Genomic DNA, 72,089 nt, shown 5'->3' with positions numbered 1-72,089 from the left:
AAGAGGTATTCTACAGTTCAGAGTTGTTTGGTAATCCTTTTCCTAGATTATCCCTCTTTTGTTTTGTTATGTTACTTTGATTAAAATAAAATTAATTGACTATGGATAACATCCTCCATGCTCACTCCTTAGTTGATCTTAGGTTGAAACATATGGCAACAAATCTGGAGTCCACCGATCAAGGAATTCCTTTGGATGGGAATCCTAGTCCTTTTCCTCCTTTCGAAAATATTAGTGCTCCTTATATGGCTACATTATCCCTACCAGGATTTACCATTGGCTTAGCAATATTGTTGTTTTCAACCTCCTTGGTTCAAAATATTGTGATTTCTCCGCAATCGAGTACACCTCCAACTGGACAAAGTCAACCTCTAGTTGATCCTAAATTTGACCCTTTGCCTTCTTCCTCGGTTTTTTCTTCCTCCACTTATTCCTCTTTGCCTGGTGAAATTATTAGTACTAGTAACCATGTGGCTAAGAAGAAGAAGAAAGGGAAGAAGAAGAAGAAGAAGCCAATTCAGTAGGGAGGCAACCAAGCAACCATTTCTTTGAATGCAACATAAGATGAGAAACCGTACTTTAAGCCTCACAAAGTTCAATATCCATGCAAACTTTGTACGAGAGACCATCTTCTTCGAAATTGTCCTGATATTCCTCAGATCTTAGAATAATGGTCTTCTAGTTCACATCATCCTGTGTCGTCAACTTCTAGAGATCATGTTGGTGACACACCATCAACTAGTGGTAGTAAAGTTCATGGAAAGAAGGGTAGAGTTAAGTTTCCCTGTAGGTTATGTGAAGGGAATCACCCCATTAACCTTTGTCCCTATCTGGATGAAGCCAAAAAAGTGTTGGATAACCGTTCTGCTTCTTCGTAGTGACTTCCATCTGGTTACAGGAAACTCTCCCTAAATCCTTCACTAGTTGATGAATTGACTGACCAAAATCAGCTGTCGGTCAAACCCACTCTCTCTGAAAGTGAATCCTATGAGTCTATCCTCGACCCAAATCAATAGGTTGAGGTAAAAGTTGACCCAAATTCACCTTCAGTTAATCATATCTTTCCCAAAGAGAGTTAATGTGATACCACTCATGTTCTTTTCGTTTCTTCAGATTCAAATGAGCTTGGGGGAAATCCTCCCGTTCCATCAAGACATGAGGAAAATCCTCCCGCTCTCGTAACTCGACGGGTTAATTCTCTTGTCCTTATGGTACCCACTCCAAGTAGTCTAGTAACTGCCTTCGATTGGAAGTGACTTGCAGGATTTCGTCTTCCTTCTTATGTGCCTTTCTAGATCATAGTACAGGTTTGTAATATGATTGTATCTGGCACTATTATAGATGAAGTTTCATCTGTGAGTATCTTTTCCTCGAATGCTTGGAAAGCACTCGATTCGCCGCCACTTGCGCTTGTTACCCAGAATCTATTGGCTTTTAACAGAGGAACCAATCAACCATTAGGGATCCTCCCTCAGTTACCTATTACTTTGGGAGGAAAATTGTTTTATCTGAATGTGATGGTAGTCCTAGGCCCTTTAGATTACAATTTACGTCTTTGGAACAACTATGTTTATGGCATGGGAGCTATTGTTTCAACACTCTTTCAAGTGATTTTTTTCCCGCATGAAGGTAGAATTGTCACTGTTGACCAGCTTTCATTTCCTGGTCCAAATATGGCTTCCAGTCAACCATCTTCCGTAAATGGTCATTTTGTACCAATGGTATCGTCCCCACCACGGGTTAATTATGTGGCAACCCGTTCCATGCCTACATCAACTGGTGATCAATTCAGTGATGTTGTACATTATGTACTGGGGGCATTAGAACCAGATCTCTCCAATGGATTCCTTGCTATGGATCCCTTCCATAGCATTGTTCTCCCATCTGATGAGAACCTCTTAGAAGTCATGACCTCTTATGACTTGTGATCGAGGAATATGAGGATCATTTTTTTACTGTGTCAACCTCATTAAAAAATGAAACAACTCCCATGAGGATAGTTCCTTGTCTTGTTTCAACCTCATTAAAAAATGCAACATCTCCCATGAGGATAGTTCCTTGTCTTGTGTCAACCTCGTTAAAAAATGAAACAAGGAATATGAGGATAGTTCTTGGTCTTGTGTTAACCTCATTAAAAAATGAAACAAAGAGTATGATCATAGTTTCTTGTCTTATGTCAAGCTCGTAAAAAAATGAAACAAGGAATCTAAGCAGAGTTCCTTGTCTTGTGTCAAGCTCGTTAAAAAATAAAACAAGGAATCTGAGCAAAGTTCTTTGTCTTGTGTCAATCACACTAAAAAATGAAATAACATCCCTTGGAGCAAAGTTCCAAGTCGATTCTTTGATTAGATCTCGTAAAATCCCAATCGAGTCTTTCAAGTCTTTCACGAGTAGTCTACTTAGGTGAATGTAATGAAGCTTGGGGGCATGCACCTAGCAGTAAAGTTAAGTTTCCTTGTAGGTGATGTGAAGAGAATCACCCCATTCACCTTTGTCCCTATCTGGATGAAGCCAAATAGGTGTTGGATAACCATCCTGCTTCACCGCAGCGACTTCCATTTGGTTACAGGAGACTCTCCCTTTCATCATGCTAGGGGCATGTAAACAAATATTAAGCATAGTTTTTTTGTTTCAAGCTTATGTAAATAGGAAACTGAATCCAAGCATACTTCCCTATGGTTCATGCTTGTGTAAAACTGAACCCATTTCCATTTTTAACCCTCATGATTTCCATTCTATCAGCCTTTTTCATTAGACGAGCCTTGGTTGTTTTCATCCCATCACCACCATCCCTTTGGCCAATCATATGCTTTCACTTGGTTGTTTTACGCTTTTTGAGGAACATTTTCAATGAGTGGTCTTATTAGCCAGACTCTTCACATAAATCAACATGTTTTTAGAAGTTCCAACATCACCGGAACCAGTTGCTATCCTAGACACCACTCGTTCCTCAAAGCAGAGTCCTCTTTAAGCTCTTTTAGACTCTCGAAATATGAAAACATTTTCGAGCGCTTGTCCTTTTCAGCTCGTTAACGGATTGGAAATGACATCTACTCAGTATAAGTTTAACCCTTTTTCATGCTGAGATAGATGACTTACGAAAAAGGAATACGTTGATCGAACATGGTCAATAGGTTCTTTGTCGTATTGTTTTACACTTTTTCGGACTTGAGAGACAAATCTACGAAAAAGAACTTGTGGAATTTTCTTTTTGTCCCTTTTCAAACTCTCTAAACATGAAAAGGACGGATTTATCTTTGTTGTTAAACTTGTTAAACCATCAAATAGCAACAAACTTGTCCATCTAGACAAGACTGAGTTTCACCTTCGCTAGACTCGTTAAAACATCACATAGAGATGGATTCACCCAAAGGGTGGAATTAGATAACAAGCATATGTTATCCTCCTCAATCTTGATAAAAAATAAAGAGGTACTAGTCAGTGTTGACTGGGGAAAATGGGAAAAAGGGGAAAACCACTTTATGATAGCAGGTCGCTCTTGAACATGACACTTTCAATCCATCACTGTGACTATTTGGGTTGGTTTATCAACTTGATGGTTATCATACCTTTGGTCTATCATACCATCCATCACTTTGTTTTGGGTCAATGCTAACAATTCATTTCAGTGTTTCTGACATGTTCAAGAGAAGTCATCCAGTCAAAATTCATCCTTTGCAATACCATAAACCTTCATTTTCATGACCTCCATTCCTGAACCTTGTGTCGTCAATCAAATTTTGTCTCCAAAATCATTACACTCGTTTCATGTCGTGGGATACATCAAGGTCCTCCTGTGATGAGTCACTTCTTGTCAACATCAGCACATTATCCAAGAAGTTGGCTTAGAAACACCCTTCCAGTACCTTGAGGCTTGCATACATCAATGGAAAGTTTCTCACTTCCGGCGATAGGTTTACATCAATGACCTTCAAATTAAAGACTTTGTATAGTGTTTGACATCAAATCATCCATTCACACCATGCAGAATTTACTACAGTACCTTGAGGATCATTATCATTATCGGTGATTTCTCTCGCATCTGTTAACATCTTACAACATTGGCTGGTAACCAGATGGTGTCTTCCCATGTTCAACTTCAGATCGCATATTCACATGCTTAGACTCGTACTTGAGAGAATGATTGAACGAGATAGAAGACCCCAGATCTTGTTTCATCCATCTGGGTTGCAATTTCAAGAGTACTAAATCATATGTACAATGGCTTTACATTGATGGTCATTTCGATCATGGGTCTATATCTGTAGACGATTGTCTATGTACATGTAATGAAAGTTTATAAGCTAAGCATGGGTATGCCTTCCCTCAGCAATTCATGTAAAAATCAAAATATCATGATATATGTATTGTAATTGATGCAGGTCACCTTCCACTTTAAAACCTCCTCATCACATCGTAAAGCATTGCATTCAACATTGGCATTTTTCAGACTTCATGCTTTAGGGGGCAGTTGTTACAAATCCATTTGGGCACATCACTTCCATCATCCAGATCAGTGTTTTAGGGCTCATCAAACCCTAATTTCATTTTCTACATGCCCTAAAAAAGTCTCCCTTTTGAATGCCTCCTTCCCAGACAGTTTCATGACATGAAGACATCCTAAAATGACCTCTAGAGGGACCAGCACAGGTAGGCCCATGTAAGGGTATGCTGTGGAGCATTTAAGTCCATGCCAGGGTGCTCTGCAAAGCACTTAGGCTTCTTTTCACCTGTGTTGGGTGATTTTAAGTGAAATTCACATAGGGTTTGGGGAATATTCTTATATTTTGGAGTCATCTAGAAGGTTCCCTCACTTATCAACTCCTATGAGCTTGAAAATGGATGAGGAATGAGTTAAGTTGCATCCTATCCTCTCATCCCTTCCTCCATGGAACTAATTCCAAGTATGGAAGGCAATTCAATACCAACATTTATGACAAAACCTCCTTCATCTCCCTATAAATTGACCACTCATCTAAGTGATCAGGGGCTGGAATATGTTGAATTGTAAGGAGATAATGTTGCTATGAGAATTGGCTTTGAAGCAAGTCTACAAGTTTGTCATGCTTTTGATGTGATGTGGATGGGATCCAAGCTGGAGGAATGGCTTTGAATCATAAACAATGGTTGTAATTCCTTCTTCTATTCAATAAAGTATTTGAACCTTTCTCCCATATGTTTGTATTGTCTTATGATGCTTATATGTGTGAAATGTATCTGATTCCATTCACTTGTATTCAATAGATATTTTTCTTTGATTGGTTCTTTGTCTTTTGTTTGTGTTTACAGGTACTTCTCAAGCATGTTAAGTATGGGAAGGAGTGACAGGATCGATACAAAGGAGACAAGAGGAAAGCGGAACTACAAGTAGGTCTTCTCATCTTCTTTGTCTTATCTATTTCTTATAGGAAAAGGCTAAAATGCTTTAAATTGTCATTCTAGATATGGCTACTTATCTAGGGAATTAGTATTTATCTGTAGATACCAGATTCTCCAAAACACTCCTGCAATTTTGCAAGGCACTGCATTGGTGCGATTAAGCATGTCGTTGCCCTAACTTCGTCATAATTCCGTTGCAGCTCCCTGATCTCTGTATTCAGTGTCTGCAGGTTTGAATCTTCCTCCAGGTTGGTGACCAACTCCATGGCTACTACTGTTGTGCAGTCTGCAATTGTGGCATCCAAGGTAGCTAGTCCTTGCTTGATCACGGCTCCACGTTATTCTCGGACCTCTAGTGGAGTCGTGGGCTGCATCTTCAATTGTAGCTCCGTGATCTTCATGTTGAGTTCAAATTGAACTCGATTAACCTCAGCTTTTTCCTCACGCACACCAGCATCTAATTTTCTAATCTTCACTTCCGGTTGTGCGTCCTCAGGAATATGAATCTCAGCCACTGTTCTACGTGCCTCTACGAATACTAACTCTATTCATGAACTGTGTGCCTGGATCACCTCCTATTCCTACAAAACCTACATCTTCTCGGCAAATAGCTATTGATTATTAGCCTTGATTTTGCTAACATCACTAAGTGCTCGTTGTTCCTGGATGAAAAGTTCTTCCACAACTCCTTGTAATAATGCATGCAATGAATCTAGTTGCATCACAGCAAGGTTCAGGACCATCTTCGGGACTCTGTCAAGGAGGGCGCATTATTCCTCGGTGTCGGCATAGACTGAACCTACAGGCAAGGGGAAGACTTGCACATCCTGTGATAGCCATGGAATTATCTTTGCGCTTGTACTTTGACCTCGCGCCAAACTGCCTGTCGTGCCACTCACTTTCCTGAGATCTGCTTGGATCTTGGTTGCTTGGAGCTACAACTCTCGAAGATCCTTATGGACTCCTCCCAATTTTTGTATGTATTGTTGTTCCAACTTCTGTATTGCTTCGGTTGCAGCATCCCTAACTTTATCACCAATTTCATCCAGATCGCTCTTTGTGAGACCATGGGATCAACCTATGTTTTTTGAGCCTTTTTCTTCTTCCTTAATCCAGCTCGTTGTTCCAATTCTCACCTTTTCAAAATGAAGGGGGTGTGTTTCCCTTCCTCACCTCCAACACCTTGCCCTATAAGCTCTTGAGTTTCAATTTCTAGCGAAGGTGACTTGTCAACTTTTTGGGTCTCGCGTTGCTCTTGCTTTGCCTTTTCCTTGGGAGCGCGTTCCTTCTCAACCTAAGCCTTCTCTGTAGCATCCTTCATTTTCTGCGTAGCTAGGTTCTGCCCAGCTTGCTTAGCTGCCTCCTTCCTCTTCTTTGCAATAGCACTCTCCACACCCACGCTTGGCCTAGCAACTAGATCTGAAGGAGCGCGCCACTCTATTGTCCATCGCGCTACTACCTCCTGCACATTAATCTCTGTTACTAAATATGGAAAGTCATGCCACTTTTGTGCTCGATTCTTTCACGCTTGGATGTATACTCGGTGGAAGTCAACCTTGAATGTTGCGTAGGCTGAGAGCTGCATGTACAAGGTTTGAGACAAACTTGGGCGTTGGTTAACTGCCATGCGGAGACTTGCTTCCATCAGGAACCAAAAAATATTTGTTTATGTGATTCACGTGAGGTCCTTTGTATCACATAGCGATGCAAATTGTGCTTCTTCTAGTAATCCTTCTTCTAGCAGAGGAAACTGGCTATCCTCCGGTAGTTCCTGCACAACCAATACAATGGATAGCAACAACCAAGTGTAATTAAATTTCTTGGTTTCATCGTGGGTCTTGTGGAAATTCACGACGAATTCTTGGCATAGGTACTTGGACCAATTGAACAATACGCCTTTCGCGCACTGAGCTTCTAGTGACACTACAGGCACCAAAACTTCATCTATGTGGCATTTCCTCATCACCTTGCGGCCAATATCTGCACGGCCAATTGAACTTCAAGGTTTGAGATGGACAAAATGGAATATTCACATGACTTTTTCACAAGTTCAAACTCTTTCTTCATTGTCTCTGCATGGTCCTTTTCCCCCGTTTTTCTCGCCAAACTCCTTGGCCAGGTTTAGAACTTCATGAGGTAGGTGCATAATCCTATGAATCAGTATGTCAGTGATGGGGATAGGCCCTCCAAGCCATAAACACCCATCATGCACCAAAGTGAGTAGTTGGCATATGAAAATTGTGTTAATGGGGGTGCAGTGGTAATGTGGCACCATATAGCAAGTTGATCAATCCTGATTACTCAACACCACAGACCCATTCCTCTACTTCCAGCATGGTAACACTTGATTCTTCATAGTACACTCTCTTCATGTATTTGTCTGTCACTAACTGATAGAATTCAGCGTGATCGGCGAGGTCCCAATCCTCCATCTTCAATAGCGGGACTCACTTGAGCCGTGTATCTTCAAAGGGTACCTACCCAGGTGGTAGGGGTGTGGAGATGGTGAATTTGTCCGAGTCTGGGTCATTAGTGATCTTTTCCTTCCCCTTTTTATTATGGATATACTTAGGCATCTTTGTTATAGGTTCCACTCCTTCAGAATCAACATCTTTTGTTCCCTGGCCTTCTTCCACCTCCAAGTCTACAACCTTCTGGTTTCCTTTTGCTAGTTTCTTGACCTTCTTCTGTGTTGGTGGTGCGGTATGCTTCCTTGGGGAAGTGCAGACCTATACTAGCTTTTCCTATGTTGGAGGTTTCTTTTCTTTCGCCATGGACTTTTTAGGCCTGCGTGACCTCGGTGCCATGGGCACCGCAGGCGTAGCTTTAACACCAGAGATTTCTGATCCTGGAGCGTCGAATACAAGGGCTTCCAAAATCACGGCTTTGGCAAGGTTGGTGGCAGTCATCCTCTCCATAAACAACTCACAGGATTCTAGAGAAATGTCTATTTGGGCAAAGAATTCCTCCCAAAATTCTCGGCTCATCGACAGACAACAAATTTCAATAACAACTCTAAGGGTGCAAAGTTTTCTCTAACGGGCCGACATGTTGAATTTATAGGGGTTTTGAATTCAAATATGACTGTTCCCCCCAAATTTCAACAATTAATGTTTCTTTGGTGGTAGATATTCAAATATTTTCGCCTTAAATGCCACCAGCCCACTCTTCTTAACCATCTTCTGGTTGTCGAGTCATGAATAGTGACTCCAACGATCACTTTTTTGTTGCGCTGCACGGCACCTCCCTCCATGGCACAACTCCATGCGTGTAGCTCCATATGTTGCAGCTTCACCATTTTCCACGCAGCCAGCCTGCTGCATAGTCCTCCAAACCTGGCAATGTAGTTTATAGTCCTGTGCCCCCTTGCCACTTCCTGGAGCACTAAGATTGTCCTGCCACCATGTAGTCATTGTGCAGGATCCCCTGTATATAGCTTCAATCAGATTCCATTCACTCTTCCTAGAAAAGGTTCCCCATTCAGCTTCACAAGCTAAACTGTGCCTCCGTCTATAATTTATTTGATAATATATGGCCCTAGCCAATGCATTTGAAATTTCCCTGGAAACTTAGTGAATTTACTATCATATAACAAAACCAGATCATTTACCTTGAAGATGTGAAGCTTGATGTGTCAATGTTGCCATGCTTCTTCATGTTCCTTCTGTACTTGTTGATGAAATCCAGCCAAAAATTTATCCTCTTTGAGCTCCATCAACTGCACGAGTCATTTCTCCAAGGCCTCGCGATTAGCCATATTTGTCAGTGTTGCTATGCATAGACAAGGCACAGTATATTACATCGGCATTACAGCTTCTACACCCTATCATCTTTTTACAAGTAGTCCTATAAGCCCATAGCACCATAGGTATGTGCACATCCCTGTCATTTCGCTACGCATTGCAAATTGTCATTCTTCTAATGGTAGACTTGGAATTCTTCCATTAACGCGCTGATCATCTCATTTAGGAAGTGTGTTCCTTGATCACTCATCAACACCTTCGGGTAGCCAAATCTAGTTAAGACATACTCAAACAAAAACTTTGTTGTTGTAGCCCCTGTACAATCCTTAACCGGCCGTGCCTCTACCCATTTGGTTAGATATCCCGTCACAGTGATGATATAGCATGCACTAGTTTTCTTCCCTAGGGGCTAAATTGGCCCAACGAAATCAATCACCCATTTTTCAAATGGTTGCAAGGATACTTTGGGATTTAGTGGCAACTCATCCTTCCGCAATGGTCTACCGGTTGTTTGACATGCATTGCATGCCCTACAATATTCTTTGGAATCTGTGTGCAACGTAGGCCACCATAAACCTGCATGCAAAATCTTCTACGCAATCGCCTTTCCTACATAATTTCCTCTCACAGTCCCTCCATGAGCTTCAGCGAGAATTCTATCCCTCTCAAAATCTGGCACATATCTTCACAATATCTCGTCTGCACCCATCCTATACAGATGTCCCACAATCACTAAAAATTATGTCCCATGCACTAATAATTCCTTCTTTTGCTGACTCGTATACCCTTCTAGAGCCGTCCCTGTAGTCAAAAAGTGGATGATATCAGAAAATGATTGTCTTCTACATGTACCACGAAGATCTATCCATCTGGAAACCCTTCCTCCAAATTAGTAGGCGCCTCTCCAGTTTCGATTCGCGACAGATGATCTCGTCCTGCATTTAACCTCCCTGGCTTCACAATTACCTCAACTTCATAATCCTGGAATAGTAGCAGCCATCTACAGAGCTTCCCCCCCAACATAGGCTTATTGACCAGGTATTTCACGATAGGATGATTTGTGTACATTTTGAAATGTCCACCCAACAAATAGTTCCTGAAATTTTGAACCGCGTACACCATATCCAACCCTTCACACTCCATCGTTGAGTAATTATTCTCGGCCTTCGACAATTTCCTACTCGCGAAGGCTATAGGATGGTCCATTTCTCCCTCATTTACATGTGTTAGCACTACACCCAACACAATGCAAGAGGAACTGACATTTACATGTAATTCCTTCTTCTAATCAGGGAAGACCAAGATCAGCACAGTGACCATCTTCTTTTTCAATACATCCAAACTACTCTGACATTCTTCATCCCAATAGAATGTGGCTTCCTCCTTCAGTAGTTTCTCCATGGGCATGGTAATCTAAGCATAAGGCTTGATGAATTTCCTGTAATATCATGTATGTCCCAGCGTTGCGCGCAGCTTCTTAACACTCCTCCGGGCCTCCAAATTTACTATCATCGCAATATTTGTAGGATCGACCATCAATCCGTGCTTGCATACCATGTGACCTAGCAAGATCCCAAATGGAACACGGAATAAGAATTTCTTCAAATTCAGTGCGATCTAGTATCTACAATACGTATCCATCATCAGGCGTAGACTTGCTACATGGCGCTTCACTAATCTGAACACCATCCAATCATCAAATTATACTTCCAAGAACTTATGAATGAATTCCTTAAACGCTGCTATAACTATGCAAGAGAATATCGTAGGTGCATTCTTGAGTCCAAACTACATCACAGTATACTGGAAACAACCCCATTCCATCGCAAAGGTTGTTTTGTTCCTGTCCTCTGGCGCGACCTTGATCTAATGGTACCCAAAAAATCCATCTGTGAACGAGTAGGCCTCCTGCCTTCCAACGTTATCTAATACTTCATCTGTAAATGGCATTGAGAATGGTTCATGGACACGAGCATCATTAAGCTTCCTCAGATCTACGTAAATCCTTATGTCACCCTTTTGTTTCTTCTCCTGAACCACCATCGAGCTTACCCAATCAGATTCCTCCATAGGTTCTATGATGCCCACCTCCAACATTTTATCCAACTCCTGACAAACTTTTTCCTTGTATTTTGGATTAAGATGATATGGCCTCTACTTAATAGGCTTCACATCTAACTTCAGAGTATTATTCATAGTGTCCAAGTCACCTATTATGCCCTTTAGGTTAGAAAACTTGGTAGGAAAAAGATCTTGGTATTTGCAGAGTAACTCAGTGAATTTATCCACAGTGGAAGCATCCCAATAATATCCAATCTTTGTAAAATTTGGTTTTGCTTCAGTACCAATATTGACTTGCTTTGTCTTCAATAGAGCAGTGATGTTCGTATTCTCTATTTGTGGACCTTCAACTTCGCGATTCCCCTCTACCTCTAGAATATTAATATTTCTTGGGTCATCCTCCTCCTCTTAAGCGGTCACATTATAACATTCCAGTGCATGCCGCAACTGGGTGCTCCAATCTAGTTGGACCCATTCCAGAGGTTCTTACAGTGTTCTGAAGATAACCGCCTTGATTTCTTGCAGTGCTTCATCAATGCTTGCAAAGTCATCCTCAAAGATGAAGGTCAACAAGAATCCTTCTCTCAATATATCCCACTCTGCGGTGCCATGGCGAAGCTCTGTTTCCAAATACCAGTTCATAGGGATTGTGTCCAAAGTATGGAAGAATAAGAGTAACCACTCCGGCTACGACTCCATTCCATAAGCTTTAGTCCATTTCACTAGGTAATCATGTGGATCATCCCTCCCATCGTATTTCTCAGTCATTCTAGTATTAGGAAACCCAAACTGTAACCTCATCATTCTTCTGTAATCCCACCATCCATCAAAGCTATCCTTGTGCGTACCCCACCATCGTGCGGGTGTAGCGCGCAGTGCCAAATCTAACGCTTGGAAGTGGTGATGCTTAGGGAATTCATGCTCAAATGCATCCAAAAACTTATCCACGTTAGTTAAAACATCATAATAAGGTAAGTTCCTTACCTCCGATGAAACGCAATGCAACGATTTAGTCATCATGTTACAACGCAGTGTAGATACTTCATGCAGCCGATTCTGCCAATGCTCCAACTCTTCATATGAATCAGAGGTACAGCAACTCTCCCGGTCCCATGCAATCCATCCATCTATCGTCGGATTGATCCACTCCTGGTCTCGCATTGGTATTTTGTAGATCTAATCCAAATCATCTTCACTTTATTCAGGGTCGCGGACTGGTTCAGTGTAGTGTGACCCTTCTGCAGGGTCCAACAGCACTACAACTCGAAGTGATTTTCTCTCAAACGACATTATCCTCTTCTTAAAATTGATGACCCCATTCATGTCGATGGTCTAGTCAATTCCTAGGAGCGCAAGGTATGGATTACTGTCATCAACGATTTCTATCACCTAAAAATCAGTCATCGTGCTCACACCTTCGATATCAACAGTTACTCCATATAATCATCCCATAGGGATGATCTTTTGCTGGTTCACCATTCTGAGCTGAATCAGAGACCACTGCATCACAGGTCTCCCCATTCTTTCCCATGTCTATTTAGGAAAAACGTTCGCGTCAGATCCCAGATCCAAAATGACCCAGTCCATCTCATATTCTCCTATCTGCACGGTAAGCCTCATCTCACATCCTGTTCTTGCCTTATGTTTACCAATTTGTTTGACTACATAGTGCCCATCCGAGATGTTAGAGCCTAGATCAACCTCGGGTTGAAGGGAGTCAATCATAGGATAACCACAAACCAAGCATAACCTGGTAGCTAGCCCTACCAGGTCGGGAGAGGGCTCTCTCCTTGTGAATTTCAGTCAAGATGACTGAATCAAATATGGATTTTAGGCTAGGTATAGTAGCTCAGAGGATTTTATTGGATTCTTTTTGGGTCGAAAACAGCAAGAGAAAGGGTGATTGGACTATGCAATCAATGTTAGTTTCTACCGGCAAACCTGGGGTAAATTAAGTGCTATGTTCAGCCAAGTGAAGATTGTAAATGTGAGAAGTATGAGGGAGAAAGACCACTTCCCTGTAGGCATCAGACAAAGGATGAATTTGCAACAACAACTTTAGATGAAATAGAATCACGAGGTTGCTCAACAGAGCATCTAGCCAAGGATGAATTCTGCATAAGAAAACCATTACAACTAACAACAAAATCATCACGAAAGGAGCATTATTACGGATGAATTCCTAACATATTACTTAGATAATGTTGTAACAAGGTAGAAAAAACATAATGTGTAAATGAATTACAGGAAAAACGTACTAAACATCAGCACCGTGATGAATCCCAGATCCAAAGGGCAAAAGACTGCTTTATTAAAATGATATTCAAGAAAAAATTTACAAAAAGCCAAGATAGCCTCTCTGCTACCAAAATCAAACCCTTACACTCTGAAATTCATAAAATATATACATTTTCTCATTCCTGTAGTAAGGAAATTGAGCTCAACCATCTTCTTCAAAATAGAATTAGTTCCATTAAACTTAGACCGAATTTCTGAAAATAGGTGCTGAAGATGAACTCGTATCTCCTAAACCATAGCACCTGTTACAAAACTGAAAGAGGTTTTTGTAGATAAGGTCATTTTGGAGAAACAAATCTCTCAAATTTTGGAAAATCATTTCCAGTTTCTCGCAATCTGTGCCACAAAATCATCTCTAAAATAGAAAATCATTAAAAATTTAAATCTGTGAAAATGAGCTATAAAGATCTAGTCACGTATCCAAATTCATGACACCTGTGAATAAAATGAAAGAGGTTTTTGTTATATGGCTCATTTTTAACAAACACCTCCTTGGTTTTTTCAAAATTACTTTCCATCTGTTGTAAAATGGCACCACACTAAAATGACTAAAACAGTAAAATAAATGAAAATTTTGCTTTGTTTTAATGCAAGCTCCAAATATCACTGTATATCTCCCACATAGTAACACCTGTGCATAAACTGAACAAGGTTTTTGTTATTTGGTATGTGATGGACAAAAACCTCTTTCACTTTCTTAAAACTCCTGTCCAAGCTTATTTTTTAGTAAACTTGTCCCTGTGTGCAGCAACTGACCTCAAAACATGCATAACCAACAACCAATCATTCATTTCGATCATATCTTATGATCTAGAAACCAGTTACAGGAATGTGATATACCATTGGAAATTTATTTCCGAGCTTCTTCTGATGGACCCATTTGTGACATGTTTTGTGCTGAAGGTCATGTGCAAAACATCTAACCAAACCAAACCTAGTAAGAGCTCATGTTGATCCCTGGTGACAGGCTGTGAAGACTGGAACTAACATTGGCTCCATTGGGGATGGCAGCTCCTTGGAGGTGTCAAGAACACCGTAGACCAAGTGCCTCATCCATTGGGAAATACGGTCAAATAACTACAAACTCAAAACAACTCATACCAATCCAAACATACACATACTGCAACCTGTACATAACAAATACCGGAAACTAAAATGTTGCCTTTGGAAGCTTATTTGTTTACAAAAACCTACCCTATTTTTCTACAAAATCAATGGATCAAGTGATGTTGTAATGCCATATCAACCATTCAAGTAACTGTGACAAAGATGCTGCTTGGAAATGCTTGAACCAAGACACAACTGGAAATTCTTCCAAAAATATATACCCATAGTACCTTTGGCTCTGTAAAAGGCAACCTAGTTTTTCTTTCAACTTAAAAATATATTCCATATATGCTACTATGGGATCATAGAAACCAGATTCTATTTGCTACCCTAACTCCTCAACATAGACCTCCAACTGCAAAATGTCAATGCAAGCATCCATCGGCAGCTCTATTGTTTCTTGTTTTGAAGGAGGGAGAGTTTCCAAGAACTTTTTGGGATCTTGGAATTCATATGATTGGATCTAATCATTTAAATACTGAATCTCCTTCTCAACTTTTTCAACAACTAACTTAAAGAAACTAGTTTTAGCTTTAGGAGGAAACCTCGAAGATCTCAAACATTGATGCACGGTAATGAAAAATACTTCATCAATTTCAATATCCACTAACTAATCTCTAACTTCTTTTAAAACTTCACAAAACACAGGGTTTTCCACATACCCTACCATTTTATTTTAGTGCATGAATGGATCGGTGAGCGCTGGAATCTCTGGATTGAGTTGGATTCGCCAGGTGAATGTTTCAGCCTTCATATGTGTCTGACTATTGTCCACCATTAGCAATTAGATCTGCAACTTGAATGATCTTTCCCAGAGAAGATCTGTCACCTCTTCCCCAGCGGAGTTGCCACTATGTTAGAGCCTAGATCGACCTCAGGATGAAGGGAGGCAATCCTAGGATAACCACAAACCAAGCTTAACCTGGTAGCTAGCCCTACCAGGTCAGGAGAGGGCTCTCTCCTTGTGAGTTTCAGTCAAGATGACTGAATCAAAGATGGATTTTAGGCTAGATATAGTAGCTCAAAGGATTTTATTGGATTTGTTTCGGGTCGAAAACAACAAGAGAAAGGGTGCTTGGACTATGGAATTGATGTTAGTTTCTGCCGGCAAACCTGGGGAAAATTAAGTGCCATGCTCAGCCAAGTGAAGATTTTAAATGTGAGAAGTATGAGGGAGAAATCCCACTACCCTGTAGGCATCAGACAAAGGATGAATCTGCAACAACAACTTTAGATGAAAGAGAATCACGAGTTTGCTCAACAGAGCATCTAACCAAGGATGAATTCTGCATAAGACAACCATTACAGCTAACAGCAAAATCATCATGAAAGGAGCATCATTACGGATGAATTCCTAACATATTACTTAGATAATGTTGTAACGAGGCAGAAAAAACATAATGTGTAAATGAATTATAGGAAAAACATACTAAACATCAGCACCATGATGAATCCCAGATCCAAAGGGCAAAAGACTGCTTTATTAAAATGATATTCAGGAAAAAATTTACACAAAGCCAAGACAACCTCTTTGCTGCAAAAATCAAACCCTTACACTCTGAAATTCATAAAATATATACATTTTCTCATCCATGTACTAAGGGAATTGAACTCAACCATCTTCTTCAAAATAGAGTCAGTTACATTAAACTTGGACCGAATTTCTGAAAATAGGTGTTGAAGATGAAATCGTATCTCCTAAACCATAGCACCTGTTACAAAAATAAAAGAGTTTTGTGTATATAAGGTCGTGTTGGAGAAAAACCTCTCTCAAATTTTGGAAATTAGTTTCCAGTTGGTCGCAATCTGTGCCACAAAATCATCTCTAAAACAGAAAATCATTAAAAATTTAAATCTGTGAAAACGAGTTGTAAAGATCTAGTCACATATCCAAATTCACGACACTTGTGAATACACTAAAAGAGTTTTTTGTTATATGGCTCGTTTTTAACAAAAACCTCCTTGTTTTTTTCAAAATCACTTTCCATCTGTTGTAAAATGGCACCGCACTAAAATTACTAAAATAGTAAAATAAATGAAAATTTTTCTTTGTTTTAATGCAGGCTCCAAATATCACTGCATATCTCCCACATAGTAGCACCTATGCATAAAATGAAGGAGATTTTTTTTATTTGGTATGTGATGGACAAAAACCTCTTTCACTTTTTTAAAAATCATGTACAATCTTATTTTGTAGTAAACTTGTCCCTGTGTGCAAGCAACTGACCTCAAAACATGCATAACCAAGAACCAATCATTCATTTCGATCATATCTTATGATCCAGAAACTGGTTACAGGAGTGTGATATACCGTTGGAAAGATTTTTCCAAGCTTCTTCTGATGAACCCATTTGTGACATGTTTTGTGCTGAATATCATGTGTGTTATCACTAAAATTTTGTTGCCAAAATTGCTCAGACTAGCTTAAGGATAAAGTGTTTCCGCAGCGCATATATCCTTTTAGCAGTTTCGCAGCGCAACATGTTTAGGCGATTTCGTAGCGCATAATACATAATTTTGCACTGGCTGCGCTACGAAATTGGGGATTCGCTGATCTGAGACATCTTCCCTGGCGGGCTCGATCTTAGCTTCTTCTTCTTGATGTTTTTGTTGATTTTGTGATGGTTGCTTCAGCTCTTGCCCCTGTTGTAAAGATATACTCTCTTCTTCATGATATACTATCTCCCGAGGCACAGTTAACATTGTGCAGCTATTTCCAGGCTACTGCTAGGAAGAGATCAAAAAGACACATGGCAGAGATAGGTGAGTTTGTGACAAATAGAAATGAAGGTGTTTTAATGGATGCATTAACTGCCATCAGGTCTTTCTCCGCTTGTGACAGATCTTGTTATTGCAACAGCGGATTTTTAGAGAGATCTAGATAACTGGAACATCTGTCCGATAAAAGGAGGGGTTAATGAAAGGATTTGTTTCACTTATACATAATCCTGTGGATTCAGGGCAAACGGCTTGCTTGATTCCTGTAAGCTCGATAAGGTCCGTTGGACAGGTGTCACAACACAGCATTTAACAACACCATTTGTCGAGAAGGTGTATGAACACATTAAAGAGACTTTAATGCGAATATGCAATCATTGTTTGTCGCTGGCCCGAGTATAAGACTGCAATATCTGAAGATAAAGAAGGATGGCGCAATTCCTACGAAAGATACTGTCAATTCAGGGTTTCTTGATCTGAACACTCCAAACAGTCTTTGTTTGGCACTAATTTTTCAAATGATCTTCATGACCAAATGTCGATGACAGAGAGCAAAACTTGCTGCCGCAGAGACAAGGAGGCAAATGGCAGAGCTCGAAATAGACAAATTTCCTCAGTTAAGGTGGACTGTATTAGTTTGATGTTTTCTTCTACAAACGTTGTAACCGTGCTGGTTACATGCTCTAGCTATTGGCTTAGAGAATGAGGATTGTCATATAATTTCTGGTGCTCACTTAAAAGCCACGATTCCAGAAAATAGCATTAGCAGAAGATGTAAACGATGTTCCGCTTCATCCTTCTTCGACACCCACTTGTCTCCTTTCTATAGAATAGAACAGCTTAGCTTGGCCATTATTTCTTTTTCAGAAGACAATCTAGCTCCAAGTATGGTGGTAGAGAAGGTTTGATAGATACTGCTGTGAAGACCTTACGAATGAGGTTTTGGTTGATGGTTGGTTTCACACAGGTGACATTGGGAAGCTTGAGATCCATCAGGTGTTTTGTCACCTTACCAATTTAACCAAAGAGTCCCAGGCCTTGATGATATCTCATTAAAGATAACTCATTGTGGAGTTTGTTACGCCGATGTTGTATGGACCCGGAATGAACATGGTGATTCAAAGTATCCATTGGTGCCAGGGCATGAAATTGTTGGAATTGTGAAAGAAGTTGGCATCAATGTAGTCCATTTTAAGGTTGGCGATCATGTTGGAGTGGGTACATATGTCAACTCCTGTAAGCGGTGTGAATATTGTAATGAAAGAATGGAAGTCAATTGTGCAAAAGGGTCAATTTTCACCTTTAATGGTATCGATGTAGATGGCACAGTGACGAAAGGAAGATATTCTAGTCACATTGTTGTTCACCAAAGGTACTGCTTTAAGATACCAGACAATCTACCACTGGCTTCAGCTGCACCTTTGCTCTGTGCAGGAATTACTGTTTGCAGCCCTATGATTCGTCATCACATGAATCATGCAGGCAAGTCTCTTGGAGTAATTGCTAGGAGGTATTGGTCATATAGCAGTAAAATTTGGAAAGGCTTTTGGATTGAATGTAACAATTTTGAGCACATCTGCATCAAAGAAGGATGAAGCATTGAGCATTCTTGGAGTAGATTAATTTTTATTGTCATCTGATAAACAGCAGACAGAGGCCATTAATTTGGAGCGCCTAAGAATTGACATTGAAGATTTGAAATTGGAAGCTGTGGAATCTTTGAAGGACTTTTACTATGCTGCAGTAGGGTAACATCCAATATTCCACCATCAGACTCAGAGATCAGTATGCTCGAAGGTAGCAGTTGAAAATTATGGTATCATGGCTTATATTTCGCAATCCATCAAAAGGGTATCTTACAAAAGGTTTTATAAATAGCTATTCGTGTGTAGATATGTCTCATGAATTTAGGGCCTTGATAACCGCAGAAGACCAATCTCTTACATTATTGCAACAAGGTGAAATTGTTTGGAGCAAATTCAAGACACAACACTCATTCCAATACTGAAGTTATCTCAGCTCTCAGGTTCCTCAAAAATAGTTCAGATAACTGATTATGCCCCTAGTGGTATTGAACTGACAAGATCTTGATGCTGATTGCTTTCATTTCCAGATCATATATATCTCTTATCAAATAAGAGAAGTAGATGAGGACCAAGGACCATTAAAAATACAGTAGAATTTATTATGCATATTACAAGACTGTGTTTTTGAAATTACACAGCAGTTTCGTAGCGCGCTACGAAACTGTTGTAGGTGGTGATTTTAAACGCAGAGCTGCATACGAAAAGTTTTGGTTGGCACACCTGTCTACCAAGGAAGCCTCCAGTATATCAGGAGCATGGTGTTACCCTATTCTCTTGGGTTATTAAAGAATTAAAGTATCCACTGCTGTATAATCGGTGATGGGGGACCAGAACCGAAAATTTAGGGATATTTTCAGCCAATACAGAACAGATCAAAGCCTTCGGTATTCAAAGCCAGCATGGGACATTAATTGCCCATCTTATGCCATCTCATGCCATCTCAGCTGAACGAAGAGAAAGCCAGGTGTCAAAGCTGCAAGGAGGAATCTTCAACGAAGGAGATAGAATTAGAGTTATAATTAAATTAGAACTTTTTAGAACTTCAGTTAGTGCTGATGGTATTTAATAGGTTAGTTCAATAGCGGATAGGGGTAATTAATGGCAATCATCGAGCTCCCCTCATGCTGGAGGTGGAAGCTCTAAGCAGTTAGAAGTATGTGTCTATATAGAGGAGAATGATCTATGTAATAGGGGTTGGATATTTTATGAAAACAGAGTGCTATTTTGGCTTGTGTAAAGAACAGTTTGCAGTAATATAAGATATATGCCTTTCTTCTCAGGATTCATACAGCATTTCCATGTTCAAGATGTATTGTTTTACTTTTTCCTTCATGTCTTTTTTCAGTTGCTTAGAGGAGTAATCACTCAGAATTCACATATGTTACTCTGACTTCCTGTACTCTTCTATGAACTGTGGTTTTATAAGAGTTATATTTTGAACATTTAAATGTCACATGCCCTGACTTCTATGTAGAGTAAATATCATTGTTTACTATAGCATGTTTGACTCCATAAGCCCAATGGATGTATTTGTATATTTGTCCAGCCAGCAAGTTCATTAAATCTATTGTACAAGAGTTAGCCCTCTTATCAACATTCAAAATCAATAACTTTTTCTTGAGAGAGCCCTCTCAGGCTAGGGAGGCTAATCCTTAGTCAAAAGCTTGGTCTGAAACAGTTACACAGAGTCTACCTAATCAGCAGCCCTTCAGTGCTTGATTTTGAGATAACATTTTAGTGCGTCTGCCGGGAGTCTGAAGATTATTCTTTCCCGAAATTATGAAGCTGAACTTCTGAAGGTAGCAGGAGCTCAGAGAAGGTTTTTGAGGCTGCAAATCTACCTTGGCGACTCCATTGTTGAAGAATTCGAAATTCATACATTCATGGTGATTCCACTGGAGTCATGAAGGACCCAGAAGCTACCATTCTTAGTTCAAGGTATGCATGCATAGATTTTTCAGGAATTCATGGTTTCCCAAATCATTTTCCCAAGGATGCATATTTTCTAAGGAATGGTCCAAAATTCAACGGTGAAGATTTGAGTTTAACCGTGAAGCATATATCAGGTTTTTGTGAATTTGCACAGCTTCTTAGAGTTAAACATGAGGATGTTTGCATTATGTTATTCTATGATTCACTTCAAGGGAAATGCAAACAGTGGGTTGAAAGCTTTCCTGTCAAATCCATTAAGTCATTTCAAGACTTTTGGCTTATGTTTTTGGAGGAATGGATAGATAAGTCAGAGGAGGTGGCAAACTCTCCCTCAGTTGAAGGTTTCAAACAATGCAATAATGATCATAGTAAAGAAGAAACAAATGAATCTTTTTCTTTGTCCTTGTCCTCGTATCTAAAGTCATTTGACTGTAAAGCAGAGGATAAGATGAGATTTTTGGATGAAGTTGCTGAGGACATTGAGAAAGAAATTGAAGGTTTAGAAGGTCAGATTCAGGCATACAGTTTTCATAATCATGATCATTATTTTCAGAAGTTATCTATGGCAGAACGCAAGGAGACAATGCTAGTTCCTCTCTCTTTCACGATTGAGGAACTGAACACTGTTGTTGAAGATCAGTTTGCACAACCAGAAAGTTACAAGAAAAATCAAGCTGATCATGTATTCTGGGATCCTATAGCTGATTACATGGAAGAGTTTTACACTCCAGTGTTTCATTTTTCCTATAAAGATCAGAGACAATTCCAGTGGCAGCGGTCATCACTCTATCATATTGGCTCTGAACTCCGATGCAGTCAAAGAAGTCAAATATCAGATAAAACAGAGGATTGGCTACATTGGAAATTTCACATTGATTGAGCTGAAGGAAGTTGAATTGTTAGAGTAGGTAGGTAGGTAAATGCAAATAAGCTCAAGGTCAACTGAGCATTTTTTTTTTTTTCAGTTGATGTAGTTTTCTTTTTCCTACAACGATCATCTAGCTAAAGTCCGAGGTGAAGGCCCAAGGAACTTAAAGAAGATATTTGTCAAATAAATTTTATAAGGCACTAGAACTGCAGGTTCTTAGTGTACCACAAGGGCACACTATCCCAAGTGGAGCCACTGTTATCACTGAAATTTTGTTGCCAAAATTGCTCAGACTAGCTTAAGGATAAAGTGTTTCCGCAGTGCATATATCCTTTTAGCAGTTTCGCAGCGCAACATGTTTAGGCGATTTCGTAGCGCATAATACATAATTTTTCACTGGCTGCGCTACGAAATTGGGGATTCGCTGATCTGAGACATCTTCGCTGGCGGGCTCGATATTAGCTTCTTCTTCTTGATGTTTTTGTTGATTTTGTGATGGTTGCTTCAGCTCTTGCCCCTGTTGTACAGATATACTCTCTTCTTCATGATATACTATCTCCCGAGGCACGGTTAACATTGTGCAGCTATTTCCAGGCTGCTGCTAGGAAGAGATCAAAAAGACACATGGCAGAGATAGGTGAGTTTGTGACAAATAGCAATGAAGGTGTTTTAATGGATGCATTAACTGCCATCAGGTCTTTCTCCGCTTGTGACAGATCTTGTTATTGCAACAGCGGATTTTTAGAGAGATCTAGATAACTAGAACATCTGTTCGGTAAAAGGAGGGGTTAATGAGAGGATTTGTTTCACTTATACATAATCCTGAGGATTCAGGGCAAACGGCTTGCTTGATTCCTGTAAGATCGATAAGGTCCGTTGGACAGGTGTCACAACACAGCATTTAACAACACCATTTGTCGAGAAGGTGTATGAACACATTAAAGAGACTTTAATGTGAATATGCAATCATTGTTTGCCGTTGGCCCGAGTATAAGACTGCAATATCTGAAAGATAAAGAAGGATGGCGCAATTCCTACGAAAGATACTGTCAATTCAGGGTTTCTTGATCTGAACACTCCAAACAATCTTTGTTTGGCACTAATTTTTCAAATGATCTTCATGACCAAATGTCGATGACAGAGAGCAAAAGTTGCTGCCGCAGAGACAAGGAGGCAAATGGCAGAGCTCGAAATAGACAAATTTCCTCAGTTAAGGTGGACTGTATTAGTTTGATGTTTTCTTCTACAAACGTTGTAACCGTGCTGGTTACATGCTCTAGCTATTGGCTTAGAGAATGAGGATTGTCATATAATTTCTGGTGCTCACTTAAAAGCCACGATTCCAGAAAATAGCATTAGCAGAAGATGTAAACGCTGTTCCGCTTCATCCTTCTTCGACACCCACTTGTCTCCTTTCTATAGAATAGAACAGCTTAGCTTGGCCATTATTTCTTTTTCAGAAGAGAATCCAGCTCCAAGTATGGTGGTAGAGAAGGTTTGATAGATACTGCTGTGAAGACCTTACGAATGAGGTTTTGGTTGATGGTTGGTTTCACACAGGTGACATTGGGAAGCTCGAGATCCATCAGGTGTTTTGTTACCTTACCCATTTAACCGAAGAGTCCCAAGCCTTGATGATATCTCATTAAAGATAACTCATTGTGGAGTTTGTTACGCCGATGTTGTATGGACCCGGAATGAACATGGTGATTCAAAGTATCCATTGGTGCCAGGGCATGAAATTGTTGGAATTGTGAAAGAAGTTGGCATCAATGTAGTCCATTTTAAGGTTGGCGATCATGTTGGAGTGGGTACATATGTCAACTCCTGTAAGCGGTGTGAATATTGTAATGAAAGAATGGAAGTCAATTGTGCAAAAGGGTCTATTTTCACCTTTAATGGTATCGATGTAGATGGCACAGTGACGAAAGGAAGATATTCTAGTCACATTGTTGTTCACCAAAGGTACTGCTTTAAGATACCAGACAATCTACCACTGGCTTCAGCTGCACCTTTGCTCTATGCAGGAATTACTGTTTGCAGCCCTATGATTCGTCATCACATGAATCATGCAGGCAAGTCTCTTGGAGTAATTGCTAGGAGGTATTGGTCATATAGCAGTAAAATTTGGAAAGGCTTTTGGATTGAATGTAACAATTTTGAGCACATCTGCATCAAAGAAGGATGAAGCATTGAGCATTCTTGGAGTAGATTAATTTTTATTGTCATCTGATAAATAGCAGACAGAGGCCATTAATTTGGAGCGCCCAAGAATAGACATTGAAGATTTGAAATTGGAAGCTGTGGAATCTTTGAAGGACTTTTACTATGCTGCAGTAGGGTAACATCCAATATTCCACCATCAGACTCAGAGATCAGTATGCTCGAAGGTAGCAGTTGCAAATTATGGTATCATGGCTTATATTTCGCAATCCATCAAAAGGGTATCTTACAAAAGGTTTTATAAATAGCTATTTGTGTGTAGATATGTCTCATGAATTTAGGGCCTTGATAACCGCAGAAGACCAATCTCTTACATTATTGCAACAAGGTGAAATTGTTTGGAGCAAATTCAAGACACAACACTCATTCCAATACTGAAGTTATCTCAGCTCTCAGGTTCCTCAAAAATAGTTCAGATAACTGATTATGCCCCTAGTGGTATTGAACTGACAAGATCTTGATGCTGATTGCTTTCATTTCCAGATCATATATATCTCTTATCAAATAAGAGAAGTAGATGAGGACCAGGGACCATTAAAAATACAGTAGAATTTATTATGCATATTACAAGACTGTGTTTTTGAAATTACACAGCAGTTTCGTAGTGCGCTACGAAACTGTTGTAGGTGGTGATTTTAAACGCAGAGCTTCATACGAAAAGTTTTGGTTGGCACACCTGTCTACCAAGGAAGCCTCCAGTATATCAGGAGCATGGTGTTACCCTATTCTCTTGGGTTATTAAAGAATTAAAGTATCCACTGCTGTATACTCGGTGATGGGGGACCAGAACCGAAAATTTAGGGATATTTTCAACCAATACAGAACAGATCAAAGCCTTCGGTATTCAAAGCCAACATGGGACATTAATTTCCCATCTTATGCCATCTCATGCCATCTCAGCTGAACGAAGAGAAAGCCAGGTGTCAAAGCTGCAAGGAGGAATCTTCAACGAAGGAGATAGAATTAGAGTTATAATTAAATTAGAACTTTTTAGAACTTCAGTTAGTGCTGATGGTATTTAATAGGTTAGTTCAATAGCGGATAGGGGTAATTAATGGCAATCATCGAGCTCCCCTCATGCTGGAGGTGGAAGCTCTAAGCAGTTAGAAGTATGTGTCTATATAGAGGAGAATGATCTATGTAATAGGGGTTGGATATTTTATGAAAACAGAGCGCCATTTTGGCTTGTGTAAAGAACAGTTTGCAGTAATATAAGATATATGCCTTTCTTCTCAGGATTCATACAGCATTTCCATGTTCAAGATGTATTGTTTTACTTTTTCCTTCATGTCTTTTTTCAGTTGCTTAGAGGAGTAATCACTCAGAATTCACATATGTTGCTCTGACTTCCTGTACTCTTCTATGAACTGTGGTTTTATAAGAGTTATATTTTGAACATTTAAATGTCACATGCCCTGACTTCTCTGTAGAGTAAATATCATTGTTTACTGTAGCATGTTTGACTCCATAAGCCCAATGGATGTATTTGTATATTTGTCCAGCCAGCAAGTTCATTAAATCTATTGTACAAGAGTTAGCCCTCTTATCAACATTCAAAATCAATAACTTTTTCTTGAGAGAGCCCTCTCAGGCTAGGGAGGCTAATCCTTAGTCAAAAGCTTGGTCTGAAACAGTTACACGGAGTCTACTTGATCAGCAGCCCTTCAGTGCTTGATTTTGAGATAACATTTTAGTGCGTCTGCCGGGAGTCTGAAGATTATTCTTTCCCGAAATTATGAAGCTGAACTTCTGAAGGTAGCAGGAGCTCAGAGAAGGTTTTTGAGGCTGCAAATCTACCTTGGTGACTCCATTGTTGAAGAATTCGAAATTCATACATTCATGGTGATTCCACTGGAGTCATGAAGGACCCAGAAGCTACCATTCTTAGTTCAAGGTATGCATGCATAGATTTTTCAGGAATTCATGGTTTCCCAAATCATTTTCCCAAGGATGCATATTTTCTAAGGAATGGTCCAAAATTCAACGGTGAAGATTTGAGTTTAACCGTGAAGCATATATCAGATTTTTGTGAATTTGCACAGCTTCTTAGAGTTAAACATGAGGATGTTTGCATTATGTTATTCTATGATTCACTTCAAGGGAAATGCAAACAGTGGGTTGAAAGCTTTCCTGTCAAATCCATTAAGTCATTTCAAGACTTTTGGCTTATGTTTTTGGAGGAATGGATAGATAGGTCAGAGGAGGTGGTAAACTCTCCCTCAGTTGAAGGTTTCAAACAATGGAATAATGATCATAGTAAAGAAGAAACAAATGAATCTTTTTCTTTGTCCTTGTCCTCGTATCTAAAGTCATTTGACTGTAAAGCAGAGGATAAGATGAGATTTTTGGATGAAGTTGCTGAGGACATTGAGAAAGAAATTGAAGGTTTAGAAGGTCAGATTCAGGCATACAGTTTTCATAATCATGATCATTGTTTTCAGAAGTTATCTATGGCAGAACGCAAGGAGACAATGTTGGTTCCTTTCTCTTTCACGATTGAGGAACTGAACACTGTTGTTGAAGATCAGTTTGCACAACCAGAAAGTTACAAGAAAAATCAAGCTGATCATGTATTCTGGGATCCTATAGCTGATTACATGGAAGAGTTTTACACTCCAGTGTTTCAGTTTTCCTATAAAGATCAGAGACAATTCCAGTGGCAGCGGTCATCACTCTATCATATTGGCTCTGAACTCCGATGCAGTCAAAGAAGTCAAATATCAGATAAAACAGAGGATTGGCTACATTGGAAATTTCACATTGATTGAGCTGAAGGAAGTTGAATTGTTAGAGTAGGTAGGTAGGTAAATGCAAATAAGCTCAAGGTCAACTAAGCATTTTTTTTTTTTTTCAGTTGATGTAGTTTTCTTTTTCCTACAATGATCATCCAGCTAAAGTCCGAGGTGAAGGCCCAAGGAACTTAAAGAAGATATTTGTCAAATAAATTTTATAAGGCACTGGAACTGCAGGTTCTTAGTGTACCACAAGAGCACACTATCCCAAGTGGAGCCACTGTTATCACTGAAATTTTGTTGCCAAAATTGCTCAGACTAGCTTAAGGATAAAGTGTTTCCGCAGCGCATATATCCTTTTAGCAGTTTCGCAGCGCAACATGTTTAGGTGATTTCGTAGCGCATAATACATAATTTTGCACTAGCTGCGCTACGAAATTGGGGATTCGCTAATCTGAGACATCTTCGCTGGCGGGCTCGATCTTAGCTTCTTCTTCTTGATGTTTTTGTTGATTTTGTGATGGTTGCTTCAGCTCTTGCCCCTGTTGTAAAGATATACTCTCTTCTTCATGATATACTATCTCCCGAGGCACGGTTAACATTGTGCAGCTATTTCCAGGCTACTGCTAGGAAGAGATCAAAAAGACACATGGCAGAGACAGGTGAGTTTGTGACAAATAGCAATGAAGGTGTTTTAATGGATGCATTAACTGCCATCAGGTCTTTCTCCGCTTGTGACAGATCTTGTTATTGCAACAACGGATTTTTAGAGAGATCTAGATAACTGGAACATCTGTTCGGTAAAAGGAGGGGTTAATGAAAGGAGTTGTTTCACTTACACATAATCCTGTGGATTCAGGGCAAACGGCTTGCTTGATTCCTGTAAGCTCGATAAGGTCCGTTGGACAGGTGTCACAACACAGCATTTAACAACACCATTTGTCGAGAAGGTGTATGAACACATTAAAGAGACTTTAATGCGAATATGCAATCATTGTTTGCCGCTGGCCCGAGTATAAGACTGCAATATCTGAAAGATAAAGAAGGATGGCGCAATTCCTACGAAAGATACTGTCAATTCAGGGTTTCTTGATCTGAACACTCCAAACAATCTTTGTTTGGCACTAATTTTTCAAATGATCTTCATGACCAAATGTCGATGACAAAGAGCAAAAGTTGCTGCCGTAGAGACAAGGAGGCAAATGGCAGAGCTCGAAATAGACAAATTTCCTCAGTTAAGGTGGACTGTATTAGTTTGATGTTTTCTTCTACAAACGTTGTAACCGTGCTGGTTACATGCTCTAGCTATTGGCTTAGAGAATGAGGATTGTCATATAATTTCTGGTGCTCACTTAAAAGCCACGATTCCAGAAAATAGCATTAGCAGAAGATGTAAACGATGTTCCGCTTCATCCTTCTTCGACACCCACTTGTCTCCTTTCTATAGAATAGAATAGCTTAGCTTGGCCATTATTTCTTTTTCAGAAGACAATCCAGCTCCAAGTATGGTGGTAGAGAAGGTTTGATAGATACTGCTGTGAAGACCTTACGAATGAGGTTTTGGTTGATGGTTGGTTTCACACAGGTGACATTGGGAAGCTCGAGATCCATCAGGTGTTTTGTCACCTTACCAATTTAACCGAAGAGTCCCAGGCCTTGATGATATCTCATTAAAGATAACTCATTGTGGAGTTTGTTACGCCGATGTTGTATGGACCCGGAATGAACATGGTGATTCAAAGTATCCATTGGTGCCAGGGCATGAAATTGTTGGAATTGTGAAAGAAGTTGGCATCAATGTAGTCCATTTTAAGGTTGGCGATCATGTTGGAGTGGGTACATATGTCAACTCCTGTAAGCGGTGTGAATATTGTAATGAAAGAATGGAAGTCAATTGTGCAAAAGGGTCTATTTTCACCTTTAATGGTATCGATGTAGATGGCACAGTGACGAAAGGAAGATATTCTAGTCACATTGTTGTTCACCAAAGGTACTGCTTTAAGATACCAGACAATCTACCACTGGCTTCAGCTGCACCTTTGCTCTGTGCAGGAATTACTGTTTGCAGCCCTATGATTCGTCATCACATGAATCATGCAGGCAAGTCTCTTGGAGTAATTGCTAGGAGGTATTGGTCATATAGCAGTAAAATTTGGAAAGGCTTTTGGATTGAATGTAACAATTTTGAGCACATCTACATCAAAGAAGGATGAAGCATTGAGCATTCTTGGAGTAGATTAATTTTTATTGTCATCTGATAAACAGCAGACAGAGGCCATTAATTTGGAGCGCCTAAGAATAGACATTGAAGATTTGAAATTGGAAGCTGTGGAATCTTTGAAGGACTTTTACTATGCTGCAGTAGGGTAACATCCAATATTCCACCATCAGACTCAGAGATCAGTATGCTCGAAGGTAGCAGTTGCAAATTATGGTATCATGGCTTATATTTCGCAATCCATCAAAAGGGTATCTTACAAAAGGTTTTATAAATAGCTATTTGTGTGTAGATATGTCTCATGAATTTAGGGCCTTGATAATCGCAGAAGACCAATCTCTTACATTATTGCAACAAGGTGAAATTGTTTGGAGCAAATTCAAGACACAACACTCATTCCAATACTGAAGTTATCTCAGCTCTCAGGTTCCTAAAAAATAGTTCAGATAACTGATTATGCCCCTAGTGGTATTGAGCTGACAAGATCTTGATGCTGATTGCTTTCATTTCCAGATCATATATATCTCTTATCAAATAAGAGAAGTAGATGAGGACCAGGGACCATTAAAAATACAGTAGAATTTATTATGCATATTACAAGACTGTGTTTTTGAATTACACAGCAGTTTCGTAGCGCGCTACGAAACTGCTGTAGGTGGTGATTTTAAACGCAGAGCTGCATACAAAAAGTTTTGGTTGGCACACCTGTCTACCAAGGAAGCCTCCAGTATATCAGGAGCATGGTGTTACCCTATTCTCTTGGGTTATTAAAGAATTAAAGTATCCACTACTGTATACTCAGTGATGGGGGACCAGAACCGAAAATTTAGGGATATTTTCAGCCAATACAGAACAGATCAAAGCCTTCGGTATTCAAAGCCACCATGGGACATTAATTTCCCATCTTATGCCATCTCATGCCATCTCAGCTGAACGAAGAGAAAGCCAGGTGTCAAAGCTGCAAGGAGGAATCTTCAACGAAGGAGATAGAATTAGAGTTATAATTAAATTAGAACTTTTTAGAACTTCAGTCAGTGCTGATGGTATTTAATAGGTTAGTTCAATAGAGGATAGGGGTAATTAATGGCAATCATCGAGCTCCCCTCATGCTGGAGGTGGAAGCTCTAAGAAGTTTGAAGTATGTGTCTATATAGAGGAGAATGATCTATGTAATAGGGGTTGGATATTTTATGAAAACAGAGTGCTATTTTGGCTTGTGTAAAGAACAGTTTGCAGTAATATAAGATATATGCCTTTCTTCTCAGGATTCATACAGCATTTCCATGTTCAAGATGTATTGTTTTACTTTGTCCTTCATGTCTTTTTTCAGTTGCTTAGAGGAGTAATCACTCAGAATTCACATATGTTGCTATGACTTCCTGTACTCTTCTATGAACTGTGGTTTTATAAGAGTTATATTTTGAACATTTAAATGTCACATGCCCTGACTTCTATGTAGAGTAAATGTCATTGTTTACTGTAGCATGTTTGACTCCATAAGCCCAATGGATGTATTTGTATATTTGTCCAGCCAGCAAGTTCATTAAATCTATTGTACAAGAGTTAGCCCTCTTATCAACATTCAAAATCAATAAATTTTTCTTGAGAGAGCCCTCTCAGGCTAGGGAGGCTAATCCTTAGTCAAAAGCTTGGTCTGAAACAGTTACACAGAGTCTACCTGATCAGCAGCCCTTCAGTGCTTGATTTTGAGATAACAATGTGCAAAACATCTAACCAAACCAAACCTAGTAAGAGCTCATGTTGATCCCTGGTGACAGGCTACGAAGACTAGAACTAACACAGAACATTCTATTTGTTGGCACATTTTTTTATTAACTCCTGCAGGAATTTCACAACTTTTCTATCATGCAGCAGTTTCATGCAAGTCTCCAAGAACATGGTAAGGACAGAGGGATCAACCTCTATAGGTATGTTGGTTTCTTGCACTTTGTTCTGGCTTCCTAAGGTGGACGCCTCAATGAAGATCTTCTTGGATTCCATAAAATTTTCCTTAGCGCGCTCCAGATCAAAATCAACCTCCTTTTCTGGGCCCTTACAGACCCATCTGTCCTCTTCAAGTTGTTTTCCCTTATCATTGCAAGTCGTTATTCCACTCCTTGGCACTATATTCACATTCTGATCTTGCTCGCAAGGCTCAGCTCTCATCATTTGTAAGTTCTGCATAGTTTGTTGAGGTTGCACCTTCTTCTCCTGCATCTTAGCTATTAGCACTGAGCATTCTTCTATACTATAGTCAAACTGGCTGTAGTATTAACACGACGGGCATGTCTAATTCTGAAAATCCTTTGCATACTGCCCTGGCATTCCACAATTATAGCAAATAATCTTTCTGTGACCTCTACCAGGTCCTCCTCTACGAACTTGTCCTCTTCCTTGATAACCTCCACGTGCTCCTCTGGCACCCTAATTTGGAGGTCGAGACTCTGCTTGCATCCAGTACATATGCATTCTTTCTATCATCAGTTCATAGTTGTGACAGTGGCGCTCATCATGGCCCACAAATTTACAAAAGTTACAAAACAACTTTTGTGGTGTCTGAACGAAATTTTGGAGCAAATGAAAATTATCTGTTGTGTGTTTTCCAGCAACCTGACAAATAGCACACCACAGCACAACCCCCATGCTCGGCCCTGTTGGGGCTTCCGGCTTCAGGGGGATTGGTCCCCCTCCTATAATATAATTCATGAATATAGGACAGTTGTCTTTATCATGTCCATGGCTCTTACACTTCAGACGCCAGACTTTTGCATGCACCTCTAGTTTAGTCTCCTTATCTTTCTTCAAACTTTGCAATTCCAAGCAGGGGCTCTGTAACTAGGAGTGAATCTTTTGTACCCCCAATGTCGCATCCTGAATGGGCATCGCATGCAATCTCATCACGATTTCCAGGGATTTTTCCTGAGTTCCTATATTCTGTTGCAACAAGGCAATTCTCAGATGGGGTAGAAGTGATTTTATAAACCATTCGTGATGCTAACCATCTGTGAGTTGCATGTTAGCTTCTCGGATCACAGATTTCAACCTTTGATCTAATTCCCAAGGCGTCTCATAAACCCTCATCATGATTTCCTTAAATCCAACTATTGACTGTGAGTCAGACTTGGGTTTACTAAACTCCTTGTTTTATGCCGCCTTAGTGTTTGCTAGCGATACAAGAGGTTGATCATAACAAAAATTAATATACCAAGTCAGCGCAAATCCTGCAGAGCTGTAACCAACTGAGCCTTATTTATGTTGTCATCACTAATCTGTTGCGTTGTCCACACAACATTTGCAACAAACCAGAACTATTTTGTATCCTCATGCTCTATGCTTTTGAAAATTGGTAGCTTCATCATGTTCACCATGGCGGATGGTGGTGGTGGAGGTCAAGGTGTGGGCGAAGGTGTATGCAATGGAGGTGGAGGTGGAGATGGAATGGATGGGTGATGTATTTGAGGAAACCCCTAAGTGATTAATTGAACAGTGCTTCACAGAGGAGTTTGTTCCACCCCTTCGTCGTCACTCACAGGGGGTCCAATCAAAGGAATATACTCTGGTCTTGATCCTTCATGATTTCTAAAGATTCATCCACTTCGCATGGATCTGAACATCAAGGAAATGGCATAACCCATTTTTCACATAAGGCATCTTAATCCAGGTATTCAAATATCTTAAGTACTTACCTCGCAGTCCCTTGAAAAATATCTACTTCGATTCGATGTAGCTGAATGAGGTATCAGCTAAAAATTCTATAACAAATCCTCCTATAATTAGATCGAGCAAGTGATCAACATCCCACGCGATCTTATCTTCAAAAGCTTCCAATCTTCACACTAGCTCCGGAGTCTACACTATTGCACCATCAAGCTTCCACCTCCCTTAGTCATCTGCCAACTTAGCTAACCACTCATATAATTCGATCAGGAAGGTGTAGAAGAAAATTTCGTGTATTTCCATTTAAAAATATCTATCCAACCACTTCTCCTTTGACAGGTGCGGATTCCTATTTTCCTGTGCCGTGAATTCATGAACCTTTCGATACAAACACATTTCAATTTCCTTCTTGGTTAGATTCCAGTGATGTGACACATCACACATCTCCTTAAGCAAGTCCCAGTGATAGAACCATTTGTTGGCTTAGGAGGTCCTGACCCAAGTTCAGAGTTAGTTGCGTCAACCAATAAAACCCTACACTACTGGCCCTTTCGGCAACAACCTACGTAGCGTAGGCTTCAGTCCCACCCGAGGCACTATGGGGGGATTATGGAACCAAGTTTCTGCATCTAGAGATCAGTGTGATGTCTTTTAGCACCCTAGATCTTCCTTCGTGCAGATCTATAAGCCCTTAGGGCTTGATACTACAACTTTGTTTAAATGGCCTTCATACCTTCGTGAAGGTCCACGATCAGTCTTTGCTGACCCTTAACAGTCTATTCATTCACTTACGCACACTAGAAAACAACCCTAGATTAGAGCTCTCCCAAATCTACTTAAGTATTTAATAAATATAACAAATTTTATCAGAGTCTTCGTGAAAGTACTTAACATGCATTGCGTACATTTATTAATATGTATTCAAGTGAATCGCGCATCATTAGATCAATATTTCATAAACAAATTATCCATCCACAACATATATCATAAATAGAAGTAAACAGAAATAAACAAATATACACAGGAATTCTTCAATAATATTCTTTATTGATCTTCAGTTCAGGTTTACAGACTCAAAACTACCCTCACACTCAACTGCAGGGGTCCGCGCACTCAGCTGCAGACTCTACCTAGGCCTCTGCACACTCAGCTACAGAGCCTTTCTCTCCTATCCGACCCACTTCTCTGTGTTATCACTCTAAGACTCCATCTATTCTTACCCATAGACATCCTTAGACTCTCTAAGACACACCTATTTATAGCCTTTTACATACAATCCCATGGTTTGCGGGCCATGGGTGGGTCTCAAAACCGACTCAAACTTTACATAAATAAGGGGCTAAAACCCCTTTGACCCCTAACCATCTACACACTCCGCATCCACAAATCACAGAGACTTTACATCATTTACAAAAATTACATCAGAAATTGGGTTATCTTAACCCCAAAACTGACCCAGGGGACCCCATCCCAACATAGGAAAACAAAGAACTCTTTGCATTAATAGAAATGGAGTGAGTTACAACCAAAAAAAGGTGTTGATCTTGTAGAAGATCTCCCCCAAGTTGACTTGTACTTTCCTTTCCACAAGGTGCACCTCTAATCACCCTAATGCATAGAATGATATCTATCACATAATCAACATAAAGGTAGAATCACTCTCCAAAATCCAACCCCTTGCTTATGGATGATAGTAAATATATAAGAGAAGGAGGTAGTTCATGAATTCTTATCCTTTTACAAATATGGGTTTGAGATCCACTCTTGATGGGAGGATGAACTCAAGAGATAAGGGATGAAAAATCCAAAGTAGGATAGGATAGGATTTGAGACTTTTATCTGAGGTAAATGATTACAACAGATCCTAAAAGATTCTAGAAGAAGAGGCTTTAGGAATATCTCTCTTTTTCCAAAATTTCTAGAATCAATGCACCCCCAACATTGAGCAACCTGTTGGTAATCAACACAGAAGCAGAGTAGGGAAACTTGTTATTCAACGTTGTCCAGTAGCAGGCCAAGGAGTTTTGGTCCTTAAAATGATAGAAACAATGTGTTTTCAGACAGAAACTTGAGGATTAGAATGATTCATGCTTACGGATTTGTGAAAGTATGATGAAAAGGAGGTCAAAGGATCTTGATTGATCCAATTGAATTCCTATTGACCATATGTGACAAAATAGCCTATAATATATTGCCCCCTAAAGTGAAAATTCAAAAATGACAACTAATGGCTGAAGTGCTTTACCTTGTCACAAGTTGGGATCAAGAACAATTGGCAAGGTCAACTTCTGTTACAATACATTTACATCATGGTATCTTTGCTAAGGGAGGAACACCCATACTCAGCACATAAGATACCATTACATGTAAAATGATCAAAATACATGTCCACAGGTGAATGATGGTGGACCCATGACTGGATGATTGTCTGTATGATCATAGTCCAAGAGGATGAAACTAGATCCATGGACTATTGGGAATCACGATTGTTGTTAGACCAAAACCTGCAGGTGTTCATTGATGATCGAATCGCTAGAGATAAGGATCCACAAGAGACTTGTGGCGGTTAGTGCATGTCACAAAACACACGAGGAGAATTGGTTTATCCAATGTTCAAAAATCTCCCTCCCAATGCGAGTCGATTGTGTATCAAACTTGTGACATATGCTTTGATAACACTTGTTGGGAATCATGATTGTTATTAGACCAAAACATGTAGGTGTTAGTCAACGATTGCATCATCAGAGATAAGGATCCACAAGAGGCTATTAGCCCATGTTACGAAACACAAGGGGAGAATTGGTTTATCTAATGTCCAATAGGGTCTCCTATCTCATTCACGTGACTAAACAATGTACGAGTCTAACCATGTGAATCAATGAGTTATCGTCAAACATGGTAGACACCATATTATTACCGGCCAATGATGTAATTCGTTAACAGCTGCGAGAGAAACCATCGATGATGTTAATGGCTCTCAAGGTACTCTAGTAAAATACATATGGTGTGAATAAAGGAGTTGATGTCGAACACTACACAAAATCTTTCGGTCGAAGGAAAATGATGTAAACCTATTATTGATAGTGAGGAAACTTGCCATTGATGTATGCAAGCACTAAGGTACCAAGGGATGTTTCAAAGTCAACTTTTTGGATAATGAGTTGATGTCAATAGGAAGTGACCCATTGCAGGAGGTTCTTAATGTATCCCCCATCAATGACATGAAACAGGTTTAATGATTTGAGACAAAATGATCAGAATGATGTTGATACAGAACTGGATCAGGAAATGTAGGCATGGAATGAAGGCTTAAGACTATTGTGGAAGATATTAACTGAATGACTTATCTTGAACATAATGGTGACACTGAATGGGGTTGGAAGCATTGACTCAAAACCAAAAGTGGAGGCTTTGAAATGGTATGATAAACCAAAAGACAAGTAGATTTTCCAACCCAACAACCATGGAGAAGAAGTGGAAGAGTGTCGTGTTCAAAAGTGACTCACTGCCATTAACAAATGGAGTACCCTGTTTTACAAATTTCCCCAACCATACTGGTTAGTACCTCTTTATTTTTTAACAAGCTTGAGGAGGATACCATATGCTTGATCTATACGTTCATCCTTCAGATGAATCCCTCTACGAATATTTAACTAACCCATAGAATGAGTGGTTTGATCCCATCATGAACGATGATTCCATCATTGTTTGATGTTTTAACGAGTCCAGCGAAGGTATAACTCGACATATTTTTCATGTTTAGAGAGTTTGAAAAAGAGGCAGAAAAGAAAAATCTAGATGTTCATTTTCGTAGATAATCCCTTAGGTCCAAAAAGGCATAAAATAATACCCAAGAGAACCTCTTAGCCATGTTTAACTAAGGCATTCATTTTTCGTAGCTATTTTATCTCAGTCCGGAAAACAGTTAAACTTATACTAAGTAGACATTTTTTCATTTACTTTAATGAATTCGAAAAGACAAGTGCTTGGAAACCTTTTCATGTTTAGGGAGTCTAAAATAGCTTAAAGAGGACTCCTCTTGGAGGAATGAGTGGTATAAAGGGTAGCAACTAGTTCGAGTCATGATGGAACTTCTCAAAACACATAGAGGTCAAGAGTCATGTTAATAATACAACTAATCGTAGTGTTCCTCAAGAAAGGGTAAAACAACCAAGTGAAAGTGTATGATAGGCCAAGCAGATGGTGACAATGGAATGAGAAAACCAAGGCTCATTTGGAAAATACAGGCCGATAAAAATGGAAATCATGAGAGGTAAAGTGGGAATGGTTTCATTTTTGCACAAGCTTGAAACATGTGTAAACTATGCTTGAGAGTGGTTTCATTTTTACACAAGCTTGAAACAAATAAAAAATATGATTGAAATAAGTTGTCATGCCCCCATCATAATGACTCAATTCAAGGTACATGCCCCCCAAGCTTCATTTCAGTCAAAGGCAAATGGAATGAAGATACATTTATGAGATCAAGTAAAATACTCAATTGGGAATTTACGAGATCTAATCAAAGACTTGAATTAGAAGGGGATATGTTTCATTTTTTAACAAGCTTGACACAATAAAAGGAATTTTTCTCTTGACCTTGTTTCATTTTTTAAATAACTTGACACAAGAAAAAGGAATTTTTCTCCAGGGACCTTGTTTCATTTTTTTACGAGCTTGACACAAGACAAAGAAATCTACTCTAATGACCTTGTTTCATTTTTTAAGTTTCTTGACACAAGAAAAGGAACTCTTATCCAAAATCAAATCATGGCCTCCAAGAGACCATGGCTTCCAAGAGGTTCTCATCAAATGACAGAACAACACTCTAGATATCAAGGGATCTAATGGAAAGATCAGGCTCCAATGCCCCCAGTACATGATGTACTACATCACCTACTAGATCATTAGTAGACGTGGGCATGGAACGGGTTTCCACATAATTAACCTGTGGTGGGGAAGATACCACTTACATATAAGGACCATTTAGTAAAGTTGGTTGATTGGAAAAATTAGGACCAATGAATGAAAGTTTATCAATGGCCAAGATTCTTCCTTCATGCAGGAACATGTCACATGAAAAAGAGAAGAGACAAGAGCTCCCATGACATACACACAGTCACACCCAAGGAGTAAATTGAAATCCAAAGGGGCTTGGACTACCATCAAATTGATATAGAAAATATTTCCTTCCAAAGTAATAGGAAACTTAGGAAGTATCCCTAACGGTTGATTAGTTCCTCTCTTAAAGGCCAATAGATTATGGGTGATGGGCACAAGTTGTTGAGAACCTAAAGCTTGCCAAGCAGTTGAGGAAAAAATACTAACAGATGTGCCTTCATCTGTGATTGTGCTAGGTATGGCCACATTATAAGCCTGTACTATGGTTTTGAAGGGCATGTAAGGAGGAAGACGATATCCTTCCAGTTGAATCCAATCAAAGGAAGTGACCATACTACTTGGAGGGGGTGTCATGGGAATAGGAGAACTGCCTCCTTATGTTGTGGGAATGGGAGTATTGTCCCCCTGTACCATGGGAACGGTAGGATTCCCCCCCAGTTCATTGGAATCTGAAGAAAAAAGAAGAACCGGAGTGGTATGATACTTAATCTCTACAGGAAAGGTGCGATCAATGAAAGGTGGAATCGAGTCAACTATTTTCTTAACCAATGGTTGGTCAGGAACAGACTCTTTAGATTCATGTTCAAAGAGAGTGGTATTGATTGGGTTTAGATTCAAATCAATCATTTCATCAAGATTTTGATTGATCACCTCATCAACTAGTGGAGGATTGGGATAAATATTTCGATAACTAGTTTGAAGATGAGGCTAAGAAGCTGTAAAGTTTTCCAATTCTTTTGAGGCTTCATCCATATAAGGAAAAAGGTGAATATTATGATTCCCTTCACATATCTTACAAGGAAATTTAACTTTACCCTTTTTCCCATGGACCTTACTATCACTAGGTGATGGTTTATAACCAGCATGATCTCCAGAGTTTGATGACAAAGGCTGATATGAGCCTATAAACTACACTTCTAATATCTTGGTAATACCCAGACAATCTCTAAGAAGGTGGTCACCCTTACATAACTTGCAAGGGAATTTAACTTTTCAAGACTGATTGGAATGTTTCTTAACATCAGTTTCATCGGTAGCAATGGTTACTTGGTTTCCCCCTTGCTTATTTTTCTTCTTCTTAATCTTCCTTTTCTTATTCTTCTTATCCACCTGGTTACTAACCTAGAGACTTTCAGCAGACGAAGAGGAAGAAGTGGAAGAAGACCGAACAAGTGACAAAGGGAAAGGGTTAACTTTAGGATCAACTTGAGGTTGATATTGTATAGGTGGAGGAGAACTTCGTTGAGGGGAAGTTTGGACATTCGAAACCATAGTCGTCAAAAATAAAAAACCAATGGTAAATCTGGGAAGGGACAACATTGCCATATAAGCAGCACCAATATTTCTAAAAGGAGGAAAAGAAATATGACTCCCGTTAGAAGGGTTTCTTTGTGTTGGCTTGAGCGGGCCTGACCCAGGTTCAGAATTAATTATCTAAACAAAGCCCTACACTATTGGCCCTTTCGGCATCAGCCCGCGGAGCATGGACCGAAGTCTCACCCGAAGCAGTATGGGGGGATGTTGGAACCAAGTTTTTGCACCTTGAAATGGTTGTGATGTCGTTTGATTCCTTTTATTCCTGCCTTAGCAAATGTTACTTCTCCCTAGGGTTTGCAAGATGAGCCCTCTATTCTGTTCTTCTGTACCACCGCGAAAGGGTATAGTCGACCTTCACGTAGCCCTAACCTGCTGCACAAGTACTTTCGCACTGCTATGGCAGCATGTCGTGCAAATTCCCCAATTAGTCTAAATGATTTGCTTATCTCATCAAATACTTAAATTTAACACTACGTGAGCAAATATTCGTAATTGCATTCAATTATTCAATGTAATTTCATTCATTCATGCATCATATAAGCATAATAAAGGAAATTCATACATAAAATGTCCAACGACATCAACAGAACAAAGACACAGAAATTGCAGAATATCTCCTTTTATTAATATCTTCCAATTGTTACAACTTCTATCCGCCCTGTGCACACAGCTGCAGGGGTCCACGCACTCAGTTGGGGACTTCTACCCCAGGCCTTTGTGTACTCAGCTGTAGAGCCTCTACCTATGCTACGACCCAAGACTTAGACTTCTTGCTCCAAAGCTATGACTCTATTACATGGTGTTTCATTCTTTCTTTCCTTTTCTAAAACTACTTAGAGCTTAGCTCTTTTTATACAATCCCATGGTCTGCGGACCATGGGTAGATCTCTTACCTCCGACTTTACTTTAAAAAACTAAGGGCGGACTACCCTTTTTGACACATAACACCTTTGCACTCCGTGACCACAAAATGCGGAGTCTTTAGAATTATATTACAAAAATTGACTTAAACATGGGCTTTTAGCCCCAAAACTTCCCTTGGGAGATCTCGCTCCCAACAAGCCCCCAAAACAAACATCATGACTCACCCTCGAGTCACTCGATAGGCATGGAGATCTTTACACAAAGACCGCCCATCTCGACCCGGATGACAGCAATCTCAGTCGTGCACTGAGTTGTTGCCTACTTCACATCTTCAACTGTCTTCTCAGTCACTGCTCTTGAGCTCTCAGCCTGAAGCTATTGTTGCATCGCTTGCAGAGTCACAAGCTTGCCTTCGATGTTTCCCTTGACTACGTAAGTTTCTTCTATCCAAGGCTTTAGTCGCATCTTCAACAATGCTTCCTTATGCAGTGTTACGTCCACCTGTTCCTTAAGCTGCTTGGATTCCTGCAACTTGGCTAGCCTCTATGTCAGCGCAACAGTTTGCGCTATGACCTTAACTTTGTCATAGCATTTTTGTAGCTCACGTGCTTCTGTCTCTAGCCTCTAGATGTTTGGGTCCTCCTGCAAGCTGGTCAGGACCTCAAATGATTGCTCGAACAACTATGTCTAGTCTACTACTGCACTCTTGACCGCCATGACTTCTTTTGTGACAATGGCTACCCGTTGTTCCCTTACCTCTAGTGGTGTTGAAGGTTGGGCCCTCAACTAGAGCTATGTAATATGTAGGTTCAGCTCCAACTGAACCCGCGCCATCTCTATCTGAGTGTTGTGCACCCCTATGGCCAATTTGTGGATGCGGACCTCGACTGGCTCCTCCTCGGAATGGTCAACTATGGACCATTCTCATGACTTGCATGATCTTCTTGCTCTGGTTGGTTGCCTCGGCCTCAGCGGTGATGGCATCATTTCTTTGTAGGGCCATCTATTCATTGTTTATCCATTATTCAATGATCACCTGGAGGGTGAGGTGCTCATGGGCCCTTAGCTCTAGAAATACTCCATCCTGCAAGAGGTGGAGTTCCTTGTGCAGAAGTGTTGCCAAGTTCAGTCCAACTCCCTTCAAGGCACTGACAGTGAACCTGTCAGCCTCATTTTCTGTGGTCAGTGCTCCAACCAGTAGCACTATCGCATTGGAAGCCTTTGTGCACAACATATCAATAGCCTTTGACGTGCCGATAGCCAAGCTAGTAGATACCATACCAGCCTACAACGCATAGGTCTGCAACTCCTGCAACCCAGTCTGGATGGCCCCTAGTATGATCTGTTGCTACTTTTCAAATTGTTGCAGGGCCTCCGCGGTGACATCTCTAACTATGTCACAGTTGTCATCTAATTTTCCCCTCGTCAATGTGATAGGGTCTAGCGAGGTCTTGGTCTCTTTGGATTTCTTTCTGGACCCTCCCTTCTCCACCTCTCTCGGGCACTTAATGCGGGTGGATGTCTCCTGAGGGTCTACGGCATGCTGCTCTATGTCTTCCTCTTCAGTCTCAGGTGAAGGCGATCTCACGCCTTTGTTAGAGCCCCTTTCTATACTACCTGTCTATTTTCCTGCCTCCTTTCCTACCTGTTTCGCCTAGGCCTTCTCAATGTCCTCCTTTTTCCTCTTTTCGACCAACTACGCCATCTTCAGCTTGGCCTCCTCCTTCTTCTTCTATGCAGCGAACTTGCTTCCGCCCACCACCATGTCCATGGTAGTGCACCACTCCACCGACCATTTATCAAGCACCGCATCAATGGCATCATTTGCGGCCAGATATGGCAAATCATACCACTTTTGCATAGGGTCCTTCCATGCCCTGATTGACATTCGATGGAAATCAGCTTTAAACTCAGCATAGCTCTACAAGTTAGTGTATAATGTGAGCGAAAATCACGGCTTGTGATTGATGGCCATTCTGATATTCATTTTCTTCAAGATACAAAAGATCTTTTTGTCGCGAACTCACTCCACGTACTTGGGCACCCACAGTGAAGTGTAGTTCTGTACTTCAGGAAGGTTTGGCGTGACCGAGGGGAACTAGCTCTCCTCTTGTAGCTCCCACACTATTAGAACAATTGACATCAAGAACCATGCATAGTGGAATTTCTTGCTTTTCTCTTGCACTTCATGACACTTTGCCAGGAACTCTCCATGAAGGTAGTCCGACCAGTTAAACTAGATTCCCTCTGCATACTACTATGCGAGCACGACTACAAGTGTTGGCACCTCGTCGGTGCGACACTTCCACATCACCTTCACTGCAAGGATCTGTGTTGCTACCTTCATAGCGGGGTCGCAGATGCTGGAGATAGCGTACTGGCACAGCTTCTTCACCAGCATGAACTTCTCCTTCATTGATTCTGTGAGCACCTGCTTGCCACCCTTGTCGCCAAAGATCATAGCTGGATTTTTGCCTATATACAGCAGGTGCGTTATTCGATGGATTAACATATCTATGATGGGTATCGACTCCTTGATGACCAAAACTGTCACCGGGGTGTAGTTATAGTGCAGCACCCAGAGCAAGTTTAGCAATCTTGCCTTCTCTACCCCTTTGATCCACCTCCAAGGCTCCAAGGTAGTCATTCGCGTATTTTTGTCTATGATGCGGCACATCAGCTGCTCAGTCATGAGGTGCGGGAACTTCTCGTAGTCTGCCAAGTCCCAGTCTTCAAGCTTCAGTATCGGCACTCAGGCCAAGTGTGGACCGTCGAAAGTAATTTCATCCGGTAGTAGATGGGTTTGTAGGGGAGTCTTACTCTCATCAATGTCCTTTGGGACCTTGGACTTAGGCTTGTGCGAAGGGACATGCTCTGACAACCATGTAATAGGGTCTGCACCTTGGCTTTCAATCTCCTCTACTTCCACTCCCACATCCTCATCGTCCATTGGGATGTCTTCAATATCCTCCTCCTCTGATGTTGGTTTATAGCCTTGCCTTTCTCCTGTGCAGTGGGCTTTTGTCGGTTTCATCTTGGTGAGGCGTGCACCAGTATGGTAGGATGTTTTCCCTTATTTTCCTTCAAGGCTTCCTTGGTTGGGGTTGGCTTCACTCTCAGAGTTCTCAGCAATTTAGGGACATCCACCAATACTTCAGCTACTTCTGGAATAGCTACTTCGACCTCCATATCAATTTCCCTGACATTCTCCTTGGCTACCACTTCTTCGGTGTTCATAGCTTTTACGCATGTCGACATGACACTATCCACTAGTTCCTGTGTCTCCATTAACAATTGTTCAAATGCTAAACTCACTATCAGATTGAAAGAATTCACAGTTCATGTGCACCTGAGAGTGCAACAACTCAATTCTTAAAATTCCAAGTGTTCTTCACTGGACAGCCACTTTTAATTTATAGGGCATTTTGAATTCAAATCCTACCGCTTTCCCCCAAAATCGGTTCATTAATGGTTGATTGGTGACAGATTTTCAAGGATCTAAGCCATAAATTTCATCTTAAATATGGGTTGCCCACTCTATTTGGCCTCACTTTTGCTGTCTTATCATGAACAGTGACTGTAACGGTCACTTTCCAGCCAACCTGTGCGATTTCTCCCTGGGTAGCGTAGCTCCCTCTATGCTACCACAGACCCAGTGACACTTCCTTGCATCACACCATCTTCCAATCGTGTAGCTCCCCAACCTGGGCAGTGTAGTTTATAGTCTCGCACCTCCTTTCAGCTGCCTCGAGCACTGAGACTATGCTACCTTCATTTAGACACATGGTTGGACCGCTGGTGTATGGCTTCAAGCAACTTCCATTCACCTTTCTGGGGAAGGGTTCTCCATTCAATTTGACTAGTTGTACTGCTCCTCCATCGATAATCTCCTTAATAATGTAGGGCCCTAACCAATGCATCCTGAACTTCCCTCGAAATTTATCAAACTTACTATCATATAACAAAACTAGGTCATTTACCTTAAATGTGCACATCTTGATGTGTTGATCATGCCATGCCTTTTCACGCTACTTTTGGACCTGCTCGTGGAATCCTGCTAAAAATATTTCTTCCTCCAATTCATCGAGCTGTACGAGCCTCTCCTCTAGGGCTCCGTGATCAGTCATACTTGTGAGCACTGTTATGCATAGGCTAGGCACGATATACTCCATAGGCATTACCGCTTCCACACCATAGACAAGCCTAAAAGGGGTTTTTTCCAGTCAACTTCTTTCATGTCATTTGATAAGCCTACAGTATTGTAGGTATGCGTAGGTCCCAATCACTTCGGTGAGCATTTCAAACCTTGTTCAGTGTGTTTTCAAGCACTCTGTTGAACACTTCCACCATCCCGTTAGCCTGCAGGTGATAAGGCGTACTCTTCTGGTGATATGCCTAAAATTCCTTCGTCAGCACGCTGATCGTCTCATTCAGGAGGTGTGTACCATGATCACTCATCAAGATCTTCAAACAGCCAAATCACGTCAGTACATGCTCAAATAGGAACTTCGCAGCAGTTGCACCTGTGTAATCCTTCACCGGGTGCACTTCTACCCAACAAGTCAAATATTCCGTTGCGGTGATAATGTACCTTTCTCCCATCTTTTCTTATGGCTGAATGGGTCCTACAAAATCTATCGTTCACTTCTCGAAGGGTTGCAATGTCATTTGTGGATTCAAAGGCATCTCATCCCTCTGTGATGGTCTGCCAGTCCTTTGACACACATCGTATGCCTTGCAATATGCTTTTGATTCCTGATGAAGGGCTGGCCACCACAACCCTGCGCATAGAATCTTATGCGCAGTTTCTCTCCCTACGTAATGGCCTCCCATAGCACCCCCATAAGCATCTGCTAGGATGATTCCTCTTTCAAATTTAGGTACATACTGTCATAATATCTCATTAGTCCCCATATTCTACATATGCCCAGCAATGACAGAGGAATCTACCACATGCACCACTAATTCCTTCTTTTGTTGGACAGTGTATCCTTTCAGTGTAGTTCATGTTGTTAGGAAGTGTATTATATCCTCGAAATGACCATCAGCCATGCGCACTACAAATAGCTACGCGTCAGGCAATCCTTCTTCCAAGTTAGTAGGTTCCTCCCCTGTTTCAATGCGTGATAGATGGTCTAGTCCCGCGTTCAATCATCCAGGCTTCACAACCACCTAAAATCATACTCTTGGAAAAATAAGAGCTACCTGCAGATTCTACCCCCCAACACAGGCTTATTGACCAGGTACTTCAGCGTGGTGTTGGGCGTAGGATCCCCCAAGGCAAGTTTTGGGGCTTAAAGCCTAGATTTTGACCAAATCCAACGTAAAGACTCCGCGTTTGTGGGCGCGGAGCGCTAAGATTGTAAATGAGTCATAGGGTTGTTGCCCTCATTTTTGTAATGTAATGTCAGCTTTAGAAATCTACCCATGGTCCACAGACCATGGGATTGTATAAATCAAGAGAGGCTCTAAGTTGTAATGAAGTAAGTCAATAAGATCTAATGATGGAGAATTAAGTCTTATCTAAGTGTAAATTCAAGTCTTTGGGTCATAGAGTAGGAGAAGGCTCTGCAGCTGAGTGCACGGACTCCTGCAGCTGAGTGCACAGGGCTAGTCGAGTCTGTAACCTTTGTAGAAGTAATAAAGAGAATTTTTACATTATTTCTGTGTATCTTTTTCCTGTTTTGTGCATTGAATGTATTGGATATAAATTTCATTTATGTTGTCTCTATGATGCATGAACTTATATGAATGTGTTGATAAAGTGAATATAAGATAAATTATGTGTTTACATGAAGATAAATAACTGTTATAAGGAGATAAGTAAGATTCACGGTATAACTTGGGAAAGTAGTGCAAATCACTACTAGGGCAACGCGAAGTCACCTCAACCCCTAGTGATGGCTATGCGAAGGTGATTATAATAGATCGTGAAGGCCTCGTAGGTCAGGATAGTTCGCAAAGTGACCTGCGCGAAGGTATTTATAGTTTGACTAAACCGACCCCTCAGACATCTCAAGGATGCAGAAACTTGGTTCTAGCATCCCCCCATACTGCTTCGAGTGACACCTCAGTCCGCGCTCCACGGGTTGTTGCTGAAAGGGCCAATAGTACAGGGATTTGTTTGGCTAATTAACTCCGAACCTGGGTCAGGCCCCCTCAAGCCAAAAAATGGTTCTGTTGCCTGGACTGGAATCTGCATAGAGATGTCTGATTTCGTATCATTGGAATCCAACTAAGAAGGAAATTGAAGGCTAGTTGGACAAAATAATTCACGAGTTTGCGGCACAGGAGAACAGGAATCCGCAAGTGATGAAAGAAGAGTGGTTAGACTGCTACCTGTACATAGAGATCCAAAAAATCTTTTTCACATCTTTCCCTACTGAGCTGTACGAGTGGATCATGAAGCTAGAAAATATCCAAGGAAGGTGGAAGCTAGATAATCCTATTGTGTGGACCCCAAAGTTGGTGCAAAAATTGGAAGCATTGGAGGATAAGATCATACGCACTGTTAATCACTGGCTTGATCAGATTAGAGGAGGATTCATTACTGAGTTCACAGTAGATACTTTAGCCAGCTATAGCGAAGCGGAGTGACCCCTTCTCAAAAGACCGCAAGGTAAGTACGTAAAGTCTCTAAATACCTGGATTAAAATTATATTGTGTGAAAAAAGGGTTATGCAATTACCTTGATGTCAGGAGCTACACAAAGTGGAAAAACCTAGAAACAAACGAAGTAAGGGACTAGAGAATAGCCCTTTAATTTTACCTCCGCAAGGGGACACGGAAGAACTAACGAAGGTCTCGCTGTGAAGTGCGATAAGGAAAAGGATTTCGAGCATACCGTCCCCACCCACACCACCACCAGTTTCACCCCCTTCACCTCCATCTCCCCCCGTACCACCTCCACCTCCACTGCGAGTCAATATGGCAAGCATGATAAAGTTGCCTGTGTTCAAGGGAGTAGGAAATGAAGATCCGAACCAGTTTTGGTTCGTGATAAGGGCTATATGGGAAGTGCAGGGAGTTATGGATGATAATATAAGGAAAGCGACACTGGTCACCACTCTACAGGATCGCACGCTAACCTGGTATATTAAGAATTCTAATGACAATCTAAATGTGGGAATCGCGGATATCAAAATTGTGCTAAATAGAGAGTTTAGCAGGCCGAAGTCAGAAGCAAAGTTGATCATTGGATTCAAGGAGATCACAATGCTACTAGGTGAGACTCCTTGGGAGCTAGATCAAAGACTGAAGTGTATGATTCGTGAAGCTAATATGACTTTGACGGATGGACATCACAGCGAATGGTTTGTAGCATTGCTAATGCCGCATTTGAGGAACGCGTTGTCGCAATAGAGGTTAAAAACTCAAGTAGAGGCCTTGGAGATCGTGATGAGGCTGCATGAAACCCCAATGCAGGATCCTAACTTGGGAGTTCAGCAGATCCATGCGTAGTTGAAAAACTTATGCATTGTGATGCAGAGTCTGAAACAGGATAGGACAGCTCGACCAAAAGTGCACGAAGAGGTGTGGTGCATAAAATGCAAGGGTTAGGGTCATGATAAGGACCACTTCCCTATGTTCGTGAATTACCTCATGGAAGGAGGACTGATGCTGCTAAGGCTGGAAGCGCAACCAGGACCTAGCACGGCACCTGCTTTGTGGTGCACGATTTGTCAAATAGGATTAAATCATGCTACGACAACTACCATTTGTTACAGAAGTACATGCAGAATTCGCAATAATTTTTCTATAATTTTTGTAGATTGGTTGGGCATGATAAGTGCACTTGTAGAAGCTATGAGCTAATGATGGATAGAGCTCCCACCTACAAAGTTCAGACCGAAACACAGCCCCTAGACCAGAATGCAGGAGTGGCGCGAATAGGATTTCAGGGGCGCGGATGAGGCCGAGGTGGAGGAGGACCTAGATGAGGTCGTAAACAGCTGATATGCTACAATTGTGGATGACCAGGACATTATGCCCATGATTGTACGAACCCAATGCATCCATCATGTTTGTATTGTACCTTGTTCTATCATGAGATGGAAAATTGTCCTACGCTGATAGCTAGGATACGTAACAAGGGGGTGCTACCACCTCCCCTGACTCAGAACCTGCAGATGATGAGGTCTGAGCTACACGAGGAAGATCCAAATGTGAACAATGTGCTCCGAAGTGGAATCGCAATGGGAGATGATAAAGGAAAATAATCTGAAGATAATACTTGGGTTTGCAAGGCTCCGATGAAAGGAGCAGAGTTTGATTTGGAGCGTGCTAAGGAAACCTTCATGGAAGCTAAGAAGAGCTTCGATGATGCCTCCACTTCAAGAATAAAAGATAGACTGGAGCCGGAAATGGACCCATCTATGCTTACAATATTCCTAGAAACATGCATGAAGCTAATGCGCGACAGTAAGGTTGTAAAAGGATTGCAGGAACTCATTAACATATGTACCGGGACCACACTAGTAGAAACATACATAGTCTGGAAGATTGGAAAACACAAGACTAGGACAGGGAGAGAAATGAGGCTAACCACACAGATTGGAGAATATGAGATGGACCAAGTAATTCTGAACTTAGGATCGGATGTGAACGTTTTGTCGAACCAGACATGGGAGCGCATGGAGAGGCCTACGCTACAATGGTCTCCTATTCAGCTGAATGGAAAACCAACAAAATATAATACCCATGGGACGATTGCAAGGAATCACCATGGACATTGAGGGAGCGAGCTCACTAGCAGACTTTGAAGTGATAGAGATTGTTGATGACAGTAATCCCTACCCTGCGCTCTTAGGAATTGATTGGCCCATTGACATGAACGGGGTGATTAATCTGAATAAGTGCAAGATTATTTTTGAGAAGAAGTCTCTGCGTGTAGTTATGCCCTTGGACCCTGCGGAAGGATCACACTATATAGAGCCGGTGCGTGACTATGAAAGTGACGATGATTTGGACTGCATCTACAAAATAACTGTGTGAGAGAAAGATTGTGTAAATCCCATCGTGAATGGATGGATCTCATGGGAGCGTGAAAGCTCCTGTACGTCGGACTCTAATGAGGAGATAGAGCGATGGCAGAACTGGTTACACGAGGTAACCACGCTGAACTGTAATATGATGACAAGATCGCTACACTGCGTATCGACAGAAGTAAGGGAATTGCCTACTTATGATCGGTTAAGTGAGGTAGATACTTTCCTAGATAGGTTTGAAAGGGAGGTGTTGGAAAAGCAATGTTTCCAAGCCTTGAACTGGGTACTGCACACTACGGCCGCAAGGTGGTGGCATACGCACAAATGAAGCTTTGAAGACTGGTGCAAATGCAGGAGAATGATGCGCACATGGTTTGGGAAGCCTAAGACGCGACTAGCAGACAAGTATGATGGACAAGATGATCCGCACACACACCTAGCCAATTGGACAAAGGTCTATGGAGAAAAGCCACAACTTGAGTGGGTGCACCTGTTATGTCATACCCTAGATGTTATACCCAAGAATTGGTATATAGAGACGAAGCTCCACCATGGGACAAGTGAATGGGATATCCTGCACGAAGGGTTCATGATGACCTTCAGTTTTGAGGTTAGATGGTGGGACAACATTGATGAAGCGCTACAAGAGGTAGAGGCAACTATCTTGAGGATGCCATAGAAACAGGTAGAATTGATTCAGCCTGAATGGGCTACTCAGCTAAGTTGCTCGCTGGAATGTTATAATGTAAGCACTAAAGAAGAAGATGAAGATCCACAGAAAATTAACATTCCAGAAATAGAAGACCATCATGAGGTTCAAGGACCACAGATTGAGAACCCTGACATCACCGCATCGGTAAAAATGTAGCGGGTGAACATTGGTATGGAAGCTGAACCTAAGTTTGCAATGCTTGATGACTACTGGGATGACGTGACGGTGGATAAGGTCGCTGAGTTACTCCGGAGTACCAGGACTTATTCCCAACCAAGTTTACGAATTTAAAGGGAACTATCAGAGATTTAGGAATGATGAGGATCACGTTAAAACCCGACATAAAGCCAGTTAAGCAAAGGCCTTACTGCTTAAATAAAAAATACAAGGAGAAGGTCCGCGTAGAACTAGACAAAATGCTCACAGTAGGAATCGTTGATACGGTCAAAGAATCCGATTAGGTAAGTCCAATGGTGGTGCAGGAAAAGAAGTAGAAGGACAAGATAAGAATATGCGTGGATCTCAGAAAATTGAATGACGCTTGTGTGCACGATCCATTCCCAACTTCGTTCATAGATGAGGTGTTGGACAATGTCGATGGGCAGGAAGCATATTCTTTCACTGACGAGTTCTCAGGGTACCACCAGATCAAAATTGCACCAAGAAATAGGAGCAAGACAACCCTCGCGACTGAGTAGGGCTACTTTCAATACACTGTGATGCCATTTAGGTTGAAGAACGCGTATGCCATATTTTTGCGTGTGGTTGTTGCAGCATTTAAGGAATATATTCACAAGTTCTTGGAAGTTTATTTTGATGATTGGATTGTATTTGGGCTGGTTAAGCACCATGTAGCGAGCTTACACTTGATTTTGGATACTTGCCAAAGATACCAAATCACGCTTAACCTCAAGAATTGTACATTCCTCGTTCCTTTCGAGAACCTGTTGGGACATGTGGTTTGCAGATAGGGACTGATGGTAGGTCACGTGAAGATTGTGGTGATTCTGAATTTGGAAGCGCCGCGAAGTGTGAAATAGTTGCGCTCTACCCTGGGACATACAGGGTACTACAAGAAGTTCATCAAAAACTATGCCTAGATCACAACGCCAATGGAAAAGCTGCTGAAAAAGGATGTCACGTTCTGCTGGAATGATGATTGTAAGAAAAGCCTGGATGTATTGAAAGAAAATATGTTCATTGCGCCAATCCTGGTCTTCCCCAACTGGGACAAGGAGTTTCATGTCCATGTTGACACATCATGTAGAGCGCTAGGAGCAGTACTGACATAGGATGGTGGCGAGGGCTTGGACCACCCTATCGCATTCACGAGTCATAGATTGTCTAAAGCAGAAAAGAACTATTCCACCACTGAATGTGAGGGACTGGCTATGGTGTATGCACTCCAAAAATATTGACACTACTTGCTAGGGGGACACTTCAAAATGTATACAGATAATTCCGCGCTGAAATACATGGTCAATAAGCTTGTGTTGGGGGGGGCACATATGAAGATGACTCTTATTGTTCCAAGAATATGATTTTGAAGCTGTTGTGAAACCTGGACGATTGAACGTGGGACTGGATCACCTATTGTGCATTGAGAAAGGAGAGGAACCTACTAGTCTAGAGGAAGGATTACTTGACACACAATTCTTTGCTATGCACGTAGAGAATGGAAATTTTGAAGATATCATCCACTTTCTTATGACTGGAACTATGCCGAAAGAGTACTCTGTCCAACAGAAGGAGGAACTAGTGGTGCACGCGGAAGATTTCTCTGTCATTGTGGGGCACCTATATAAGATGGGCAATGATGAGATATTGTGAAGGTATGTACCTGAACTTGAAAGAATCCATATCCTCGTGGACACGCATGGGGGCACTGCGGGAGGACATTATCCAGGGAGAACAACCACGCAGAAGATTCTCTATGCAGGGTTGTGGTGGCCGACCCTTCATCAAGATTCAAAAGCACATTGCAAGGCCTATGATGCATGTCAAAGAACAGGTAAACTATCACAGAGGGATGAGATGCCTTTGGATCCGCAAATGACGTTGCAGCCCTTTGAAAAGTGGACAATTCACTTTGTAGCACCTATCAAACCTCAAGGAAAAACGAGCACGAGATATATTATCACTGTGACAGAGTACCTGACTCGTTAGGCAGAAGCGCATCCAGAAAAAGATTGCATGGCCGCCATGGCCGCGAAGTTTCTATTTGAACACGTACTAACATGATTTGGATGTCCGAAGATCTTGATGAGTGACTGTGGTACACATTTTATGAACAAGACGATCAGTGCGCTGACAGAAGAGTTTCAGGTGTATCATCAGAATAGTACACCGTATCACCCACAAGCCAACAGGATAGTAAAAGCATTTAACAAAGTCCTGGAGACTGCGTTGACCAAAGTATGAAACGCACACCAAAGTTATTGGGACTTGTGTGTACCTACAGTATTATGGGCTTATAGGACGACATGCAAGAAGCTAGCGGGGCAGACACCTTTTCGACTGGTCTATGGAGTAGAAGCCGTAATTCTAATGGAATACATCATCCCTAGTCTGCGCATAGCAATTCTCATAGGTATGATGGACCATGGAGCCGTGGAAGAAAGACTCACGCAGTTGGAGGAACACAAGGAAGAACGATTTCTGGTTCGCTTTCACCAATAGGTACAAAATCAGCTTGAAAAGTCATGGCACGATCAACATATTAAGTTGCGCACACTCAAGGTGAACGGTTTGGTGTTGCTGTATGATAGTAAGTTTGATGAATTCTCGAGAAAATTTAGAATGCATTGGATGGGACCGTATGTTATTAAGGAGGTCACAGATGAAGTTGTAGTGTGGTTGGTAAAGTTAAATGGAGAACCTTTCCCAGGAAGAGTGAATGGAAGTCGATTGAAGCCATACACGAGTGGCCCGGCTATCTAACTAGCCCACCGAACTACAATCTTAGCACTCCAGGTAAATAAAAGGAGGTGCGAGACTATAAACAGATGTAGGGAATGCAAGAGCAGATATAAGGAAGCAGTACAGCAGTCTCTGAACAATGCATCCAGGAGATATAGCAGGCAGCCGCTTAGTGCATTCTCAATCTTGCAACAGTTCAGACAGATTTGGGAGGTCTTTGCACGAAGATATATTCACCGAGAGAGTGACTCGAGGGCGACTCACGATGTTTGTGTTGGGGACCTGTTGGGCACAGGATCCCCCAAGGAAAATTTTGGGGCTTAAAGCCTAGATGTTGACCAAATCCGATGTAAAGACTCCGTGTTTATGGGCGTGGAGCGTGAAGATTGTAAATGAGTCATAGGGTTGTCCACCCTCATTTTTGTAATGTAATGTCGTCTTTAGAAATATACTCATAGTCCGCAGACCATGGTATTGTATAAATAGAGTGAGGCTCTAAGTTGTAATGAAGTCAATAAAATATAATGATGGAGAATTGAGTCTTATCTAAGTGTAAAGTCCAACCTTTGGGTCGTAGAGTAGGAGAAGGCTCTGCAGCTGAGTGCACAAGGCAAGTCAAGTCTGTAACCTTTGGAGAAGTAATAAAGAGAAGTTTTACATCATTTTTGTGTATCTTTTTCCTACTTTTTACATTGAATGTATTGGATATAAATTGCATTTCTATTGTCTATATGATGCGCGAACTTATATGAATGTGTTGATAAAGTGAATATAAGATAAAGTATCTGTTTACGTGAAGATAACTAAATATTATAAGAAGATAAGTAAGATCTGCAGTATAACTTTGGAAAGTAGTGCAGATCGCTGCTAGGGTAGCACGAAGTCACCTCAGCCCCCGGTGAGGGTTGCGCGAAGTGATTATAATGGATCGTGAAGGCCTCGCAGGTCACAATAGTGCACGAAGCAACCTACGTGAAGGTATTTACAGTTGGACTAAACCAACCCCTCAGACATCTCAAGGGTGCGGAAACTTGGTTTCAGCATCCCCCCATACAACTTCGGGTGAGACCTCAGTCTGCGCTCCGTGGGCTGTTGCCGAAAGGGCCAATAGTCAGGGATTTGTTTGGCTAATTAACTTCGAACCTAGGTTAGGCCCCCTCAACCCAACATGTGGAGTGATCCGTATACATCTTAAAATGGCCTCCCAGCAAGTAGTGCCTATACTTCTGGAGGGCATACACCATAGCTAGCCCTTCATGCTCGGTGGTGGAAGAATTCTTCTCTACTTTGGCTAAACGTGCATGCGGATCGTCCTGCCCATCAAACTTGTCTATTATTCGCATCTTCAGATTCCCAAAGCGAGTTCTCATCATTATCCTACATTCATGCCAATCATCAAAGCTTCCATTATGCGTACCCCACCATCTTGCGGGCGTAGCACATAGTGCCCAATCCAACACCTAGAAGCACTATTTTTCTAGTACCTCCATTTCAAATGCATCCAAAAATATATCTACCTCATTCAGACCATCATAAGTAGGCAGATTTCTTACCTTCGAGGACACACAGTGCAATGATTAGGTCATCATGTTGCAATTCAGTGTAGTTAATTCATATAACCGATTCTTCCAGCGTTCTGTTTCTTCATGAAATTCCAAAGTGTAGGAACTCTCATGATCCCATGTAATCTGTCTATCCACGGTGGGATTCACCCAATCTTGGTCTTGCTATTATCTTATAGATACAGTCTAGATCATCATCACTTTCATAATCGCGGACTGGTTTTGTATAGCATGATCCTTCAGCAGGATCGAGGGGTACTACTATGTGCAACGATTTCTTCTCAAAGATCATCTTTCACTTCTTCAGAATGATTACCACGTTCATATCAGTAGCCCAGTCAATTCCTAAGAGCATAGTATAGGGATTGTTGTCATCCACTATCTCTATTACTTCAAAGTCATCTAGCGCGCTCGCTCCCTCAATATCCACGGTCACCCCCCGCAGCCGCCCCATGGGGATGACCTTCTGTTGATTCACCATCCTTAGTTGAATCGGAGACCATTGCAGTGCAGGTCTCCCCATTCACTCCCAAGTCTACTTTGGTAGGAAATTCACGTTTGACCCCAGGTCCAAAATAACCTGATCCATTTCATATTCTCCTATCTGCGCGATCAGTCTCATCTTCTCTCCTGTCCTTGTTTTATTCTTTCCAATCTTTTGTACTATGCGCGGCTCACTCGGCACGATTCCAATGCATTTATTGATGAGCTCTTGTAACCCTTTCATAGCCTTACTATCGCGCAGTAACTTCATACTTGTTTCCAGGAAAGTTGTGAGCATAGAGGGGTCCATCTCCTTTTGAGGCTTATCCTTGCTTCCTGAGGTAGAGGCCTCAGCGAAGCTCTTCTTAGCTTCCATAAAGGTTTCACATGCGTGCTCCAAATCAAACTCAACTTCCTTTTCCAAAGCTTTGCGAACCCATGTACTGTCTTCTGGTTGTTTCCCCTTGTCATCTCCTATCACAATTCCACATTTAAGCACTATATTTACATTTGGATCCTCTTCACATGGCTCAAACCTCATCATCTACAGGCTCTGAGTCGGCAAAGGTGGTAGTGCCCCTTTGTCATGTATCCTAGCTATTAGCATAGGAAAATGTTCTATTTCATGATCAAACAACATGGAATACTTGCACGATGGATGCGTTGGATTAATGCAATCATGGGCATAGTGTCCTGGTCCTCCGCAATTGTAGGAAATCAACTGTCCTCGACCTCTACCAGGTCCTCCTCTACCTCGGCCTCTCCCGCGCCCCTGAAATCCTGTCCACGCCATCCCTGTGCTCTAGTCAATGGGCCATGTTTTTGCCTGAACCCTATGGGCAGGAGTTCTATCCATCATCAATTCATAGCTCCTACAAGTATGCTCATCATGTCCTACCGACCTACAAAATTTGCAGAACATTTGTTGCGGTGCCTGTACAAACTTTTGTAACAAGTGACAGTTATCCATGGCATGTTTTCCGGCTACCTGAAAAATAGTGCACCATAATGCAAGCCCTACACTAGGTCCAGCTTGAGCTTCTAGCCTTAAAGGCATCGATCCTCCTCCTACTAGTTTGCAAAGACTAGGCAGTGGTCTTTGTCATGACCCTGACTCTTGCATTTCAAGCACCATACATCCTCGCGCACCTCTGGTTGAATTGTCATGTCCTCCTTCAGACTTTGCATCTCAAGGCACAGATTCTTTAATAGCGTGTGGATCTACTGAACTCCTAGATTTGGATTTTGCATTGGAGTTTCATGTAGTCTCATGGCAATCTCCAAGGCCTCTGCCTGAGTTTTTATCTTTTGTTGTGACAATGCACTCCTTAAGTGTGGTAGTAGCAAAGTTACAAACCACTCGCGATGTTGTCCATCTGTCAAATTCATGTTGGCTTTGTAGATTGTACACTTCAGCCTTTGATCTAGTTCCCAAGACATCTCACCTCGTTGCATCGCGATATCTTTGAATCCCATAATCGACTGCACCTCATATTTGGGCCTACTAAATTATTTATTTAGTGTTGCCTGGATGTCTGCAACTCCAACATTCGGGTTATCATTAGAGTATTTAATATACCAGGTTAGCGCGCGATCTTGCAGAGCACTAACCAGTGTCGCCTTCTTTATATGATCATCTGTAACACCTTGAGCTTCCCATACAGCCCTCACAATGAACTAGAATTGGTCAGGGTCCTCATTTCCCAATCCTTTGAACTAAGGAAACTTCATTGTATTTGTCATACTAAACTGCGGTGGAGGTGGAGGTGATACGGGTGAAGTTGGAGGTGATGGTGGTGAAGTTGGAGGTGGTGTGGGCAGAGGTGGTATTCATGGGAATCCTTGTCTTATTAACTAAATAGCACTTCACGAAGAAACCTTTGCTATCTCTTCCTCGTCACCTCGCGGAGGTGAAATCAATGGACTATACTTCAGGCCCTTTTTTCCTTCGTTCCTGTAATTTTTTCCACTTCACGTAGTCCTGAACATCAAGGTAGCTGCATAACCCATTTTTCGCACAATAGCATTTTAATCCAGGTATTCAAAGATTTTATGTACTTACCTCGCGGTCCTTTGAAAAAGCATCGCTCCGCCTCGCTGTAGCTGACTGAGGTATCGACCGCGAATTCAGTCACAAATCCTCCTATGACGCGATCGAGCCAATGATCGATAGCGTGGGCGATCTTATCCTCCGATGCTTCCAACCTTCGTACTAGCTCTGGGATCCACACAATAGGACCATCAAGTTTCCACCTTCCTTGGCTATCTGCTAGCTTCACGATCCACTCATATAGCTCAATAGGGAAGGAGTAGAAAAATGTCTCTTGGATCTCTATATATAGGTATCTATCCAACCATTGTTCCTTTGTCAGTCACCAGTTTCTGTTCTCCTGCGCTGCGAATTCGTGGATCTTCCTATCCAACCAGTCTCCGATCTCCTTCTTATTTGGATTCCAGTAATACGACATCACACATATCTTATGCAAATTTTGGTCTCGACAATGGAACCATTTGTTGGCTTGAGGAACCCTGACCTAGATTCAGTGTTAATTAGCCAAACAAATCCCTACACTACTGGCCCTTTCAGCATCAACCCATGGAGCGTGGACTGAAGTCTCACCTGAAGTAGTATGGGGGGATGTTGGAACCAATTTTCTACACCCTGAGTTGCTTGTGATGTTGTTTGATTGCTTTTATCTTTGCCTTCGTGCATGTTACTTCTTTCTAGGGTTTGCAAGATGAGCCCTCTATTCCGTTCTTCCATACCACCGTGAAAGGGTACGATCGACCTTCGCATAGCCCTAACCTGCTTCTCATGTACTTTTGCGTTGCTATGGCAACATGCCATGTAGATTCCCCAATTAGTCTAAGTGATTTTCTTATCTCATCAAATACTTAAATTTAACACCGCGTGAGCAGATATTCTTAATTGCATTCAAGTATTCAATGTAGTTTCACTCATTCGCGCATCATATAAGCATAATAAAGGAAATTCATACATAAAATATCCAACTGCATCAATAGAACAATGTCACAGAAATTGCAGAATACCTCCTTTTATTAATATCTTCCAAGTGTTACAACTTCTATCTGCCCTGCGCACATAGTTGCAGGGGTTCATGCACTTAGCTGCAGACTTCTACCCTAGGCCTCTGCGCACTCAGCTACAGAGCCTCTACCTACGCTACAACCCAAGACTTGGACTTCTTGCTCGAAAGCTATGACTCTATTACTTCGTGTGTCATTCTTTTTTTCCTTTTCTAAAACTACTTAGATCTTAGCTCTTTCTATACAATCCCATGGTCCGCGGACCATGGGTAGATCTCTTACAGCCAACTTTACTTTACAAAACTAAGGGCATGTTACAGGGAAAAGTGTCTATTTAGAACTGCTCTATCCCACTAAGGTGTGACAGCTGCCTTAGAAACAAACAGAGAAAAACTACTTTTGTTTTTCCTTTATGAATTATAGATAGAGAGGAACAGAAAGACCAACCTCTGTCTTGCGCTAATCCTTCGATTCGATCCCTCTCTTCTTTGATAGTCCTCAGCTACCTGCTCCCTTGCTTGCCCAGCTTCACAAAGTACCTGTAAGATCACAGAAGCATAGCACTATACAAAGACATGGATCTATAATCATAAACAATCTAGGATCAGATGTAAATTGACCATACAAATGTAACAAGCATCAATGATACAAAAGCATGGAGGAAAACTCAAATAGCTTTTATTGATAAACAAGAAAAGATCCAGGAGGAGTTAAACTAGTTGTTCCAACCCAGCATCAACCTCCCAGCAAAGAAGCCCCTCTTCACCTCAAACAAAGCTTAGATCACCCAACAATCTGATGTTTGTCTTTAGAAACCAACAGCAATTCCTTACAATATGCAAAATTCCAGCCTCTGGATCTCTGGGATGAGGGATCCATATATAGATATCTATAAGGGGGATGAGTCAGCTTGTGATTTGATTAGTGTCTTCTCTCTGATAGTTCTTGCTTCCACTTGGAGACTGAGGGCCTCTTACTCATCCTTGGTCGAATTCAGTGAGGCAAGTGTCACAGGAGAAGATTCTGGAAGCTTCCATTGCCTCTCCACCTCGCGGAATGACACTGCCATTTGTCATTTCTCACCCATCGCACCCCACAGAAGGGACTTTTGAAATGCAATGCACCCTCACAGTGTATTTAGGTGAGATGCAACGCACCTAGCCAGTGGAGCAGCTGCAATGATCCTGTTTTGACCAATTCTGAGTAGTTTCTCATGGAGAACTTCTGGGAGAAGCTGTAATCTGTTGACCTTGTTCCTTTAAGGGTTAGAACAACACTTTTAGGGACTTAGGAGCCCTTGGTTTATGGACATTTCATGCTTGGGGTTGTAGGGCACAAAAATGTCTATAACAGTTGCCCCCTAAAGTATGAGGCCGTTAACCTTTTGGTGTCGGGTGAAATGTTTTATTATGAGGATCCGAAGTTCTTTCAATGCTGGGAGGAGACCTATAATAAGATACAATACAATACATTATCTTCATACAATTTTCATGATCTAGCTAAGGCGGGCATTCCCATGCTCAGCTTTATAAATTCATTTTCATGTACATAGGACAGGCAATCGTCTGAGTGTAGACTGATGATTCTGATAGAGCCATCATCCTTTTGAGTGGATGATTATCTGTGCAGCAATGATGTACATTTAATGTCTTTATTTCCCTGAATATATATGACAGCCCGGATGGATGAAACTAGATCCGGGATCTTCAATCTCGTCCGATCTTCACTCGAAGTACAAGTCGATCCATGTGAGAAATGTTCTGAAGTCGAGCATGGAAAGACATCGCTTGATTACCAGTCAATGATGTAAACTGTTAACAAGCGCGAGAGGAATCATCGATAATGATAATGACCCTCAAGGTACTGCAGTACAATTCACGTGGTGTGAATAAAGGACTTGGCGTCAAACACCACGCAAAATCTTCCGGTCGAAGGTCATTGATGTAAACCTGTTGCTGGAAGTGAGAAACTTGCCATTGAGGCATGCAAGCTTCAAAGTACTGAATGGGGTGTTCCTAGATCAACTTCTTGGATAATGAGCTGATGTCGACAAGAAGTGATCCGTCACAGGAGGGCCTTAATGAATCCCACATCAATGACACGGAACGGAGCAAATGATTTTAACGGAGGTGAAAACGATCTGGTGATATAAAGTTCAGGGTGGCGGTCATGAAAGAATGGAGTATAATGTATGGTAGTGGGTGAGACACAGGTGAATTCTCTGAATGACTTCTCTTGAACATATCGACGACACTGATGTGATGGATCGGTAGGATTAACCCCAAATGTGGATGGTATGGCGTGACCATGATGATGTGACCGGTGAATGAAACAACCCAACCCGACTCGGACATGGAGTGGAAGTGTCATGTTCAAGAGCGACTTGCTAGCAACAAAGTTTCTTTGAGTTTTATTCCCAATTTTCCCCAGTCATTGCTAACCAGTACCTCTTTATTTTTGTCAAGCTTGAGGAGGATAACATATGCTTGTTCTATAATTTTCCCTTTGGGCGAACCCATCGCTATGTTTTAACGAGCCTAGCGATAGTGAAACTCGTTCTCGTCTATAGACAAGTTTGTCGCTATTAATATTTTTAATGAGTTTAACGACAAAGATAACTCGGTCCTTTTCAATTTTAGAGAGTCTAAAAAGGAACGTAAAGGTAACTCCAAAATTCCTTTTTCTTCATCTAATCCCTTAAGTCCGAAAAATTATAAAACAATACAAAAGGGATGAATTTTCGATACTTTTAACGAGCCGAACAAAACAAGCGCTCGATATTTTTGTGTAATAATCCCTTAGGTCCAAAAAGATTAAAATCTAGAGGAGGGATAGCACTTCCTGTCCCTTTAACAAGCTGGAAAGGCCAATGGCTCGGCAATCTTTTCATATTTTACGAGTCAGTTGAAAAGAGCTTAAAGGAGACTCGTCTTTTGAGGAACGAGTGATAAAACGGGTAGCAGCTGATTCCAGGTAAGGTTTGGAATTTTCCAATCACGGTTAGTGAAATCACTCTTCGCAGTTGTTCCTCAAAATGGGTAAACAATCAAATGGAGGTGAATGATCGGCCAATGAAAAAGTGGAGGTGACGGTGCAAACACGACCAAGGCTTTAACGGCTGAAGTACTACATTCACGATGGTTATTTATCGGGGAATAGTTCATTTTTTAACGAGCTTAAATGCGGGGGGAAACATTTGCTCATGTATTATGTTTATTTTTTAACGAGCTTGAACTATGTGCTAAAACTGCTCGATTAATCCAGTCGTGTGATAAGAATGTCTCATATAAAACGGAAACTTTTAGAGTTTTTCCCCACATCCTTTCTTTATGCAAGTTAGGAAACGACCAACCCAAAAAACAGATAAATGATCGCTCTTTGCTTACACTCCAAAAGGTTTGCATGCCCCCAGGTATAAAACAGAGTTTCAAGGTTACCCCTTCTTTAGTCCGTTAAAACATTTTTTCTAATGAGAGAGGCGTACCTCTTACAGGTTACCAAAGATTGTTCTATTTACAGTGCAAACAAAACACTTCCTCGGCGATGTCTACCGAAATAGACAAAGGTGAGTGAAGGCAGCTACTCCACTCACATAAATTTGACAAGAGAATCTTGCTCTAGAATAACACCCTCTTCCAATCACGGACGGGGGTACAGACTAGTCATATTCTCTCGTGGAAACCTACCCTATACCCGAAGTTTTCCTACCGAAGCAGACCAGGGTGCATGCCCCTTGGGTTTCAGTCATGTCCCCCCGAATCACTCGCGCTCATCGGGAGGACGGACTGGAGATTGAGACATTTCTTGCGTGAAAGGACCATTCAGGGATGATATATGACTATTTGCTTTGTATGATCCGGGAAATGAAAGCTGGTCCACGAGCTTGACCACTCTTCCTTCGTGTGGAAAACACATTACTCTAAAGAGTGGGGAGGCAATTTCTCCCATGCAATAAATATAGTCTCGCCCAAGGAGTAGATTGTAATCCAAGGGTCCTTGAACTACCATTACGTTCATGTGAACGGTTTCCCTCTCCATGTTATGGGCACATCGGGAAGGATCCCTAACGGCCGACTGGTTCCTTTATCAAAGCCTGTTAGATTTCTCATCTCAGGCAAACGCGATGGTGAACCAAGCACTTTCCAAGCAGTTGAGGAAAGGATACTCACAGAAGCCCCCTCATCTATGATGGTACCAGCCATAATCATTCTATATATTTGAACAATAATTCGGAATGGTATACTAGCTGGTAAACGGGGTCTGCCTAGTTGATTCCAGTCGAAGGAGACAACTAGGTTGCTTGGAGGTGGGACCGAATAGACATCCGAGTACGACTCTGACGAACTTCCTTCCTGCGGTAAAGGAACGGGTAAATTGCCCCCATGTTCGTTGGAGTCTGTGCTTATGAAAAGAATTTGGACGGTGTCATCCTTGTTCTCTTCAGTGACTGTATCATCTGAAGATGGAACCTCTGAAGGAAAGACCGGGTCAACTTCCGCCTCGACCTTTTGACTTTCGTCTGGTATGGATTCAGATGGTTTATCTTCAATGATAGATGCTTCGGCCGACCACTTGAGCGGGCCAGCCGGATTTTCAACTAGTGACGGACTCGGCAAGAGTTTTTTATATCCAGGAGGAAGTCGAAATGGTGAAACCGGACGATCATCCAACACTCTTTTAGCTTCGTCTAAGAAGGGACAACGGTGGACGGCGTGATCGCCTTTGCATAGTTTACAAGGAAATCTATATTTTCCTTTTTGTCCTGGGGCTTCACTTTCACTAGTTGACGGTGTGTTTTCAACATGATCATCAGAGGTTGACGACACCGGGTTGTGCAAACGGGGAGACCAGTCCCTTAAGGTCCAAGGGATGCAAGGACAATCTATGTGATAGTGGTCTCCCTTGCAAATGACACATGGCAATTTAGGCCTAGTCGGTGCAGTGTGTGGATTTTCTCTAGACGACACTTGTTTGCCCCCATTCGCTTTTGGCTCCTTCTTCTTCTTCTCTTTCTTCTTCTTTTCCTTCTTCTCCTTAGGCACTTGACTTTTGGCTTTACCAGCCCCATCAAGCGAAGAGGAAGGAGGAGAGGAAGAATTAGAGGAAGTAGAAGGTTGGTGGGTAACTCTGGACTCGTCTATTTGCTGATTCGATTGTTCAGGAATTGCGGTGTTCTGAACGACAGAGGTTGAGAAGAGCCATACAGGCAAACCAATTGTCAGTCCTGGAAGCGACAATGTGGCCATATGGGGTGCACCAACATCTCCCCAAGAGGAGAAGGGACTAGGATTTCCTCCAAGGGGAATTCCTTGGTTAGTGGACTCCATTTTCTCAACCCAAGATCAACGTAGGAAAGGGGTAATGAATATTCCGTTTAAAATAAATTTTAGACGCTTTGACACAACTTGTTTTTTCAGTTTTTAAGAGTCGAGAAAAAACAAAAGATGACTCTAGTCTCCTTTGATTTTTAATGAGCCTGAAGTGACAAGTGCTCAGATGGACCTTTTCCATTAAGGAGTCTGAAAAGGAACGAAAGGCACTGCTCTGGAAATCTAGGTAGAGGGAGTACCAAACCAATCGCAAAACTGTAGAATACTTTTTACGGTACGGCAGTCAATCTTCCCGAATGCTGTGTTCAGTGCATTACGATCGATAGGGCGGCAGACACGGCTTCCTATGGATAAAGGATTAAGCCTATTGGGGTTTCCCAAAATATACTCGACGGTACGTGGGAGCACAAGTTCGTACTGGCACTTATCGTCTCAAAGTGGAGGAATCACCCAACCATCAGTGAGAACAAGAGTTACCAGGCTTTACGACGTCGGAATACGTCTCTAGCCCAGACTTCTAAATGTTGTGCATTAAGTTCCAAAGCATTGTTAGATTCATTGAATTTATTTTAAGTTGATCTTGTTTATGAAGTTTTCCTTTCGGGTTCACCACAAGATGTAGATGTAATTCCTAAAATGCAATCTAAGATGATAAACAAACTTTTTATCTCTTTTATGCAATGAAAATCCTAGCTACTAGGGAAAAGAAAGACAGAATCTTTTCACAAAGAGCAAAGAGCACACTCTAAATGCACTTTCCTAAATCAAGCCAATCAGACTGTCTATATGCAAATGCACATGCATGTATTTGTTTTTCGACTTCCTTAGTATATAGATGCTAAAAATAAATTTGATGCACAATTCTGAATTTCTTTTCAAGTGACAAATATCAACAAGCTTCTTTTCGAAATCAAAAAATGGAGACGATTACAACACTTTACGATTTTGAAATGAATACTTGTTCTTGGCACTAGAAAATTACAAATTCAGACCAAAAGCAATAGTAACAGGATAATCGACCATCAACAGCAATCAAACTTTTTCCTACGATCGAAATCAACACTTGCGACAGATTCAAATCAAAGGACGACAGTACGACTATGCTACTTTTGCAAAGGAGAATTGTAAATGACTCAACAAACACACAAAAACATCTACAGTTCTTTTGTACAAAGGAGGCGAAATAATAGCAAGGAAAATGGGTTTCAAACAGACATATACTGATCACAGGCAGCAAGATTATGGAATAGAACTGGAAAGAATGAATCACAGAAGCCACAGCTACACAGAGCTATCTGATCAGCGCACCTGTAACACAGAGAATCTGAAATGCAGCGCAGATTGTCCACTCGGGAAGTGCGCTAAAATTCAGAATCTCTGAACAGTACCTGCGCTGGGCCAGAAACGAGACTCTGTTCGGGTTCGGGGTCACAGTTTGCAATTCAGTTCTTAGGTTTTGGCCGAGTAAAAAGCAATCAGTAATGCAACAATCAGGGGTAGATCTAAGGAGGATCTAAGAGCTATCACAAGGGCAATCAAATAGTTTGTGAATCAGTGGTTTAAATCATAAATAGATCCAGTAGATGGATTGAAGTAGCAGTAATCTACTTTGCATTTGTTATGGCAAATGTAGTTCGAATGCTACTTGTAAGTTTATGAAACAAACAACAAAGAATGATAAACAAACAAACTAATTAGCTCCCCAGTGGAGTCACCATTTTGTTACAGGGAAAAGTGTCTATTTAGAACTGCTCTATCCCACTAAGGTGTGACAGCTGCCTTGGAAACAAACAGAGAAAAACTATTTTTGTTTTTCCTTTATGAATTATAGATAGAGAGGAATAGAAAGACCAACCTCTGTCTTGCGCTAATCCTTCGATTCGATCCCTCTCTTCTTTGATAGTCCTCAGCTACCTGCTCCCTTGCACGCCCAGCTTCACAAAGTACCTGTAAGATCACAGAAGCATATCACTATACAAAGACATGGATCTATAATCATAAACAATCTAGGATCAGATGTAAATTGACCATACAAATGTAACAAGCATCAATGATACAAAAGCATGGAGGAAAACTCAAATAGCTTTTATTGATAAACAAGAAAAGATCCAGGAGGAGTTACAACCAGTTGTTCCAACCCAGCATCAACCTCCCAGCAAAGAAGCCCCTCTTCACCTCAAACAAAGCTTAGATCACCCAACAATCTGATGTTTGTCTCTAGAAACCAACAGCAATTCCTTACAATATGAAAAATTCCAGCCTCTGGATCTCTGGGATGAGGGATCCATATATAGATATCTGTAAGGGGGATGAGTCAGCTTGTGATTCGATTAGTGTCTTTTCTCTGATAGTTCTTGCTTCCACTTGGAGACTGGGGGCCTCTTACTCATCCTTGGTCGAATTCAGTGAGGCAAGTGTCACAGGAGAAGATTCTGGAAGCTTCCATTGCCTCTCCACCTCGCGGAATGACACTGCCATTTGTCATTTCTCGCCCATCGCACCCCACAGAAGGGACTTTTGAAATGCAACGCACCCTCACAGTGTATTTAGGTGAGATGCAATGCACCTAGCCAGTGGAGCAGCTGCAATGATCCTGTTTTGACCAATTCTGAGTAGTTTCTCATGGAGAACTCCTAGGAGAAGCTGTAATCTATTGACCTTGTTCCTTTAGGGGTTAGAACAACACTTTTAGGGACTTCGGAGCCCTTGGTTTATGGACATTTCATGCTTGGAGTTGTAGGGCACAAAAATGTCTATAAAAGGGCAGACTACCCTTTTTGACACATAACAACTTCGTGCTCCGTGACCAAAAAATGCAGAGTCTTTAGAATTATATTACAAAAATTGACTTAAACATGGGATTTTAGCCCCAAAACTACCCTTGGGGGATCCCACTCCCAACACCTTGATTAGTAGACTCAGGAACTATTTCCATTAGTCTCAACGTAAGATCCACTAAGGAGTTGTTCCATTAGGAGGATGTTGTTATGTGGTTAATTAATTGATTTTAGAAATTAACAAAAAAAAAAAATCAAAGAGGGTAAACTAGACATAAAGGTTTACCAAGCAACTGTGAACTACAATATACACCTTGGAGAACCAAGGACTTAACGTACATGTAGGAAATCTCCTGAATTTTTTGCTATTGTATCACGGTACACAAGGCGTCTGACTTGGTTACTTATGGCAAGGATAGAAACCTATGGTGAACTTCCAAAATATACTCGATGTTACGTGGAAGTGCATTCCATAGTAGTGTCGTCTAATGTGTTACCATTCAATGAGAGCATTCCCATATACTTATCATGCATGGAGCATCATTCGATATACTTGGAGGTACGTGGAGAAGATACATGTAGGAAATCTCCCCAAATGTTGTGTTCAATGTATCACGGTACACAAGGCAACCAACTTGGTTACCTGTGGCGAGGATAACAACCTATGGTGAACTTCCAAATATACTTGATGGTATGTGGAAGAGCATTCCATAGTAGTATTATCTAATATGTAATCATTCGATGAGAGCGTTCCCATATACTTATCATGCATGGAGCACCATCCGATATACCTAGAGGTACATGGAGAACAACTTGATACACTTACATATGTGGAACGGGATATCCCCCTCATATTGTAAGACGGACAAAAAATGACAACTCCTACATTTAAAGACATCGGAACACATCTCTAGCCTAAACCTCTATTTGTGTGATTAAATTACAAATGCTCCTTAGGTTGATTCAATAAATTTTAATGTTTATCTTCAATTAAGTTTCAGTTTTGGGGCTCATCACGAATGTCACTTGAATGTCCTAAAATTAAAACTAGCATGAGGAAATGGAATCTTTCTCATTCAATGAAAATCTATCCAAGGAAGGGAAGAAACAAAGAGTATGCAAAAAACAATGTGAAAGATGGAACTCCCTTCTAAATGCAACTATTCCAATTTTGATGCACACACAAAACCCTAAATGCCAATGTAAAGATTTTTCTTTTCAAGTCACTTAAGTTTCTAAAATGAAGAAAACTAAAATGCAAAGTCTAATCACTGATTTAAAAAAGCTTTTCAGAATGATGACTAGAACACAAATTCTCTAAGCACTCAGTGATCCAACAAGATCAGTTTGCAAACAACCTAGTAAATATTTAAACAAATCCTTACCAAAAGTACTCAAATGAAAGCAAACCAAATGGAGGCTTCTGAGGGACCATAAGACACTCAAAAACTCGAGGAAGAGCAGTTGGAACAAGGTTGATTAGAGAGAAAAACAAGACAAAAGAAAACTTGTTCATGAATAGGGGTCAATGCAGATGTAAAGGATGAATTAGTGCAATGTCATGTAGGCAAAAACAAGGCTTAGCTAGAGTGCAATCCTATATCAGAAGACCATAGGGTGCATTGGTCTAGGGATGAAAAGTTCTGAAACAAGGATTGCAATTGAGACTCAATGAAAGGTCTTCCTGTCTATTCTTGGTTGAATAAGACAGTAGAGGTCTGAAGAAGAGGTAAGACAAGCACAATGGACAAAGAAACCTCCAATGGAATACACCGCTCCCAAGTGGAGTCGCCAATTTGTTATGCGAAATCTATGACTGTGGATAGAAGTATCTTCCCTAAGCCTAGTGGAATGACCTAGAACAATAGAAAGACAAAGGGGCTAATGTTTTCCTTAAAGTAAACAGATAACGGGATTAATCCTACCTGGAATCTGTTGTATGCTTCACTCCTTCCTTGGCTTGTATGCTCCAATCCTAGCTTTGATCGCTATAATTAGAACCTGCATAGTCAAACAACACAAGACAATAATCTAGGGAATCTATGTAGTGTCATATAATCACTTTATTCAATAGATCAACATGGTATTGAAATATATGAAACCATAACATCATATATAGGAAAACAAAGAACTCTTTTCATTAATAGAAATTGAGTGAATTACAACCAAAAATAGGTGTTTATCTTGTAGAAGAGATCCCCCAAGTCGACTTGTCCTTTCCTTGCCACAAAGTGCACCTTTAATCACTGTAATGCATGGAATGATATCTCTCACATCAACAACATAAGGGTAGAATCACTCTCCAAAAGCCAACCCCTTCCCTATGGATGGCAGTAAATATATAGGTGAAGGAGGTAATTCATGAATTCTCATCCTTTTACCAATATGGGCTTGAGATCCACTCTTGATAGGAGGATGAGATCAGGGGATAAGGGATGAAAACTCCAAGGTGAAGGAGATAGTTCATGAATTCTCATCCTTTTACCAATTTGGGCTTGAGATCCACTCTTGATAGGAGGATGAGATCAAGGGATAAGGGATGAAAACTCAAAGGTAGGATAGGATAGGATTCGACACTTTTATCTAAGGTAAATGGTTACAACATATTCTAGAAGCTTATGGAAGAAAAGGCTTTGAGATTCTTTCTCTTTTTCCTGAATTTCTAGAATTAACGCACCCCCAACACTGAGCAACCTGTTGGTGATCAGTTCAAGTGCATAGTAGGGAAACCTGGTAGTCAATGTTGTCCAGTAGGAGGCCAAAGAGCATTAGTCCTTAAAATGACAAAAACAAGGTGTTTTCAGGAAAAAACTCAGGTATTAGAATGAGTCATGCTTAGGGCTTTATGCAATGATGATGAAAAGGAGGTCAAAGGATGTTGATTGATCTACTTGAATGCCTATTGACCAAATGTGACAAAATAGCCTATAACATCCATGTTTTCCTCTTTTAATTATCCTACATTATTATTTTTGTGGGGATTTTTTATAGAGCTAACGAATCTACCTTGCTAACTCCAATTTTATGCATGGTAATTCAAAGATAGATACTTTCTGAAACAACCCAATCTAAAGAAATATTTGAATAAAAACACAACACAACATGCTTCAAAAAAGGAACAAAACAAGCAACAAAAGAACTATTGAACTATGAAAAGTAAGAAAACTTTCGGTAAAAATCAGATCATCAGAGTTTTGTCAACATGTTTCGAACCATCCAGTGTGGTTCATCATCAAGACAAGATGAAGAACAATATCTTGGAATCAAGTTAAATAGATGAAGAGAATTTTTTTAGCCATTATAATATAACGGTTAGATTTGACTAAATAAATAATATTTTAATATAAAGAAATAATTGTTAGAATATAATTAAGTATTGGGGGTCTTCATAGTGCGTTATATTAGATATCATTTTTGGGATTCAACTGCATTAAGTAAGTCATTCATCTATGACCATTTCCATGAGTAGTCGTAACTTACTAATTTCTCATGATTTTTGAATAGTCCACTTAGCACTCATTGCATCGGGTGATGCTCACAGGGGTGAAGAAGTGGGATTGAAACTAGTGAAATAAATCACATAGCATCAATCATCACTTTTGGGACTTGCACCCGGTAACCAGGACTTCCCAAGAAAGTCACCCATCCCAAATTGCCTCTGGCTCAAGCCCGCTTAACTGTGGAGTTTTCCCCACAATCAAGCCCACTTAGCTTGCTACCCCATTTTCAAAACCTTAGCAAGTATTGGTGTTAAGTGAACTATTCAAAAATCATGATAAATTAGTCAATTACAACTACTTCTCATGGAAATGGTCATAGATGAATGACTTACTTAATGTAGTTGAATCCCAAAACTGATATCTAATATAATGCACTACAAAAACCCCCAATACTTAATTTAAAAGAGTGAAGGGAACTCTACTTGAATGGTTCATGATGCACAATACTTGCTAAGGTTTTGCAAATGGGGTATCAAGCTAAGTGGACTTTATTGTGAGGAAAACTCCATAGTTAAGCGCGCTTGAGCCAGAGGCGATCTAGGATGGGTGATCTCCCGGCAAGTCCTAGTTACCGGGTGAAAGCCCCGAAAGTGATGATTGATGCTATGTGATTTATTTCACTAGTTTCAATCCCACTTCTTCACCCCTATGAGCATCACCCGATGCAATGAGTGCTAAGTGGACTATTCAAAAATCATGATAAATTAGTGAGTTATGACTACTTCTCATGGAAATGGTCATAGATGAATGACTTACTTAATGCAGTTGAATCCCAAAAATGATATCTAATAGAATATAATTGTTAATATTGAATTAAGGAAAATAATTAATCAAAAGGAAAATTTTAATGAAATGAATATCCAAAAATAATATTTAGGTCAAACCTAAATAACTAAAATACTAAAATAATTAATAAAATCAATATAATAATATAATTAAATAAAAATAATATAATAATATCATTAAATAAAAATAATATTTGGGTCAAACTTAAATAATCAAAACAATAAATTCTAAAAGTTAAAAATAAATAAAAATAATAAATGGTCAAACATAAATATATATATTTGGGTCCAACCTAAATAATCAAAACACTAAAATAAAAATAATATTTAGGTCAAACTTAAATAATCAAAACAATTAATTCTAAAAACTTAAAAATAATAAATGGTCAAACTTAACAAATAAATCATTATTATTATTATTATTTATTTATTTATTTAACTAAATAAATCAATCAATAATGAAAAAAATAATTAATCATTTATTATTACATAAGATAAAAATACAAATCACCCAGATGCGGGTGAAAGTACTGAAAGCATGGTAAGGCCACATGGCCAGCGAGAGCTGCCACGAGCCAGCCCGTGGAGGGACGAGGCACATCATGCCGGGGGAATAAATGAGGGAGCCCCTGCTCCAGTTCTTAATGAAAATTAATGCTGGCAGAAGGTGAGAGAAGAGCGCATTCATGGCGCTCAGGTTCCAAGAGAGGGCCATGGATTTTAAGGCAGGAGCAAAGATGTTGCAGCGACATTCTTGGCAAGACTAGTTTCAGGTGCAGACGAGCCGGAACATTCTCTGCCCTCTGGAGACTCTGGAGATTGGGAATTGGATCCGTGAAGCAGACATTCTGGGCAGTTTCTCTGTTCATATGGCGAGAACAAGAGAAAGACAACCATGTCGAAGAGGGTCTGGTCATGGGGCACCTTCTCGCCCTCCCGCAGCAGCAGAAGGGCATCACCACTGTTGTTGTTGCTACTGTTTTCGTAGAGTTGGAATTCCCCACCTACAAGTATCTCAGTTCATGGACACCTCCGACCCGAATAAGGGACCGCCGGGGCAGCCTGCGCTTTCGGCATTTGGCACAGCAGTATTTAAGCTGGGCAATCTTAATGCCCATATTTCAATCCTCTTTTCCAGAGACGCAGAGGAGGACCTCGATGGAGCAAGCAGCAGAGAATTACCCTCTGCAAATCCGTTGGACAAGGTCGAGGATCAAGCAGTTGATGCAAAAGGGAAGGCGCCCATCCAAACTCAGACGCAGGAGGCGTCGTCGTCCAGAGCGGGACCGCAAGAGGTCCAGGAAGACCCCCTCGAAGGCTTTGGGTACCCGGTCATGGAGATGGACCCGGAAGAATTGGAGCCAGAAGAATAGCACCATCATCCTCCCTCCTTTCAGGTCCTGTTTTGTACTCTTTTGTCTTGGTCGCTTGGTCATGTTTTGCGGTCCTCTGTCTTGGTCGCTCATTATGAATGGGTCTGGTAATCTTTATATAGGTCCTGCTCTGTTTTCAATTATGTCACCTAGTTTATTATGGAAGTCTGCTAATCTACAGGGTCGCCCCTGCGTGGATAGTGTTTTTGAGTCTCAGCCCCTGCGTGGGCGATGTCAAAGCTAAACAATGACTTTTTGATAAGGTTTTGGGGCATCCAGCGCACAATGCAAGCAACTGTCAGCTGCAATACCACAGTGCCATCGCTGGCCTTGGAAAACTTGTTTCACTGCATGTAATTTCTCTCTGTATATAATATAATTTCCTAGAGTAGTCTTACTGAGAAAAAAAAAAAGATAAAAATACAAATCAATAATAAAAATTAGGAAATTAGAAATACAAAAATAAATAAAAAATATTGTACTATTGACAATTTCATAACAAAAACAAAAAAAAAAATGGGTTGTTGGTGAAAAAATTAGAGCAATGAGGACCTAGTGTTCGACTTGAGTTTACCAACAAAGATGGTCATCGTATTCTAGCTTTTCACCGACATTTTCACTCCCTTTAGAAAAAGGAGTGTCGCACCCGAGGCGATTCGGAACCACAAAAATAAATAACGAGTCTAAATCAGTATTAGAAAACTATGATTTTCATGATATCTTTTACACCATTAACATCCAATTATCCTATGCAACTGCATAATAATTTTTGTGGGGAAAAATGCCTAT

At 40.9% G+C, this 72,089-nt stretch overlaps 1 protein-coding gene and 1 pseudogene across 1 annotated transcript; both read left to right on the top strand.

The window, feature by feature from the left end:
• Nucleotides 1-17,209: 17,209 nt before the first annotated feature.
• On the top strand, nt 17,210-24,037 carry LOC149141992 (uncharacterized). The gene is made up of 12 exons (XM_089451375.1): nt 17,210-17,409; nt 17,549-17,639; nt 17,855-17,928; nt 18,174-18,273; nt 18,365-18,802; nt 18,954-19,049; nt 22,221-22,387; nt 22,527-22,617; nt 22,834-22,907; nt 23,153-23,252; nt 23,344-23,781; nt 23,936-24,037. The coding sequence occupies exons 1-12, from the start codon at nt 17,210-17,212 to the stop codon at nt 24,035-24,037; spliced, it is 1,971 nt and encodes a 656-aa protein (XP_089307501.1).
• Nucleotides 24,038-28,239: 4,202 nt separating this feature from the next.
• On the top strand, nt 28,240-29,017 carry LOC149141991 (putative cinnamyl alcohol dehydrogenase 1 pseudogene; annotated as a pseudogene).
• Nucleotides 29,018-72,089: the final 43,072 nt, after the last annotated feature.

This window comes from Pinus tabuliformis, chromosome X (assembly GCF_031772625.1).
Source record: "Pinus tabuliformis cultivar Carrire ecotype Pingquan chromosome X, CPIR1, whole genome shotgun sequence".
NCBI lineage: Eukaryota > Viridiplantae > Streptophyta > Pinopsida > Pinales > Pinaceae > Pinus > Pinus tabuliformis.
Note: the sequence above shows the minus strand (reverse complement) of the source record. Positions and strands in the feature narration are given on the sequence as shown.

Coding starts and splice junctions, on each gene's coding strand:
- LOC149141992 (XM_089451375.1), top strand. CDS start 17,210: ATGGTTGCTTCAGCTCTTGCCCCTGTTGTAAAGATATACTCTCTTCTT. Junction 17,410..17,548: donor GATGCATTAACTGCCATCAG/GTCTTTCTCCGC, acceptor CTGTGGATTCAG/GGCAAACGGCTTGCTTGATT. Junction 22,618..22,833: donor CAACACCATTTGTCGAGAAG/GTGTATGAACAC, acceptor TGTCGATGACAG/AGAGCAAAAGTTGCTGCCGC.